Genomic DNA, 60,948 nt, shown 5'->3' with positions numbered 1-60,948 from the left:
CTATAGTCCATGTCGACTGAAGCCACGTTGACCTTTTATAGGTGTCGGCCTATGGCCTGTAGACCTAAGGATGTCAACCCAATATATGACTTAAGGGTGTCAACCCAATGTATGTTGACCTACATTGGGTAGACCAAATGACCCATTCCCACTAATACCACATGACATTAGGCACCTGACCTGCCAATCAGCATGCATTTTCTCACTTTACTAAAGTAAAGTAAAGTAAAATTAAACAAAACAAAAAAAGATACATGACATGTAATATAAAAATATATCAAACGGAATAAATGATTACTGCAGTAAATAAAAACATTAAGAACTTACTGGAGCATTTGCTTTGGTTTTCCAGACACTAACATGGCCAAAATTCCTTCCAAATATGGCGTCATTTGGACGGGACATAGACTATTCCCGCTTGACCCACTAGAGACCTAAACTGTCGCTGTTAATCTTGTCTTCCACAGAGTTGCCATTTTGTCATAGTGAATCACATGGCGCTCTGTGTTCTTGTTCCTCAGTAAAATGGCCGCCGTTAAACCGCGGGATTTGTTACTGCCATCCTTGTGTGCGGGTCTGAAGTAATTTTCATAGCTTAACATTAGCAGCGTGTCTGACTCTTGTAAATGCCTCTGTGTGATGTATTTAGGCGCTGAGCCCATGCTATGTAGCAGGTATGTTATGTGTTACTGACTCTGCTGTAATGGTGACTGCTGTGTAGATGCCCTTTTTTCAGGACTAAAGTAACAGACGCAGGAAGCAGCCATTCCTTTTATGCATTTTATTGATTCAATAATTTTTTTAAAGTTGTCACTTTTATATTGGCAGTAATGTAATTTAAAGTAAAACAATGTTCCAATATTTATTCTGTGCTGGGACTTGTATTTTACTCATTTAAATATGATTATGTATATAAGAATATGCTTAGCAATGAACTTGTGCACTGGGAAGCTCCCTTGCTTGGTATTTGGTAATCATTTAACATCACAACGCTTTGAAATAAATGTTGTCTTATGGGGGCAAAGGATGTCAAAATGGCACTGGCGTCTGTTAAGGGGGAGGGGCTTGAGGCAACCCACGGGCAAGCTGCAAAAAGTGGTGAGCAAGGCCTGGTATGGTTTTGTAGGTGGATAAAGCCGGATACACACTATGGGGGTTATACTGGTTGATTCGCAAGGCTCCGAATTTGCAGCATTGCAAATCCACCAAATGCTGCCTTGCGAATGGTGGCCTGGCCGCCTCCCATTCATAAGGTGCCCATACACTAGTAAGATTTATCTTCAGATCTGGCTGGTTGGAACAAAAACCTGGTAATATCTGAATGACAGTTTGGCAGTTTTCCAGCATATCCAAGCAAATGGTCAACTGTCATTTGCTCCCATCCCTTCCCATGTTTTTGTTCCAACCTGCCAGATCTGAAGATAAATCTGCGTGTGTATAGCCACCTATAGAGTGTGTTCGCACGCACTGGCTGCGAATAGATGTTTGACACAAACATCCATTGTCAGCCTAAGGGGGAACACCCAATCATTCGATGGTCGCTGACCATCGAATGATGTGGAAGGCACACGCACATCTAAGGTTGCTCAGAGCAAACTTAGATGTGCGTGGGCATTCTGAAGGAAATGGGCGAGCAGCTGACAATCAAATTATGTCAGCTACCCGCCGCTGGCACCCACATCACCGGGCGATTTCCATGGGAACACGTGTTTCCAGGGGCGAGTCCCCCAGCCTGCCGCCCCATGCCCCCACCCACTGGCCACAATGCGGTGAACAATCTGTTCTCTGTGGACGCACGCACCCAGCACATGCGCAGAAATGCGCATTTTTAAAACTTTGTGCTTGCATGCGAGCGTACGGACCTGAATAATGTCCAATAAAATTATCTTTCCAATCTGACTGGTTGGAATGAAAATCTGGTCATTTCTTGGAGCAAATGACAATTAACATCCACAGCGGGAAAAGGGTGGTAGCCTCAGGCTTAGGGCGGTATTCAATGAGGCTGATTCGCCAGGTTTTTATGGCGATTTTGTGCTGTAAGGCGAATTTCTGACTAAAACGGTGAATCACCCTATTCAATGACCACATGGCGAATACATTTCAAGGTTTTTTTCGCCATGATTCACCGAGTAGCAATCGCTATCTTTTTATGGTGAAGTGGAAGGTGAACTTTTAAAATAAAGTGTTTTGTTTTTTACAATTGGAGTAAAAAAATCTTTAATTTTATTCTGAGGAGGGACATGCTATTTTTATTCATGTGCTGTAAGCACATGAATATATATTTAATTTAAAAAAATATATATATATTATTTTTTTTTTTTACACAGACCAGCCAGCGGGGGGCCGGAGCCAAGCCACTCATTAGACATTCATATATTCACTTCACCGGATCATTACATATGCATGATCGGGTGTAGTGAATATACCCGGTCCCCTGCTGGCACCCCCAGGGGGCAGCCTGTGCTGCCTGGCTCCCGGGGAGCCCACCTCCCCCCCACAAACGTTCTGGGGCAGGCAGGGAGACTTCCATCTCCCTGCCTGCCACCGTCCCCAGGCTCACTGCGGCGTCCGCCGCAGGAGCTCAAATTCGCCGGTCAGGGGCAGCGAGCCCCTGACTCGTTGAATACTGGAGCCGGCGAGGCTCCGGAACGCGGCGACCAGTGGCGAATGTGCAGCGAATCCTAAACAGGATTCGCTGCACGTCGCCAGTATTCACATTGAATACTGCCCTTAATGCCTGGGGCTATTCAATTACAGACCATTTTTCTTGTGCATACACTCATAGATCCCAGGAGCAGCACCAGCATTCGGGACATTTAAGGTGGATTTCTGTTTAAGCTTCCTCAGGCATGAACAGAAATCAGAGTTAACTGTGGTGTGCAAGCTATATTTGAATATCCCCATCAGATCAATTAACCTGCAGTAATTGAATCCAGCCTTTAGCCTGAAGTTGACTGAATTTTAAAGTTGGCCACCTGTTCTTAAAAGCATACCAGTCATACCCTTAATCATTTCACCATACCTACGCCTCTCCATACCTATGCAAACAGTGCCATTTCTGGTGCAGATTCCCCCAATTGAACAGTCAGTACCCCTTCTTCAAAATAAGTAGTTTATTAAAGATCCACTGGGGTTATCCAAGTAGGCTCGATGAAACATCAGGAGGGAAAAATCTCAGTTTTTCACAATTTTTCCCACTGTTTCATCAATATTTTTTTTACGGGAATCCAATTAGATACGTAAAGAAATATTTTTTTCATGTGAAAACACACACGTTCATTGAAACCTGTGTGTGTTTCATTTCCGTAGCACCAAAAGCCAACGCTTATTAGGGATTTTGTCTTGCCTGCCGGACAGCCCTTAAGAATGCTTCTTGTGATTTAAGAATAATTATAAATGTATAATAAAATATTAGGCCTACCTGGGTGCTTATAATTTGGGGAATCCCGTGATGTCTGTTTTAGTCAAGGCAGTTGACTTTGCGCCAGCCGCCCTCGTGTTGATACAAACCTGCTTTGGCAGAGGGTATTTTATAGCGCTGCCATAAGCCGTGGCAGAGCTTGCTATTGGTTCAGGCTGTTATGTGTTGTAGTTACTTTAAATTAGTATTTAATTCTGTCATGTTTAATTGTGAGAACATTTCTGCTGCTTGTTTAACCTGCTCCTCCCTAATTCCCACGGATAAGACCTGTCTGCTGGGAGACCTTAACCAACGCCAACTATTTCCATTGTCACCCTCCCCGGTAATTATTGGATTTAAATTGGTTCCAGCCTATTTTGGCACGTTTTGGATGAGTCACTTTCTAACAACATTATTAGTAAATACACTATTTGGCCACAAAGATGAGGAAGTACCGAAAGCCCTTCCCTGGTGTACATCTGAGTGTCTTATGTGAGCGGCTGAGACTGTGTATGCAGCCACTTTCCATATGCTGTAGGATCGGCATCTTAAGGTGGTCTTAGCTATTGGGGTTAAGCGCCATAATGCAAAGTAAATATCACAGCATAGCAGTCCCTATAGAAACTATTATTGGGGGGTGCCAGTCGGGATCCCGACAGGCATTCACCCGACGTCAAAACACAGACAGCCGGGTTCCCGACGGCCACCTGCTATTTTCCCTCGTGGGGGTCCACGACCCCCATAGATGGAGAATAGAATAGGTGGTGAGCGTAGCGAGCCACCGTGCCCACAGCGTGGCGAGCGCAGCCAGCCCGCAAGGGGCTTAGTTGCCCTCACCATGCTGTCTTGGTCCGGCCAGTCGGGATCCCAACGTCGGGATAATGACTGTCAGGATCCTGACTGTCGCACCCCTATACCACACCCCTATTGGGATCAGAAATAGCAGAAACGCTTCAGATATTTCCAATATATTTTGCGGAACCCTGTAATTTACGTCCAGGGGATACTTACATTTTGGGGGTATCATTTTTTTTTTCTCCACAAAAATGGTTTAATAAATTTGCTTCTGAGGGCAGTATTCAATGAAAAAGTTCTCCGTGCATGGAGAGCGTTTTATTTAGCTCTCCATGCACTCTCCGTGTTCCGGAGGGCTCTCTGCCACTCCTGCTCCCTCTATTCAATGTGGTTAAGACTCGCCGCCACTCGCGGCGAGTCTTAACCCCTGCAGGGAGCAGGGAGCCGGAAGCAGCCAGAGAGATTAAAGTCTCCCTGGCTGCTCCAGAGGACTGTGGAGGGGAGGGGGGCTCTCCAGGACCCAGGCTGCACCCCCCTATAGCCAGCGGGGGACCCAGTATTCACTGCACCGTTCGTGCATAGTTACGTTCGGCTGCAGTGAATATATGAATATCTAATGAGCGGCTCGAGCGCTCGGGCCCCCTGCTGGCTGCACTGTGTAAAAAAAAAAAAAAATGTAAAAAAATATTTTTTTTAAAATTAAATATATATTCATGTGCTATAAGCACATGAATAAAAATAACATGCCCCTTCACAGGAAAAAAAACCTGATTTTTTTACACCAAAATTTAAAAAAAAAACCTTTACGTTCAAAAGTTCACATTCCAGCTCTCCATCAAAAGATGGAGAATTGCTACACGGAGAGAGACGGAGAAAATCACTTAAAAAGACGGAGAATATTTCACATTGAATAGGGTTGCTCGCTTTTGGAGAGCAAAATGCTCCATCCAAGGCGAACAAAGCACAAATTCTCCACAAAACACGGAGAACTTTTCTCATTGAATACTGCCCTTTATCTGGTTCTAGCAACAACTTATTATATAAAATGATAAAAATAACATGTATTTCACATTCATGTACAGAAATACATTGTAATTGTATTTTATTTGCTTGTTTCTTTTTGGTTTAGGATGGCAGAATGATGCAGAGAGTGAGCCATTAGTGGCTGGTGTGGCAGCTCCCATAAGCTACAGTATGTGGCGTAGAAAGAAACTGGGGAAGAAATCCCGGATTAGTTTGGAGGAGCTAAGAGCACAACGTAGAGAACGGGAAGCAGGTGATCCATCACAATGTGCTCGTTACTAAATGGGTTATAGTTAGTATTCTTCAGCTGAGCCGCCACCGTGTTGGTACAACCAGAGTCCATTTATCCGCCTTAGACAAAGAGGACTGTATTTGGTTTGTAAGTTGTGGCCAGGGCAGTGACCTTAAGGCCCCCATACATTAGGGTGAGATGTTGCATTCGATACCTCTTGTAATGACCCGGCAGCTCCCCCTACTACTAGTTTGCATCTGATACATGTAGTGCCCTTCACCGCTGTGGGATAGGACTGGACCTGCACATAGGTGTGTGCCAGCGGTGCTGATGGGTAAGATCTGATAGATTTTTCTCTGCAGGAGGTCCAATCCCTAGGGTCCGACCTGATGCGCAGAGGACCACGCAAACAAACACATGCAATTTCGTCCAATTTATTGGCCCGATCTGTCGGAATCGGACCAAATTGCAGTAGTGTATGGGGAACTTTTACATCAACATATCTGTTTAGACTCTGTGAGTTACCCAACCCTTGCCCATGTCCTACCTAGTATGTTGGCTATTGCACTGCATTGTTTCTTGTACAGTTACTGTTCCATTAATATTTAATTTTCTCTAGTTCTCCTATTTTCTCTGTACGGTGCCCTCCAGCTGTGGCAGAACTATCTAACCCAGCATGCCTTAACAGCAAAAGTATGTCAGGGCTTACTGGAATTAGTAGTTCGACAGCAGCTGGAGTGCCACTGGATGCCTACCAATAATATAGACAGTAAGCAATAAGTGGAGACTGGCACTCGTACAGCCCGCTGGCAGCTGAAACAGCCATGGTCACTATTGTGGCATTTTGTGATTACTGTGTCTGTTTAGCTCTAAGGAAAGCACGACGGCAGCAACAGCTCATCAGCAAAAGGCTGTTGCGGGACTTCACAGATGATGAGGACGATGTGTCACTGGCAGGAGGTCTGCAGCAATATGCGCTCTCTGAGCAGCAGGTTAGTAGGCCCTTTAGTCCCCAAATAAATATATCAAACCAATGATCTTGTGTTTCATCACAGTCATGTTTGGCCCACACACTGTGCAATATCAGGTGCACAATCTCAGATTCTGTGACTTACATTAGTAACGTATGTTTGCACCCCCTCTACCTCTGACACCATTGACCCATATTAGAAACGTACGTTTGCACCACCTCTACCTTTGACACCATTGACCCATATTCGAAACGTACGTTTGCACCACCTCTACCTCTGACTCCATTGACACATATTCGAAACGTACGTTTGCACCCCCTCTACCTCTGACACCATTGACCCATATTAGAAACGTACGTTTGCACCACCTCTACCTTTGACACCATTGACCCACATTAGAAACGCACGTTTGCACACCCAATCCCTCTGACAACATTGCCCGATATTACAAATGTGCGTTTGTACTACCAAGTCTTTCCATATTTGATCCCCTGACTAGGGACCAGTACTTGAATATTGTGTTTTTGTTTATTTTATAAATTAATATACTCTATTTCAATATGTCTAGTGCAACATTTCCCATACTCTTTTAAGTATTTATGCAATGTGCATTTTTGCTATATATCTTGGAATGGTATGCATTTTATTTTGCCTAATTAAAGCAGTAAATCTGATTTCCAGTTGAAAAGCTGGAAGTGTAATGTGGGCCTGTGTGATAAATTGCAGCAGATCATTCACAGATAGAGACATGTGTAAGGGCAGCACGGACGGTGTAATCTGTAATGGTTAGCATTACATCCTGAGGTCATGGGTTCGATTCCTACCATAGCCCTAACTGTGTGGAGTTTGTATATTCTCCCAGTGCTTGCGTGGGTTTCCTGCAGGTACTCCGGTTTCCTCCCACAACCCAAAAAATATACTGGTAGGTTAATTGGCTCCTAACAAAATGAACCCTAAAAATTAATGTTTGTGCGTGTACATGTGGTGGGGAATATTGATTGTAAGCTCCATTGATCATCTTTATTTTTTCTACCTTCTCAGGTTGTACAGCTGGTCAGAGATCTCCAGCATGGATCAGCCGAAAAGCTGAAGTCTCTTATTGATCTACGACATGGTCTCCAGAGGACGGACGTGCAGCTTATGTTCATTAGGTAATTTAGCGTTTTATCACCCTAGGCTCCTTGTGTATTACACAGAGCAGAAGGGGGGAAAAAAACAACTCCCCACTGTGCAAATCCCCTCTCTAACATAAAGAGTTACGGTGCCCATACACTTGTCTGATTTGGGACAATTTCGCCAGATCCAGATGGATTGGGTCAGACCCTACAGATTGAACCTGCTGCAGGTTCAGTCTGTCGGATCAGACCCATCAGCGGCACATCGCGGGGGCTTTTTAGCACCCACAATGTGTTAGGTCGGATCTGTAGGTGTGTGTGCCAGCAGTGAAGCACTGGTGTCACACACCTATGTGCAGGAGCGACTGGAAAGCGGCATCCAGGCAGCGGGGATCCGGGCAGCGGGGGCTGGGAACTAAGTAGCGCTATTGGCGGGGCAGGAAGCGCTGCTGAATTTGAATTTTTTTTTTTAAGACTGGCCGGACGCTGATTGGCTGAGAGATTCAGCCAGTCAGCATCCTGCCAGTCTTCCCGCCCCGCCGCCCAGCAAATAGCGCTACTTAGTTCCCAGCTGGAGCACAGACCCGCTGACTGACTGCCCAATGCCGCAGGGACCTCCCTGCCTGCTCCGCGCCGCACAGACCCCGCTGCCCGTTCCCCCGCCGCTGCCAGCTCCCCAGGGATATACATGCAATAAATCGCATGCAATTCAAGTGCCAAATCATATGCGAGCCTTCCGGGGAGCTGCCAGGGGGCTCTCAAGCGCAAACTGGTCCGACTTGTCCTTAGGACAAGTTGGACTAGTGTATGAGGGCCTTTAGAGCTTACCATCAAATAATTTCTCCTGCCTTCGCTAAGAAAATTCAGCCTGGACTGACTTTTCTAGCACCTGCTGTCCTCCGCTGATGTCATGTGACTTCAGCCGTCTGCCACATGCAGGCATCGCCACGCCATCAGGGAAATGCCTACCGCTTTTATTGGGATGCCCATAAAATGCGGGGCGTTCCCCCTGCCCTCCCACTATAGGGAGAACGGCCCAACGAGTGTGAAAGCCGTTCTCTCCCGGCCTTTGAGCATGTGCAAACCCCGACCATCAGGGACGGGGCTGAATTCAACCGTAATGAATGGGTCTGATTGGGCCCCTAGGTGTCCGCCAGCCCCGTCATCTTACAGATAATGTTGCGACAGTATGATGGATATTAGGGCCAGTCTAATGGTCACGAGAGTATTCTACCTTCCTTGGCCTTGTGGTGAAATAGGGGGTTATTCAATCCGGGATTCCGACTGTCGGAACGTCCCAACAGCTGGAATCTCGGGCTGCTTTAAGTTGATCCGACAGTAACTCGTCAGCCGGAATTGAATGTTCCTAGTGTCGGAATTCCGTGGATTGTCGAAAAACGTCCATGAATTCTACAGTCCGCGCCCCTTTCCGACAAAACTGATTTGACGGTCGAAAAAGTTGGATCTAACACTTTTCAATGCTGTCTTTAACCTCAGAATTGAATAGGTGAGTGCCAATAGTTTCCCTGTCGGGAAATATCGGCACATATTTAATACCCCACCTTGGACTGACATAGAAAACATTACACACATGTTGGGGGTCTGCTACCTAATACCCATTTTACACCGCCGAAAAATCCGGGTCAGCGGCGTGTCAGACCCGGATCATCGGCGGTGTAAATGGGACATGCCGTGTCCCTTTACACGGGACTTCTACCCAGGTCCTGACCTGGGTGGTAGAGGGCGGTGTAAATGGGTACGCCGGGTCATCCGACCCGGGTCCCATTTACATCAATGGGGGACGTGCAACCTGCGGGGGGGCACAGACAGCCTGCGCTGCTGTCTGCTATACCCTGCAGGCAGCGGAGGAGGTGAATGGATGCCTGTGTGCGGCATCCATTCACCTCCCAGACGACGGCTGGAGGGGAGGGGGGGGGTCCAGGTCCCGGCGGCGATCAGTGCTTGGAGATGATGTCATCTCCAAGCGGCGGCTCAGGAACCGCCTGCGCCGGGAGGGGGGGCGCCGGTGTAAAAGATAGAAAAAGGTTGATCCTGGGTCCAAAAAGCTGGGTGAGACCCGGTGTTTTGGTGTAAAAGGGGTATAACTATTGAAGCATCTACATATATATTTATATGACTTGCTGGGCTTAAAATAAACCCTAGTTCCAGTACAGCATTTAGAGAATACAATATATTTGACATCCAATAATAACAGAGCATTCAGTCATCTCCTACCTACCTCAAACAAAAATTTCCATATCAGTCTCTGTACTAAATCATGGACAGAAATTCAATAACTGTGAAATATTATTTTTTCCATCGCCGGGCCCCAAGGGGATGGTGTACAGCTGGAGACGTGGGTTAGATACTTCTTCTACGTATTACATCATCTGACAGGTTGGACGGCATTACACAGAATTGAGCAGCTCGACTGAACGAGCACTGCGTATGTCCTTTGCTGGGCATCCGCAGATGATCAGTGTATGTATGATGAACTGCTTAATGGACAAAGGGGGTTATTCTGGTGGATTTGCAAGGCGCCTTGCGAGTACACCAAACCCCGCCTTGCGAATATTTGGCTGGCGCCACCCATTCGCGAGCGCGATTCACAAGCAGGGCATGTAAATGGATGTCCACCCATTCGCAGGCCAGGGGGAACCTCCTACATCTTTCGATGGCCGCCGACCATCGAAAGATGTGGAAGGTGCACGCATGTGTGTGGTTGCTCTGAGCAACCTTACGTATGCGTACACGTTTAGGGGGAAGTGGACGGGCAGCTGACATCCAGTGATATCAGCTGCCTGCCCGTCATGCCCGCATTAGCATGAGAAAAACCCAGCGTTCCCATGGGAATGCCCCTGAAACGCTGGGCGTTCCCATATGCTAATGGAGCAGGCCGGCGCCCCTCTACGCCTCCACACGCACCCTACATATGCACATGTGCAGAAATGGGCATGCACACCAACACTACATCGGTCCCCGTGCGAGCGCAGCCCTGCTGCGAAGCAACTTGAATAAGGTCCAAATTTCTTTCCTTGTTCGCTAAGAGTGCCGGGAACAGATTATTTAAAAGGCTGCTACCATGGGAACGGTTTAAAGGTTTTGCTTTTAAATACAGAGCATGTCTGTTACCGATGTTCGGAATAGTATGATTTGGGTTCTAGCCCAGTGATTGTACAGTAGACTAGCACAGCTCTAGCATATCCTATTCCTCCCTGTATTTTCCCTTCAGACCTACCTATATGGTCATTTAAAATGTTTAGATGACCGTGACATATTCAAGTATATATACATATATCTGCAAGTGGTAGAGGAAGGCGGCTCTGCTCAGCTGTCCCCGCCCCTGCACGCCCATTCTATACACAGCATCCAATAGGCTGTGTGTACAGTATATCCAATGGCCGGAAGTGTCTCAGCTCAGCGTAAGGCATGTCGGAGGTGGCGCAGCTCGCCACTCGCAGCGGCTTTCTCGGCCATGCACATAATAAAAAAGTGATAAGTCCGTCCCTGCTGGGATGTGAAGTTCAACAACAGCTGGAAGCCAAAGGTTCCCCATCCCCGCCTTAAGGAAACATGAATAATTATCTGTGGATACGTTGTATTATGTTAGATACATTCAGTGTATTATGTTAGATACATTCAGTGTATTATGTTAGATACATTCAGTAATGAAACATAGCACTCTTTTGTTCTTTGAAGTGTTATCGGTAAAACAAATACTAATCATATATATGAGTTATAACTTTTCAGACTGTTCGTTATTTCAGCTGCTTCGGATTGTTTGCATTCTTTTTAGCAGCTGTACACTCTGAACAAGTGTTGTCATTTCTTTTTCTTTTTAATATGACTGTTTGAATAACATTGCAGTAACTACTAGACCGTATAGCATTTTATAGTGTTCAGTTATCCATTGTATAAAAAAACTCATGGTTGCGATTATTATTTTAATCAGTCAGAATCTGAAACTACTCATCCGTCATTGCTTACAGAGAGTTGTTCCTTAGCGGCGAAACGCGTTGTCAGAGATGATCTGTAAAGAGATTTCGGTACTTATGTATTATCTGGACTCTCATGTTAAATGCACCCCATTTTTTCATACCCCTACTATCCAACTACGCATGGAGTTGATTTTCTATAGTGTGGCGAGCGCAGCGAGCAACCGTGCCCGAAGCGAGCCCCGCGAAGGGACGCGGTCTCATAAGAAAAACGGGAGTCCAGATATTACATAAGTACCGAGATTTCTTAATTCTCCATCTAACTCCTCATATGGGGCATACATTTTGGGGAACGTGCTGCATCTTACAATCTATGTTTTTCTATGTAACTTTTTTTGGGCGAATCTGCATGGGCAAAAATGGGCGCAAACCCCCCCCCCCCCCCGCAAAAACAGGTGCAAATTCACCAAAATATATGAATTTGGGCAATTTTGTTTAAGTTTTCGGTGATGCTAGATTTTGCACCCAGGCGGAAAATTCAGCACTGGGATTGAGTAGTGCGAGTCAAATTCACTCCAAAAATGGGCGCAATTTGATGATTCCTCCCCCCCCCCCCCATGAGAAAAATTTGACCGGGATTGAATACCCCCCTAAGAAGGAACTCTAACCTTGGAGTGGTGAGGTGCTAGAGTGAAAACTCAGGAGTAGGAGAAGTGTTGCCCATGGCAACCAATCAGCACTGAGGTAACATCTATAATTTGCATAACATAAAATCATACAGAGCGGCTGATTGGTTGCCATGGGCCACTCCTCCTCCGGCTCACTTCTCCACGCTTATCACTGCTTCATACATCTACCCCCGAATATAACATTGAATGTACGGTAATGTTCAGTGATTATTTCTGTTGTAGGACAGAAGGCAGCATGCGGAGCCTGATTGGACTGTTCACTTGCCAGTTGGCCAATGTACAGATGGAGGCTGCCAGGTGTCTTCATGAACTGTCTCACTCAGATGACCCATCGGTGGCCAAGGCATGCCTGCCAGCCACCTCCTACCTGCTGACGTATTTATCGGGCAGTAGTGCCGATTTCACGGTAAGGGCGTTTGTATTGTATTGCTTTAGGTACTATATTAGTATTTCGGAGAAGCCGGGTCGCTCTACCGTTACCATCTCCTTTCCAACCTGCCCCTCCCTGCACTGCTTCTCCTATCTGGAGAACAAAGGACGCCCTATAAGTGACATTCTTGCTGGAATACGCAGACAGCACTCAGATGCACAAAGCTTCAAAAGTGATCAAATGGAGAGTGATAAACAACCAACCAATCAGCTCCTACCTGACATTTTTCAAACCCAGCCTGTGACATGTCAGGCAGGAGCTGATTGGCTGGCTGTTTATCACTCTCCATTTGATCACTTTTGAAGCTTAGTGCATCTGGCCCTTGGAATGGGTGAAACACACACCTAGAACCGCCCCAATGTCAGAGGTAATTGCAAGATTAGTTCTGGTGAATGCAGGGACATTTAGTCAATCACTAAGGTTCGGCAGGGCACATAAAATAGGTCGACGTGGCTAAGGTTGACAGGGTCGGAAGCTCGACGCAAGCACTAAGTTGACGATGGGAAGGTCGAAAGTCAAATGGTCATTTTTTTTTTTGTAGCCGACATGTGCCGGCAGGCGGTATTTCATACCGGGCAGGAAACCGTTAATGTACAGGATGGAACGCATTGTGATTAAAACCTCATTTTCCATTTACAGGGAAGTAGGTTCTGGTGCAATTTTGCTGATCAGGAAAAAATGTAGTAAGTGATGATTTAATTCCTGGAGGGGTTGTGGAGTTGAAGCCAGCAGAATATTAATGTAGGACGCCCCGCGTGTGTCTTCACATAAATAGATAGCACTGCGATCGATAACTCACTGCATTGCAGCACTAGACACCACGGGGCTACACCAGACCGATCATTGGTCATCTTCCGGATAGTGTCATGTTTAACCCTTTGCGTGCCAAGTGAAATTTGCCGAGCAAACGTTTCTATTCGTCATAATGACCGGCAATGTTTACCTTTATATAGGAAATACAATCGCAACATTTTTATTTGAATTTATATAACAAATGTGAGCGACGCTGGGATTTTTTTTGTGGATGTTTTGAACACCTCTCACAGAGATATCGGCACTCAAAGGGTTAAAGAGCTCTTCGATAAGAATCTGTTTAAGAAGGTTTCCACATCCACAGCCTTGTAGGCCCAGCTTCTTCTCTGACCTGGTACTGGTTCCCCAGTGGCATAGAAATTATAAAAAAAAAAAGGCTCCTCCCAGGGAAGCAGGGCGAGATGGAATCAGCGGTCCTATTGATGTGCACAGTTGGATTCCTGACATCTGTTAATATTATCTACACCAAAGGTTCTCAAAGTCGGTCCTCAGGACCCCACACGGCGCATGTTTTGCAGGTCTCCTCACAGAATCACATGTGAAATCATTGGCTCCACCTGTGGATCTTTTAAAATGTGTCAGTCAGTAATGAGTGTGCCTGTCAGGGGGACCTGGAAAAAGGGAACTGTGTGGGGTCCCGAGGACCGAGCTGGAGAACCACTGATCTACGCTATGGGCCCCATTCGGACCCGATCACACGGCTGCGAATTTGCACAGTGGCCGATACTGTTCGTGTGCCCGTGTCGCAGTATGCCGTCCTGCGAGGAAAGCCTGCCACCGATCGCTGGCTGTACGCAAGGTGTTTGACAAGAAGTAGGCGTGTGGGGCCCGTACACCTCCATCCGCACAGCGAGCGCATTCATCCACACAGCGGTATTTCCCACGAGCGGGGCAGCGGCTTAACTGAACGCTGGCTGCTGAGAATTCGAGGACGTGCGATCAAGTAAGGATACAGCCTATGTCCCAAAGTGGGAGGATGACCATCACTTCTTGCGAGTCACTTGCCAAGGTGCCCGTCATGGCCTCTTGACTTGCAGCCATACTTGCTGGTGGAATCTTAATCAAGGTCAAGGCCAGCCCATCTGCATTGAAGCGGAGGTCTCCTCAGGACAAATGTCATCTCCTAGGATGGGTGCCTCAATGTAATAGTGGATGTAGCAGTTATATATAATCACTTTTGTTCTGAAGCTGGTTGATTCAACCATTCTAGCCATAAACACATTTTAAAATGTTGCTTCCTTGGGAACATGCACTCAGTTCAGCTGGACATCTTCACAGCGTAGGTGCAACTGAACCATCAATGGGAACAACCAGGGTCTGCTAAGTTTCATGTGGACATTGACCATCTATAACGGCTTCCTCATACAGGGCCTTCTCCGCGCTGTGTAAGGTTAGCAATGCTTTGTGTACAGGGTTACATTTGTCCTTCATGCAGCTGTCTTTCATTAAGATCCGTCCCCATTGTTATGGGTGGTTTAGAGACATCCCTCCATCTGTATCTGCCTAAAGCTCGAGTGAAAACAGGCTTTTTCCTACTTATTTAATTCTGTTCTGATGCTTGGACACAAACCATCCGCCCCAGGAAGGCTGAACACTGGTTTGCACTGTCATCACTTGCATTGCTACTCGTTAGCAGAGAAAGTGTTTGGGGTCGGGGAATTATAGAGGAGCGGTGGAAAGCATCCGGTGACCAGGGGCGAAATGTAATAGGGTGCCTTTTTTTTTTTTAGACAGTCATGTGATTTCTGGCAATGTTTAGTAACGAAAATGTGTGTTCTTTTTTTTTTTTGGTGCGTGCTTTTTTTTTTGTAAGGGGGAGTGTGCAGCATAACCCCCCCCCCCCCCCCAATATTTAAGAAACCAGCACCGGACTCTTGGACCGGTCCTGGTTCAAAAAATACAGGGCAAAAAAACTGGGGGTCCCCCGTATTTTAAAACAAGCACAGGGCTCCAACAGCGTATAAAAATTGAGGGACACTTTTTATACAAGGTCCCCCGGCCGAACCGTGGGCAGCCCGTGACCATATACTTGGGAGAGTGGGGACCCCCCAATAAAGGGTTCTCCCCCCCAGGCTTCACCCTTCCAGGGCTGAAGCCTGGGGCTGTCCCCGGCACCCATGGGCGGTGGCTGCAGGACTGATGAATTTGTGTAAAAAAAACAAGAAAAAAAAACCATTGGTTTTCACAGTCATACTACAAGTCCCAGCAGGCCTCCGCTGCATGCTGGGCACATGTCCCATTGTGTGGGGCATTAATAGGCCTGCTGGTTCTTGTAGATCACCTGTGAAAACAATGTAGAAAAACACACACACACACACACTAACACACATAGTACAGTACAAGTGGCAGGTGAGGAGTTTGACCTGTCAAACTGTAATGCATGTGTCCTAAGGCGAGCTCAGGGAGGACAGAAACCTCCCACACCCTCACTTAACATACGCACCCTTACCAGGTTCCAGTGATGGAGCACCTCATTGTCAGCGGATTCCCTGTGAATGACGTCACAGGGAATCCCGCTGACCTCCGTGCCGGAGACACCGCTCAGCCCTGATTTGCTGATTTGGCATAATGAATCTAAGAGTATGTACAAAATCCCTATCTTCTAAATTCATGTTAGCATGTGCACAACACCACCATTTATAGCCGAGCTATTAAAAACATAAAAAATAAATAAATGTTTATTCAAGATAGGACAGCAAAACCATTTTATTATCTAAGAAGCAATGTTCATCAAAGAGTCTTGAAGCCCATCAACGGGATCATTTTCCTTGTGGGTTGAAGTGTGCAAACTTCAAAACGATCACTGTTCCTCAAAATGTGAAAACCACATGCCCATTAAAGCACAGGTCACTTCCTGTTAAGTGGAAGAGTCAGGTGCACACAGCGTAGTCGGCCATTTTGAACCAGTGTTGAACCTATAAATTCACAAGGAGCTAGTGACATCACTAAGGTGAGTCTGACGTGACAGATCTATAATAACTCTCCTCTTCCCTCTCTCGCTGTAGGAATTGTGCCTGTATACTCTAGGTAACCTTATTGTGGAAAGCGAGATGGCGAGGAGCCAGCTGCTTTTGCAAGGACTGTTTCCTGCCTTTGCTCTGTGCACCCAGGTAATGTATAGTCGGTCACAGTGCTTCATAGACTGTCATAGACTATTCTCTTTAATCCATGTCATATAACACTGGGATCCTCTATATAATATCAAGCTTAAATTATGTTTCTCTTGCACCTCAGTCCCCTCATGTGACCGTACTAGAGGCAACCGGATATGCCCTTTCTCAGTTACTGCAGGCAAAAGAAGCCTCAGAAAAAATTGTTCCGTAAGTCTCTATTATAAGTGTATAATAATGTGCATAATATCTGTGTGCGTGCATAAAGGTCTTTTAGATGTGTATTTATGTATGTACCTCTCTCTAATGAAACCAACAGCATGCGTCACAGATGGTGATATATCCCTGCCTCACTGAAGGCGGCCCATCCCCTCCTCACTGACGGTAGCCCAAACTCGCCTCACTGACGGCGGCACATCCCTGGCCTAACTGACGGCGGCACATCTCCGGCCTAACTGACGGCGGCACATCTCCGGCCTAACTGACGGCACATCCCGGGCCTAACTGACGGCGGCACATCCCGGGCCTAACTGACGGCGGCACATCCCGGGCCTAACTGCCGGCGGCACATCCCGGGCCTAACTGCCGGCGGCACATCCCGGGCCTAACTGCCGGCGGCACATCCCGGGCCTAACTGCCGGCGGCACATCCCGGGCCTAACTGCCGGCGGCACATCCCGGGCCTAACTGCCGGCGGCACATCCCGGGCCTAACTGCCGGCGGCACATCCCGGGCCTAACTGCCGGCGGCACATCCCGGGCCTAACTGCCGGCGGCACATCCCGGGCCTAACTGACGGCGGCACATCCCCTCCTCCCTGGCCTCACTGACGGTAGCACTTTCATCCAGTTACATGTTTATTTATTATAAATAAATCAGCCTGTTGTGTAATTTTATCTCCTCCTATTCTGTATCTTTTGTACCATACTTTGTTACAACAGGGGCCATTTTTAAGATCAGTATACTACTCTCTGGTGTTCGATAGCGCTCTGATATATGCACGCCTTTGGGAGCTTCAACGCATTGATCTTCGGACTCGAGCGTGTCACACACGGCAAGACATGACATGCATATATCAACTGATTGATGAAATTGCTCACCTTCTATATCTGCGGTTTAGATTGTCGCATTGTATCAGTTTGATTGATTGATACATAAATAGATTTTTCTACAATGTTTAGAATTTAGAACTTTTTCTTACGGGATTCCATAAATCCTGTTGCAGCTTTTGTTTTCTTGCCTGGTCTCGGTGAATTAGCACCACGCTAATTACACTACTAATTATGTGCGGTTGGTTTCTTGCCTCTATTACTCATGGTTATTATAACCTGTGTGTGTTTGTACTGCGCAATACTGGGCTCTGCGGGTGGATGAGTCACTGATCCCACAGCCTAACAAATATTTATTAACTCCCTTGACTGTCGACCTTCCCATCGACCCTGTTGACCGATTTCAGGTGTCGACCCAATGCTTGTCGACCTTGATATGGTCAACCTAATTGCCGTATCCCGTCGCAACAAACGGGTCACAGGAAATGAAGAACTTACATGAAAACTTAGACAAAGGTAAAAACTGGTGCCCACAGTAATAATAAGATGTTCTTTAATTGCCTAAAAAGGGCTTAACTAATAAGTCTAAATGTTATTGGTTACTATGGGCCTTATTCTAGTTCACTCTTTCTGACAAAATCCTTCTTAGATGGACAAAACCATGGCCCTTATTCTGATTGAGTCGGATGGCTCCGAATGCGGACGGCCGGCCGATGGTTGGTGTTTGCGCGCGTGCAGAGGCGTATCTGCGCATGTGCGATAGCCGCGCACGTCCGAATACGGCGTGAATTCTGTACAGAAAACGATCGGTTGGAACAATCCGAGCAGGGGGTGGAGAGGGGTGTGAAGGGCTGTTTGGGCTCATTACCATATGCGGACGCCCCACGTTTCATGGGCGTTCCTATGAAAACGCTGGGCGTACGTATTGTATTCCGGCCATGACGCACGTGTGGGGGGCGGACATATGACATAGCCGGATGTCAGCTGCCCGCCCATATCCCTGCGTTTGCACGAAGAAATGCCCGAGTGCTCTGGAGCACTCGTGCTGCCTGACCGCTCGGTCCATCATTCGATGGTCGTCAACCATCGAATGATGGGGGAGGTGTTCACATGAAACATCCACTCGCGGTCTGTTCAGTCGGCATCTTACCGCATACGGACGGTGTGAGCGATCCGTACGGAAGGCGGGGCTAAGAACACTCGGTTCCTGTCTGAAAATACGCATCCGACCGATTCAACTAGAATAAGGGCCCATGTGCACTGCAGGTAGGGCAGATGTTACTTGTGCAGAAACAAAATAACTCACCCAAATCTAATTCTCTCTGCACATTTTACATCTGCCCACCTGCAGTGCACATGGTTTTGTCCATCTAAGAAGGATTTTGTCAGAAAGAGTGAACTAGAATAAGGCCCTATATGAGGACCTAGGTTCCCAACCTCTGTCCTCAAGTACCCCCAACAGTACATGTTTTCCAGGTATCCACACAAGCGCAAATGAAATGCATAGCTCCACCTGTGGATCTTTTAAAGTGTGTCAAGGACTGCTGAGTCCACATGTGCACCTGCCGGGAGACCGGGAAACCGTGGACTGTTGGGGGTACTTAAGGACTTAGGTTGGAAACCACTGTTCTAGACTGCTGTCATTGTCATTTATACTGTCCTGATTTATACATAGAAGCGCACAACGTTTGGTTGACAGCTGTCCACACTTGGGTCAGTACTAATAGTTTCAGTGTGAGATATGTGCGAGCGCAGTCCAACAGTCCTTGGCGCTGTGTTATTGCCTCCTGTTATATGACTGATGTCCTCCTCTTCTTGCAGAATCGTTCTGGAGACTGGACTTGTGCAGGACGTGCTGAGACTGTTACTCTCCGATTCGGAAGATGGGTTTGGAATGATGATTGAATTCGCTTGGTGTCTACATTACATTGTTAGCAGGTACTTACAACACTCTAAGGGGGTTGTTCTAATTCACTCGGAAAGGCACAATCACTCTCTAATGGACAAAACCATATGAACTGCAGGTGGGGCAGATGTGACATGTGCAGAGAGAGTTAGATTTGGGTGTTTTATTGTTTCTGTGCAGGGTAAATACTGGCTGCTTTATTTTTACACTGCAATATAGATATCAGTTTGAAGTACACCCCCCCACCCAAATCTAACTCTCTCTGCACATGTTACATCAGCCCCACCTGCAGTGCATATGGTTTTGTCCATTAGAGAGTGATTGTGCCTTTCTGAGTGAATTAGAATAACCCCCTAAACCAGCCAGATATGAAAAAGTGTCTTACTGCATCAAATTGTAGTAAATGTACGTAAGCGGCAATGCAAGCTTTTGGTAATATGCATAATCACCATAGTGTGTTCTACGTATGCAGTCTGTGGGGAGTATCCTATTAACTCCTTTGATTTTTCAGCTGAAAATTCCCATTTACGGGCTATAACACATGGGATACCAGACATGGCTCTGAAGGGTTGCTTATTGGGGATTATTGTTCGGGGTTTTGAGGCAACGAAGCATAATCCCCAATAAGTGGCGACATTGCGGGAAGAGTGCATTGGCATTGGAAGTATAGCACCAGGGGAATCCATTAGCAGCAGTAAATTACTACTGGCAATAGGATATCCCTTTTAATTTTGAAGTAGATCTTCCATGCCGGCTTAAAAAATTGTAACAATACTATTAAATCTTTTTATTACAATGCACAGGTATTAGCACATCGTTCCTGAAGTTCTAATGCACTTGAAAATGCTGCCACTTTCTGGCAACTGGAACCCCCCCCCCCTCCCCTCCTTTGTCTATGTAGCTTAGTTCAACTTATATACGTATCTCTCCAACTAATAGGGTTGCTGGACCCGGGTTTTTCCTTTTGACGCTTTCAAAACAGAGACTCGGGTCGACCCAGCTACAACCTGGGTCAGACCCGGGTTATTTGTGCGGTGTGAAAGGGGTATTAGTGTTTCACCCAGTGTTTATGTATATGTTGTAATTTCTTGTATCACTTTGGTGTGTTGGGGGCTGACCATTATTGTTTAATAAGAACAGTTTGCGCTGTCATCCTCAGCATAAATAAATTAACTCCGGTTAGTATTTCTGCAGTGTAAACTACTAGAAATGTGGCACTAAGTAAAAACAGGGACCTGTAGCCACAGGATTGTGTTATTGCAGCTTCTGTGTTTGGTTTTCAGCAAGGTGAATAATTGGCTGCTGATCTCACAAGGCGTCCTGTCCAAACTGGCACTCTTACTTATAAGGCAGGCTGAACTGGTCACTAAATCCGCTTTTCCAGGCATGGAACTGGTGAGTTATGGAAGCATATCCCTCTGATTTTGACCGAAACAATTCATCTATATAGTTTTGTGATTGAAAATGTGATTTGGTAACTTCAGATGGTTCCAACATCAAGTCTGAGAGCGGCGCTACCTCCTACTAGCTTGGTGATTCCTATTTCAGGGCCTGCTCTGGCTTCAAGTTGAAGCTGGATGATTCTCCCGAGGGTAGATATAAGAGAAAGGAGTGTATAGGAGTTAGCAGTTTCTGATTGGTCCTCTTACACATGCCTCCATTGCTACCAATTTAAAATGTTCAATGAAATAGAATTAAAGATTCAGTATTACAAGCAGATATGTCTGTACTGGTAGAGTAACCACCATGTTAGTAAAATGTAGTTAGTAGGTGGTAGTGCAGCTTTATGGATGGATTTTTTTGGGCACTGTTCTTGATTTTTTTGGGGTTTACAGTATGTCTTCACTATCGTCATTTTATAAGAACCAAGGGGCAACACTCAGTGCTTTGCAGATATGGGTGACAAGCTTAGTTAAATAAACGTGTTGACTGTATGTAAGAGTTTGGCGTTAATGTACCAGGCACCCATGTGTAACAAGGCATTAGGACCCTGAAGTGTGAGGGATGATCCGGCGTGGAGGTGGGGAGAAGCCGGATCGGTAAGTCCTTCCAATGGGAATAGTTGTTAAAAGTACTTCTAAAACTAAAGTGCGTTTTGTTTGCTACAAGGGTAACACACTTTAATTTAAACAGTTGTTGTTGTTTTTTTTTTCTTTTAACTTTTTTATGCTATGTATATGTTCCTCTATGTTTAAGTAATATTCCCTGTAAAATATTTTTCTCCCCCCTTTGTAGCTGATTTGTCCGGTGGTGCGATGCGTGGGGAACCTGCTAGCTGATGTCAGCGCGGGAGACAACAAGGTCCAGATTCAAGATGGCCGGCTACTGGTGGCTTTGTTTGTTTTCATGCAGCACTTTCTCAGTGAGCATCCGTTCCTGGTGCGCGAGTGTCTGTGGGTTCTCCATAACCTGACAGGTAAAAAGCACCAAGGGGATTATTCTGGTTCCCTCCTTCTGGCAAATTCCTTCTTAGATGGACAAAACCATGCGCACTGCAGGTGGGGTAGATGTTAGATCTATATTACAGTGTAAAAATAAAGAAGTCAGTATTTTCCCTGCACAGTAACAAAAGAACTCACCCGAATCGAATTCTCTATGCACATGTTACATCTACCCCACCTGCAGTGCACATGGTTTTGTCCATCTAAGAAGGAATTTGCCAGAAGGAGTGAACCAGAATAAACCCCAAAGCAGCATGGATTGGAATAATGTTTTAGTATAGATGTAATATGTAAATCCAATGATAACATTTTCTTGACATTTGACAGTGGAAGATCCTGCGATGTCTTCGGCAATCCTGCACTTAAACTTGGTGTCCCCCCTGCTGCATTTTTTGGATCAGTCCCAGGACATCACAGTGCTGGTGAGTCCTGATACAAGTGGGGGAGTATGTAATATTTTTTTATTAAACAAACACACCAGCTCCAACACTTTACAGTGCCATGGTATTGCATGTGTTATCATTGCGTGATGCTTAGTACATGTGGCTCTACTTTCTTATATTATGAATCCATACGTCCGGGGCAGAACTGCTTCATGACTCGCCTCAGTTACTGTACACTACGGGTCAGATTCTCTAAGCTTCAAAAGTGATAAAATGGAGAGTGATAAACAGCCAGCCAATCAGCTCCTACCTGCCATGTCACAGACTGTGTTTGAAAAATGTCAGGCAGGAGCTGATTGGCTGTTTTTTTAAGATTCAAAAGTGATAAAATGGAGAGTGATAAACAGCCAGCCAATCGGCTCCTACCTGCCATGTCACAGACTGTGTTTGAAAAATGTCAGGCAGGAGCTGATTGGCTGGTTGTTTAAGATTCAAAAGTGATAAAATGGAGAGTGATAAACAGACAGCCAATCAGCTCCTACCTGCCATGTCACAGACTGTGTTTGAAAAATGTCAGGCAGGAGCTGATTGGCTGGTGGTTTATCACTCTCCATTTTATCACTTTTGAATCTTAGAGAATCTGGTCCTATGTCACTGGTAGGAAATTGACAGGCTGCAACCAATACAGTCCCAAAGAAATAATACACTAGTAATTCCCTGGGATTCCAGCAGATGGTGCTAGTTACATCCTCCAGTATCTCACCAAACTTCAGCAGGTGATAAGACATGGGGTAAATGTACTAAGATGGGAGTTCTATTGAAGGTGGGGTGTTGCCCCTAGCAACTGATCAGTCTACTTCTTATTTATTTAGCACCTTCTAGAAGATAATAGATAGATTCTGATTGGTTGCTAGGGGCAACATCCTATTTCAATAGAACTCCCATCTTCGTAAATGTCCCCCATTATGCTCACAGTCACTGCCCCCTTAGTACATACAGCCTGCGCTAAAGTCACTGCTAGGGTGGCCAATCCCGGGATCGGGATCGGCGGGATCCCGGGATTTGGCCCTAAAAAGTCCGGGATTTCAATCCCGGGATTGGCCACGCACGCCGACCACACTGCTGTCGGTGTCACTCCTCCTGGCCGCCCGCCCCCCCACCTCTTCTCCTGCGCCGGCCAGCCCGCTCCTTCACCGACGCCGGCCGACCGCGTCTTCACCTGCCCCTTCCTCCCGCTGCAGTGCTGATGAGGAGGTGCACAAGCCCGATGTCACCGTGCACCTCAGAACCCACTCCACTCCCGCCCGCCCGCCTGCCAATGTAAGTAAATCTGCGGGTCGGCCGGTGTGGGGGTGGGTATCGGGCACACGCCAGCTAACTAAGGATGCCAATCCCGGGAATCCCGGGATTGAGCATTTTTCAATCCTGGATCCCAGGATTGAAAAAATGCCCCGGGATTGGCATCCCTAGTCACTGCTTGCTGGACGCACATAACTGGCACTGCACATAGTGTTTGTTGACTGGGATACGGTCACTTGGTCGACTATTTAGGTCAACATGCATTGGGTCGACAGGCCTTATGTTGATGCCTGAAATGGGTTGACACAAGAATTAGGTTGACAATGGGAATGTCAACATGAGTTGTTTTTTTTGTGCCAACAGGGGATATTTCATGCCCTGCCATCCACTACAATGCGGTGGGAGAATAAATGAGTGTGCCCGAAGTTTGGCGAGCATAGACCTAGACAGTGTCGACATTCGGGACAAAAACCCGTGAAAAACTCACGTTGACCCTTTGACTGTCGACATAATGTTTTTGTCTACATTCAGACCCTGTTGACCCAATTCAGACGTTGACCTTATGTCTGTCAACCTTCATTGGTCGACTCAATGCATGTCGGTCTAATGACCCATATCCTGTCGACCTCTGTGAAAAAGTGTTGACAGTATGCACTGGTGTTCAGAGTACGCTGCACAGGACCATCTACCGTCCTGCATCCCACCCACGGCTGCCCCATAGCATTTGTTATGGGGACCATAGCTCAGATCAGACCTATCATGGGCAAAGGAAATCCCTGTGATCTACGGATAAGTCGGCACCTGCACCAGTCAGTGATCGCACAGGGCTGATGGGGTCAAGGACAATAGCAAATTACTGTTATCGGGTTGTCCTTTTTTTTGCATAGAGTGGTTTCTTTACCGGACAAGGATGAAAACATGTCCTGTCATGTCACCTCCTCAGGTTCTCACAGTGTTGTGCAACCTAGCTGACCTCGGGCCTTCCTACTGTCAGCGTCTGCAGGAGAGAGGCGCGTTCTCCCCACTGCCTCAGCTCCTTGGCTGCCAAGATGCGCAGGTGGCTCTGTCTAGTCTGGATCTGGTGAGCACCATCTCCCGTCACTGCCCAGAGGTAGGTTTGTCCCCCCGTCATCAGAGCGCATCACGTCAGACGATTATATAGTCAGTGGATTGGTTCCATTCTCTATACAATTTGTGAATTTTGTACAAGGTCTGAATTGTCGGTGTGAAATAAACAACAGACCGTTCTATAAACACTGGTACCCGCTGGATCCGCTGTGCTGGCACTGTCCCCACTTCCGCTATGCTGGCACATTCACTTCTATGCACCCAAAGCTCTTTTCCAACCATAATATGTACTCCGGAAACATGGAGAACACGGCAAAATTTTGCAGCGCTGCGTGTGATTGAAATGCTGCCTGTCCATCCAGGCATCCCCCCCCCCCCCCCTCCTCTCAATCAGTGTTCCCCGCACAGTTGCGAATGCATATTTTGCATAAACATCCATTCGCAGTCTATGGTGGGTGGACCAAATAATGTTATGTGATGTGGAACGAGCACGCAAAACTCAAGGCCCACACACACGCTGCGTAATTGGGTGGATGGCATCGCAACGCATGTGTTTTGCGTGTGATGCGATCCGCAGGCAGTACAAAAAGTTTGTGCGGCACATACTTTTTGTACTGTGCAATGCGATGCCTGCGGGAGTGCGCATCGCACTCTGCTATCGCAGCGTGTATGGGGGCCTTAAGTCATTATCAGGTGCCTTTTGGTTTTGCATGTTCCCTGTACGGGAACATGGCGGGCAGCTGCCATCCGGCGATGTCAGCCCCCGGCAGCCGCATCACTGGCTAATTTCCATTGGAACGTCCAGCGTTTACACAAGAATACTGGGTATTTGTGTAGTTTCACGGCGCCACTGCCGCGCGCACACTCTGTCTCTGAAACTTGGCAGCCTGCCAGAGGCTCTGTTTAACTGTGCGCGTGCCGCTCTAGCTCTGTCTGACTGTGCTCGTGCCGCTCTAGCTGTAAGCTACGTATTGACAGCTACGTTATCAGCGTAGCGCCCGGGCAGCAGCAGCGCGCTGCCCAGGCGCTGAAAGGTCACTGTGGGACTTGTAGTTCCACAGTGAAATAAGCAGCCCTGCGCACCGCTGACAACGGGGGCATGTAAAAGTGGATACCCCAGGGCACCCCCCGGCACACCGCTACCAAAGGGGGAGTCCCCCATGCAGACGCTAAATTTAGACGCAAAAGCGTCTGAAACCCGACTACCTGCTAGCCAATACGAAGGGGTCGTGTCCCCCATGCAGGTGCTAAAACTTAGATGCTTTAGCGTCTGAAACCCGACTAACTGCTGGCCGCTAAGAAGCCGGGGTTTCTGGACTTAGACGCTAAAGCCTCTAAATTTAGTTGGGTCTAGGGGTACACTATTGAAACCTGTCCACAGTGGCACTAGTCGACGCAACAGCTGTCGACCTTGTAAATCCCACTATCCACGCCAACCCGGAGCGTGGCGAGCGGCGGCGGTACGCGTCCTACGACCTTTTCATACCCCCACTATCCACTTCGGCGTGGAGTTGAGAATAGAAAGTGTGGCGAGCGCAGCGAGCCACCGAGCCCGAAGCGTGGCGAGCGCAGCGAGGGGACGCGGATACCTTCACAGGTATCCGCATCCCCTCGCGGGCATCACAGGTGTCCGCGTCCCCTCGCGGAGCTCGCCACGCTTCGGGCTAGCCACACTTTCTATTCTCAACTCCACGCAGACGTGGATAGTGGGGGTATGAAAAGGTCGTGGGACGCGTACCGCTGCGCTCGCCACGCTTCGGGTTGGCGTGGATAGTGGTGCTGTTTCAGGAACACATTCACACCTGCACACTCACACACCTGAGACAGTGATGACGACATTTTTGGCAACTGTTTTAACTTGATGAGAACTTGAGGATATAAATGATTCAAAGAACATGTAGGAAATCAGCGTAAAGAACAGTCCAATATTAATTAAAAAGTCCTGATTGGTCGGTAGAACAGGAAGGAGCTTGTGCGTCGTCACCGCCAGCACTTGCAGAGGAGTTGGCCGGCTCGGCGCTCTCATCGTCCTTCTCGATCAGGGGGAGCAGGGTCAGAGCATGAAGGATGCGTTGGAAGGGGTCCTGGACGCCTAAACTCTGCCTCCACATAAACTCCTGGAGGTAGGAGTCCAGGTGATGGCGCGCGGTCCCTCTTTGGCGCTTATTGCGCCACTTGCAGCTGCCCCACAGGCGCTCTATGGTTTGGGTGTGCACCCCAGTGTCCGGGTCAACAAAATTGTACTTTTGATTGACCTTGCCATGCAGGTAACCGGCCTGCTCGAGCTGCGTGTAGACGGTGGTGCCCGGTTCAACATGGGCCTCAATGGCAGTCATCAGGGTGGCCGCATCCCGCCGCTCCACCGCAGTCATGAAGCACTGCCCGGTCTCCCTGGAGATGCCCCGAACATCCACTGCTGGGGCAGGAGCCGTCCCACGTTGTTCTTCCTCTTGACATAGAGGCAGGGCAGGCGACAGGGGGGGACAAGTGTGACGGGCCCCAGCAATCTCAAGGACCCCAGAGCTTCCATGCCCCATCATGACCACTGGCCTGTCAGTGACCCTCGGGGCCAGGCGGTCTACTGTGCACCATCTGTGTGTGGCTGAGTCTGACTGACTCACTGTGTGCCACTGCTGTCTACTGTGTGTGCACCCTGCCATTTGGAGCTCAGAGCCATCTACTCTGTGTGTGCACATGGCCTGTGGCCTCAGGTGCACAGCCATACCCGCCGCTGGCACTGTAGCCTCAGTCTCTGGCTCCTGTACTTTATAGCACATGCGCGGGTCGTCTGTTCTGTGCCTGCTTGTAGTGCTTGGCGTTCTTTTGTGAAAGTGACAGGCCAGCAGAAGGCAGGAGCCAGGCCAACAGGACTGAGAACGAGAGTCTGCACCTGAAAGCAGGATCTGGAGCAGCGAAAGGTTAAATGAGGCGGGGGCCCCAGAAATATAATTGTACAGGGCCCCAAGATTTCTGTTGCCAGCCCTGCATAGAGGCTCTCGTCCACCTCCACGATGTGACCCGGGCCTCCGATCCGCCGCTGAGGCTGCGCCAGCAGGTCCACCGTGCAGGCCTCCCCCATCAGATTGTTATACTGCACGGCAGTTTTCTGTGAGATGTTCAGCTGCCGATCACAAAACTTAATGCTGGTCAGCTCTTCTGCCCAGCAATACAGGAAGCGGATCAGTGTCACGAAGCTGAGGTGAGACCCCCGAAACCACTGCGCGGACCTCATGCTCACCTTCTTGCGGCAGCTGCGAATGTGGCAGCGCCACATGCGCTCTTTCACGCTGAGCCTCATGGAGTGGCCATTGGGGCAGGTCTGGGTCTGCGGCAGGAACTGGCGGGCCTGCAGGAAAGCCACCGCCTCCTCCTCCGTCTGCGGCAGACTGAACAGCGTCAGATGCTCCATCGCCATAGTCAGGTTTGCCACTGCCATTATGCACCTCCGTCTCTCACACAGTGCTACTACTGACTGACTATGCTAACTGCGTAGCGCTCTGACTGCCTACGTTACGCTGTCCGCGAGGGGCTAAGCAGCAGACTGTGCGCGCGAAGTGCCGGGAGTGTGAATTCAGACTCTAAAAGCGCCTAAAATGTTAGCGTCTACATTGGGGACAACACCTTTGGTAGCAGTGTGCAGTTTAGAAGCCCCGTTTGTGTCCTGTTACACGGTACATTTTATTACATTACAGCTAGAGTGGCACGCGCAGCGCTACGTTACATTACAGCTAGAGTGGCACGCGCAGCGCTACGTTACATTACAGCTAGAGTGGCACGTTCAGCGCTACGTTACATTACATTATAGCTAGAGCGGCACGCGAGCCTCTGGCAGGCTGCCAAGTTTCAGAGACAGACTGTGCGCGCGGCGGCGCTGTGAAACTACACAAGTATCGAATACTGTTGTGCGTGAGCGCCTGGCGAATAATCTTTTCATTGTGGCTGCTCGCACACAGTGGCTGCACAGACGCATAAATGACTGTGCATGCGCAGTCGCGAAACATCGCTTCACTGCGGGTACACCCAGGGGAGAGTGTCAACTAGAATCACCCCCAAAGTACACATTTTCTAAATGTGCCCATACACTAGTGTGATTTGGGCCCTTTTGCGATACATTGTATGTAAATGGACCACATTCGGTGCATGGTGTGCGTTCTTGCCAACCGGGCAGCTCAAGGGAAATTGCATGCGACTGCAAGTCTCCGATAAGTTGCACTAGTATATGGGGGGGCCTTAAGACCCAGAAGTTCAGTGTTTGCTTTGTGCTTGTAGATCTCTTCAACATAAATACTGTAATAAAATGTAACGACCCCTAAACAATGTGGCAGACTCCTTTTTTATATAGCCGTAAACTGCTCCAATCTCTAATTTCCTTCAGTGTTGAAAGCCAAACCTACCAGATGTCTTATATTATAAAAGGGAATGATCTGAAATGAGCGCGCGTGGGTATTGCAAAGGCAAATTACCAAACCATTATCCTACTGCGCTCCCAGGTCATTTTTCTTTTACTGATCATTTATGTAGATTTGGTTGCACATAGAAAACTCAGACACTAACTGTGGAATAAGATCCACTATTCGCACACTAACATTCTTAGGGGAGTGGTATCAGAAGTGACAACCAATCAGCATCTAAAGCTGGGTACACATTGGAGAGACTGTCAGTCATTCCCACTTCACGGACGATTGCCCTGGAGCTCAGAATCAACCTAATTTAACGTACACACGCTGCAATCCTGCTAACGTCCGATCAATATTTTACATCGCTTGGACGCTAGTGATCGATTGCTGCTCCTGTACATACAAGAACCTTCCTGTCCCTCCATTCTAGCACAGCACACCTAGTATTGCCACAAGTGACCGCAGGGGTGCGCATAATGAGCGTTGTAGGTTACACGCCGGACCGACCGGACAGTATATCGCTCAGTGTGTATCCAGCTTTACTCTCCTTCCAGCACAGCCTGTACAACTAGTTAGTACTTTAAGCCTGATTCAGACCTGTTCGCGAGGCTGCGTATGTCCGCGAACAGGTAAACGCCGCCCGAATCCCAGCGTTTGCATGCAAGGAGACGTGTACGCTTACACATCCTCTCGTATGCAGCAGCACAACTGAAAAATCATTGATGGTCGACAACGATTTAATTTTTTTTTTCCCGTTCACAAATAAAAAAATCAGTCTAAAGTAACTTTTATTTCCGACGGCGATGGACAAATTCGGGCAGGCGGTGACGTCTTGTGATGTCAACCGCCCGCCCAGGCGTGAACTTGCCTGTATTCCCAGCGGATAACAAAGTGGTTTAACGCTAAGCGGACAACTATAAAACGCTGGGCGTTCCCCTCCCCGCTCCCTTCCGCGGCAAGTGCGATACTCGCGCATGTTCAGACCCCACCAAATACCTGAATCAGGCCCTTTATCTCTCTCGCCAATGCTTGATACAAGTTATTGTTTATTTTAATTGATTATTTAAACATCAGAGCTGATCGGTTATTAGATCTACAATATCTAGGTCTAGTCATATGGTCAACGGTCAAAAGGTCGACATGCGGTTTTCATGGTGTGTGGATATAGGTCAACATGCTTCGGGCTCCCTCCATGCAGTGGATATTCTCCCTCCACGCCATAGTGGATGGCAGGGTATGAAATACCGCCTGTCGGCACAAAATTGTGTTAAAAAAATGCATGTCGACCATTTCCATCTTTGGACCCTGTCGACCTAGAGGTCAATCTATCATGAGTTCGGCTACCGAGCTGATCATTAAGCAGACATCATATATGCTTTATACTCACAAAACACAGGACTGCTCTGGTTTTTTTGCCTGTAAGAGGTTCATCAAGATCTTCTAAACCATTTGCTGTTGGACTACACATCCCAGCATGCCCTGAATGCGAACCAGTATAGTATGCTATTTATATATATATATATATATATATATATATAACAAATTTTAAAACAGCGTGTTGTGGGGTATTTTTGCTTTTAGTTGGTAAAAAACACCCTTGGACATTCTGGATTACAAATCTCCACAGCCGCCTATACAGATCACCCTGAGATTCATCAGCGAATGCAGGCGATACTGAACTGCTGCAGTAACCCAATGGTAAGTAAAGTACGGGGAAGGGGGGGGGGGGGAGCTCCTTTGGCCTCAAATAAATATGTACTGTCCTTCTGCTCCTAGTGCTTTCTCAAACTTAGTATACCCAGAACTCCATGTACTGCTTCTCCTCTATCTGCTGACAGCACCATCCTCCCCTGCCGTACTCCGTCCATCCCCTTTCGACATATAGGGGGATATTCAATCTCCCAACGGGGGATATTGCGGCAGGTTCCTTTTCAATGCGGTCATCCTGGACAACATTGAACAGGGATCTTGGTAGAACGTGCCTGACTTTACAAGAACGTTCTACAGAGAATGGCCACGAATCAACGAGCTCCAGGCCGCAGCTCGATTATTTCCGGCCAGCTCTTGGCGCTCTGCAGGCAGAACATTGAATCCCACCTGCAAAATTACAGTCGAGAACCCTACATTGAATCCCCCCCCTGGTATGTCACATTCACAGGATCTGTGGAATAAATAATCCATGCTCTTGTCATGTCCCAAACTGGACTACTGCAACCTCCTGCCTGTTTTCTCACCCACTGCCCTGGCTGGCTTCATCCTTGCTGCACATCCTCAGATTATAAAGCCCCAATCCTACCTACATTTACAGATTTATTGTAGTGGAGTCTCCCCTAGTTCCCCTCTCCCATATCCACACTCTCCCGAGTTGCCCTACAGCTCTGGAAATCATTACCTTTCCCTCAAAGCCCTCTATGTAACCATTCTGTCTTTATCTTCCACCTACTGTCTTTCCCAGTAAACTATCCTATCTTTATTGTGTGCACCCGCACAGGCACGACTCTCTTCCAGAAGTCTTTTCTAGCACAGTTCCTCACACCACTACATTTCTCCTCATTCTCTCCCCCCCCCCAACCGCACCTCTGATAACGATCCGTCAGTTAATGTTGAATGACTACTTTCTCCTCCAGTGCCAAACCACCTCGCTACTGCACAGGTGTAGTCATTACTAACTGTCACATTCCCCAGATCCCCTCGCTGCTGCACAGGTGTAGTCATTACTAACTGTCACATTCCCCAGACCCCCTAGCCAGTGCACAGGTGTAGTCATTACTGTCACATTCCCCAGACCCCCTCGCTGCTGCACAGGTGTAGTCATTACTAGCTGTCACATTCCCCAGATCACCTCGCTGCTGCACAGCTGTAGTCATTACTAACTGTCACATTCTCAAATGTGCTGCATTCTTTCTCAAACACATTCTACAGATCCACAGGTGGCCTGGAAACCATGGAATGTTGGTAGTTCTTGAGGAATGGTTTGACCACCCCCGATCTACGTTATATTTGTGGCTGATGTATACTTTTTTTTTTAATTTTTTAGAGAGACAACATCAGTCAGTAATTCTCGGCCTTAACAGGAAGATGGTGACTGCAGCATAAGCCAGGCTCATTCTCACATACATTTATTGAGTTCACATGAATAAGTGTTTACAGTTTTCTAATAAACGTTCAGGATTTTCAGATACAGATGTGTTATTTCTGTTGTGGGAGCAATACCAGTCCTCAGCCATTTCTGCTGATCCTCAGCTATACCCTCTGCAAGGTGATAAATAACGGAGCTGCTTCATGGCTTGCTGTTCACAACCGACTCCAGGGCTTTGGCCACCTGTTCAGCTTTCATATTATTAAGGGGGAGACAGGCTTCTTTCCCAAAATCTGTATGGAGGAGATGTTGTAGGGGTTAGTTTAAAAAGGCAGAAAATATAAAAAAAAAAAAAAAAAAATTTATAATACAAATAGACAAGAATTCCAACATAAAATATGTTATATGGCTAGAACTGTGCACAACCTTCTAGAGTGCGTTTAGCCACTGGATAAATCCAGCATAGTCTTCGTGGTCAAACAGCTGTAAAATGAGTGGTACCCACCGTGGCACTATTGTGTCACTGTTCTACAAATCCGTTTGTCAATTACCACCCTGCTGCAGATGCCCCAGACCAGTGATGGCTAACCTTGACACTCAAGCTGTTGTCGAACTACACATCCCAGCATGCCCTGCATCAGTTTTACTATTTGGCCATGCTAAAACTGATGCAGGACATGCTGGGATGTGCAGTTCAGCAACAGCTGGAGTGTCAAGGTTAGCCATCACTACCCCAGACCATGGTAAAGTTGAAGAGTTCAGGAGTAAAAAAGCACAAAGTTGCGCAATGTCACGGAACGGGATTACCGAGTACGTTGGCAAAAGGTCTTTTCATAACTTTTTTTTCATACTTTAACATCCACGTGCACTGTTTACGCCAACACCAAAAAAAAATCCCCTGAAAGACATGTCAACATTTTCATGTGTCAACCCTATTATTTATAACCGGTACTGCCTTGGTCCCTTTGATACAGCAAGGGCTTAATGCTATGAAATTAGGACCAACTACAAACTAATGGGGCCTACACACGGGACAATTTGAGGGCATTTTCTAAGCGATCTAACTAGATAGTTGGAAAATGCCCCTACATCGCTCAGTGTGTAGGGGCCATAACGATAGCCATGCATGGCCCTGCGCTTAAGATCCAGCATGCTGGATAAATCTAGTTAAATCGCCGGTCAAAGCCAGTGTTCTCACCAGGAGATAACATCCCAATCAGCTCCTGTCATTTTTCAAGCACAGCCTGTAACATGACAGAAGCGGATTGGTTGGTAACATTTTTCAAAACCAATCCAGTTCCTCTTCCCTGCCTGGGGTGTGCCGACTCTGCTGTGGTGCCTCTAGCACAGTGTGGTCTGTATTTCAGTACAGATATGCAGCCCAGACCTGTGCTAGAAGCACAAAAGCAGACCATAACACACCAGGCAAGAGAACTACACGGGTTCTAGGTTGGTCATTTATTTCTCTACAAGGTGTGATACATCTTTTAATTGAAGAAACTGCATAGTAAATGTTCTGAATGTACCTACAGGACAATTGTCCCAGATGGGCCATGAAAGGCACTTGCCCTGGTTAGTCACTAAAGCTACCTAACCGAGCGAATACTAAGCTGATGAACAGCTAATATCAGCGAATAGCCCAGGTGGTCATTTTTGGGCCAACGTACACCCCGTCTACCATATTCCGTGTGTTCATTTTGGTTTGAAATGATTGCTAGCTACACATTACAGCAGTGCCAGTCAACTGGGCTGATGCCATGTTGGGTGCCCATTAATAAGGCAATGCGGGTAGAGCACAGTGGAAAGTTACAGATATAAGCCATCATTTTCCAACGGCCCCAACAGGTCCTATACATGAGGAATGTGGCTGACATACTGGCCTGTCGCTTAATGATGCAATACCACATGGCAAATATTTAGACAAGGCGTACCTATTACAGGCCCTGGCCGCAAACAAAGGATGGCAATACGCTCTAACCCATAACCAATTAAGGTCAATTAACGTAATTGGCTTGCGGAGTCTGTATCTCCAGCAGGGCCTTGGGGGGGGGAAAAAAAAAATGGCTTAACGTGGCAGCGTCCGAAATCATTATTGACAATAAATAATACGTGTTGGTTACAAAACCAACATTGGCAATAAAAACTATTGGTTTACACATCAGCCTTGCCAAGTCTGGGCATTAAACTGCCACTGCATCAGTAGTACGTATGCCAATTAGATGTGCAGGTCTGGAATTACCCAGATCTCGAAACATGATCTTATTGGCGATTGGAGCCAAAACATGTGACAGCCGGATAGCCAATAAAGATCCTGTTTTGAGACAAATCTGGACGGCACGTCTCTAATGCCAATATACATACAGACCATTACTTAAAACCATCTCACAATACCCAAAAGGTTTAAAAAGCCTCATTCAGCAAAGACATTCACTAAAAAAATAAAAACGCACAGCCACTACTATGTTCCAATGGTACACGCTGTGGAGAGAACCATTGTGTCACATACTCACCATATCTCGCCCATAGTTTGGGCTGCACTTCTGAGCATTCTCTGATCAGTATGGGGAATTCTGGATTAGCCTTCTTCAGTTCCACATAGTTCTGTTCAATAAAGTCTCTAGGGGAAAACACAACACAAGTAAACTGTATATCTCATCAAAGGCCATCCCTTGCTGGACAGCAGGGAACACCTGTAGTTGCCAGTCAATTATATGGTCCCAGTTTTTAAAAGGCAATATTGTAAAGCAGGCATATCCAAACGTTGGCCCTCCAGCTGTTGTGAAACTACAAGTCCCACCATGCCTTGCCACAGTTTTGCTATAAGGGAATGCTAAAACTATGGCAAGGCATGCTGGGATGTGTAGTTTCACAACAGCTGGAGGGCCACAGTTTGTACATGCATGTTGTAAACTTACACTCTCAACTAGTAATTGTGACCCATCATTTGCAGAGTCTCTAGTGCAGTGGTGAGCAGTTGTGGAACTACACGTCCCAGCATGCCCTGCCACAGATTTTATATAATGGATTGCGAAAACTGTGGCAGGGCATGCTGGGACGTGTAGTTCCACAACAGCTGGAGGGCCAGGAGTTTGACACCACTGCTCTAGTTAGTGTAACCAGCAAGACAATCATTAAGACATTTGTCGTTGGTACTTGTTAATGATATGGTCGCCACTATAGCTTTCCAAGGGAAATGAGGGGAGGGGGTATGCGGTCACTGGGTAGACAATGTCTAGTAGGTAGACACCTTGAAATGGTCGACATGAGTTTTTCCCTTTTTTTTCATACTATACTATGCAAGTGGGAATATAATAGGATGCCAAGTATAGCTAGGCACCGTGCTCGAAGCATGGTGAGCCATGAGAGAGGATGTGGTACACTTATATGGTATCATGTCGACAGACACCAAAAACCATGAAAAACTCATGTCGACCATGTCTATGTTGACCATAAGCTTGTGCCGACTTTGGGTATGTCGACTATTTCAAGTGAACTATTACCAGCACTTGCCAACAAAATCAGATGCCAGCTATTCAGCCAGTGTTTGGTTTAAGATCTCCTGTGTCTTTCAGTGTGTTTTCTTAAATGTATGTAATTACCACCCTACATATTTAGTGCCGTGGATAAATCTAATCTGTTTAGGCAAAATATTGTTTTCAATTATTTTAGACATTTAATTATACACTTTGCACCTTTATGATATTATGGGGTAAAACAAAACCACTTGTATTATACATTTTACAATGGTATAAAGATACGGTTTCCTTTTCGGGCACAATGGGTACATACTTTGGCACCTGGAAAATAAAGGGGGGTAAAATGTTCTAGACAATACACACTAATCTGGCAATAATAATAACAAATTACATATGATCCCTATAAGTGACATGGCCATAGCAGGGTGAATCTCCTGTAGGCTGGGTCAGGTCGATAGTAATTAGGTATAAACAGGTCGACATGTGAAAAGGTCGGCATGAGACTACATGGACTACCATTGAGATTGGTAAAGTGTGCGGAGCAAAGTGAGCCATGTGAGGGTACACTAATTGGGGGTACTTGTCGACAATTTAAAAAAAAAAAAAAAATCATGTTGACTTTTTCCTGAGTTGACCTTCACTGTCGACCTAGCTACTGCCTATCTAATAATCTACACACCCTGTAACCAACCCTGCTGCCCACTATAAAGCAGCACAGGTCAATGGAATCATCTCAGGTCACCTCCAGCTGTGGGACTACAACTCCCAGCATGCCCGCCAGCCTCTACCATCGGTGACATTGCTGTCACGAAGGTGACCCTCAGCCCCAGCGCCGCAGATCCACTCTCCACCACCCCCACCATATTCTCCCCATCCTCACCTCACCCCCTGGCTGCCCGCAGACCGCTGGCACAGGTGGATACGGATCTCCCGTACGTTCTTGCTCAGCTTAGAGCCGATGCTCCTCACCACGGCGGCCGCCATGCTTATCCCCCTGGTAACCGGGAGGACCCGGATCAGCCAATCAGCGACCCTGAAGAGAGCCGATTGACAGCAGCTCAGCCAGTCAGCGCTCGCGTACTGGTGTATTGGGCGGGGTAATTTCTACGCTTCCACTGTCCAATGAGAAGCCGGGGAAGTAACTGTACGGAACAGGAGCCACTTCCGGCTACCTGTTGTTGCCGGACCGTCACGGTGTACGGAGCAGCCACTTCCGGTTTCCGGTTGTTGCTGTAGGGGGGCTGCAGCCACTTCCTGTTGCCAGGTTTTCTACGTGTGGCTGCAAACATGCCTGAGAGAGACAGTGAGTAGTACTAATGGCATCTACATGGCCTGTATATACTTCTGTATATGTGTCTGGTGACTGTGAGGTGCCCCTGGGCTGCCAGGGCGGTAATATCTTACTGTACTGGGGGGGGTATATTGTGTGTATGTATGTATGTATATATATATATATATATATATAATGTACACACTACCATCACTGCTCCTTTAGGTTTTGCTGAACTACAAGTCCCAGCATGTGGTGACAATGCTCCATGTTTGGTGTTGTTGAAATGCAGCAGCTGGTTTGCCCCCCTGTGTGGACTGTACGATGCATCCTGGGGGGCATGCTCCCACCACAGCAAGTTCACCATCGTTTCACGTTTTTTTTCCTACATGGTGTAGAGATCAGCGCGGTACGAGTCATGGCCGCCAGAAGTGTGATGTCATTTCTGTGGGTACAGTTCACGTGGGTGGTTGGGTAATGAGAGTGGTGTCTCTTACTGCAGCATATGGTCACCTGAAATAGGTGACCATATGCTGCACAGGTGACTTAACTACGTTCTGTGCCTGGTCACACATGTATATATGTATACATTATATGTATACTTTATAGGTCATTGGTACGACCTCATCTGGAATACTGTGTCCAGTTCTGGAGGCCATATCTTCAGAAGGATATAAATACATTGGAGAGTGTACAAAGAAGGGCAACTAAAATGGTTCATGGCCTACATCACAAAACTTACCTGGATAGACTAAAAGATCTTAACATGTATAGTTTGGAGCAGAGAAGGGAAAGGGGGGACATGATAGAAATCTTCAAATATATCAAGGGTTTTAACATAGTACAGGTGGGAAATTTTCTTCAAAGGAAAACAAGTAATAAAACACGAGGACATGCACTGAAACTGGAGGGAGGTAGGTTCAGGGGAAATGTTAGAAAGAATTACTTCACAGAAAGGGTAGTGGATAAGTGGAATAGCCTCCCATCAGAGGTGGTAGAGGCTAAGACAGTAGAACAATTTAAACATGCTTGGGATAGGCATATGAATATCCTTACAAAGAAATAAGGATTAAAAAGGGTTGAGTTTACCTGAAGGGTAAAAAAGGGGCAGACTAGATGGGCCAAATGGTTCTTATCTGCCGTCAAATTCTATGTTTCTATGTATTGTGGTGTCTGCATGGTTGGGGATACAGTACACATACAGATTCCTCACTGTCTGGCGACATACACTCTGCTGTCAGCTTGGATTGTACATAACTATGCAGGTGAATATTCTCACACATGTTACAGTTACTAAAATGATCAATACTTTAGCCAATGTTCACAAGATAACTTTTATGAATATTTTTCTTGTACACAGGAACCCAGTAGCCTTATGTGATGATTTGTCCTAGGGTAAATGACCACAAAACATTCATGCTGCAGGGGATCAGTATATTTTGTCATTTCATAATGCTGACAGTCGTTATCTAGACACCATAATATTAGCCAGTTCATGTCAGCACCCAGTTTTCAACCTAATCATAGCCTTAAAATGTAACGTGTCGATCTTTTGACTGTCAATAAATGGCTACAGCAGGTGGAAGCTTAATTTTCAGTTGGTAACACAGGGTTGCATGGCGAGTGTAATGGTACGGTGTCCATGTCAAAATACGCGAGTAAAAATTCATGTCAACCTTTTGACTGTCGACCTAATGCTTCCGACCCTGTCAATCCTAGCCATGTTGACTTATTTCGACCTAAGCCCCTGCGATAACTGTTGGCTCCTAATTTCATGTTTACGTTACTTCTGTTACTGGATGCAAATCCTTCCTGACGCCATATGTTACTACTGACTGCACTTGTTGCAGAAGTATAGATAATATTGGGACGTTGATCCGATAGAGGAAAGTGTGTAGCTTTAGCCCCATAAAAAAGCTGATGATATCTTTTAATTATCATTTTGACAAATGTGGTCAGAAGGTGGATGTTATTGACCTGTGTGGGCATCTTTTGGCCATACTACACACTAGTAATGCTGCTTACCAAGCACTGGGCACTCCAATTGGTGTGTCTATCTAGACATCCAAAATGTTTGCCACCCCTTGGGTAACATGTTGCAGCTAATTTTACAGCTGTTTATTCTTTTAATGTTCTTCTACTAGGCAGCACACATGGTGTAATGGTTAGCATTACTGCCTCACAGCACTGAGGTCATGGGTTCCATTCCCACCATGGCCCTAACTGTGCAGAGTTTGTATATTCTCCCCGTGCTTGCGTGGGTTTCCTCCGGGTACTCCGGTTTCCTCCCACAATCCAAAAATATACTGGTAGGTTAAGTGGCTCCCAACAAATTAACCATAGAATGTCTGTGTGTGTGCGCGTGTACATGTGGTAGGGCATATAGATTGTAAGTTCCAATGGGGCAGGGACTGGTGTGAATGTTCAACTATACTCTGTACAGCGCTGCGGAATATGTATGCACTATATAAGATACTGGCAATAAATAAAAATAAATACTAATGTTCCTATTATTATTTTAATGTTCTTCTACTAATGTTCCTATTCTTATTATTTCAGGTGAGTTGTTTTCCAATCCTCTGGCCCCTGATGGCCATGAGGTGGAAGATCTTCATTCGTTCCAGTAAGTAAAATAAGCTGCTTGTTCCCGTCTCTGTCACTTCATGACTGTAGAATTAAATAACTTTCAGAAATTTGCAGAGGTGTGCCAGAAATAACTTAACCAGAAGTATCTAGGAGGAAAAGAGTGATCTGATACAGGAACGATGTTTTAAAAGGTCACAAAGCAAATTAAATTAAAGAGCTGTTGAGTAGGCATTCTTATTCACTAGCAATGAAGGGCCACAGGGAACAATTCTGGGATTAATCCAGTGTTTTTTGTCATACAAATTATGTCTAATTATTTATTTTTGCATGCCGAATAAATATTGGTTGCTTTTGCATGTAGCTCACCGTACAATACATGCAGCATGTAGCTCACACATACTGGCGAACATTATTTTCGCCCTATACACACTATGCGATATTTGTCCTCCCCCAAATCATTTATATCATCGGTGGTGCTGCGGAAATAACGAATTGCGCTAAAAACCACTGAACGATATGCATGATAAAATTGTAAACGAGATCGTTATCGTGCATATCGTTAGCAAAAATGCATCATGTTTACTTTGCTTCAGAATTGCTGTAAACACGCACCCTCCCAATATCTGCTCATTTTAAAATTCGCCGCCCTGCTGTGTAACATGGTTTTAGCAAGGAACAACTTTGATCATAATTTTGTTTTACTCCATGTAAAGATTTAGACCGCATAAAGCATCTTATGCCCCTTTCAGACCGCACTAAAAAAACGGTATTTTGCCGATTTTTAACAGTTTTGAAACTGTAATCTGTGCAGTCTGAATGGTGCAAAGTGATTTTACAGTTTCCAAAAAACCGGTTTTTGGAAACAGTAAAAAAGCAGGGTCCTACCCATTTCAGACCCGTTTTTTTGGTGTCAAAACGGATCTGAAACGGTATTCCTCCCCCCCCCCCCTCCCCCCTGGGCAGCGCAGGGAGGGGAATAATCGCGCTGGGGGCAGCGGGTCCCTACAGTCTATGTTGTCACAGTGGTGGGGTCCCTGCAGCTACTAGTTCCCATACGCTGCAGGGACCCCGCCACTGATATAACATACACTGTAGGGACCCGCTGCGCTGCTGAGGTAGGATCTCCCCCCCCCCCCCCCCCCCCCCGTGTCCATACCTCCAGCGTCTGGCTGTATCGCGGTGAGTGTTGCTGCTCCAGTCCTGCTCCCACTGTGGCCGGTCCAGGCTCCGGGGGGGGTGGGGGGCTTGGCGACACGCTGCCCTCAAAACTGATTAATTTATTAGGGGGGGGGGGGGGGGGGCGCGCGCATGAGTGAGGCTGCCCAGCATTGTAGATGGTTGCCATGACGGGCTGGGTAGTGGCGTGGTCAGGGTGTCGGGACCGGAGTCCCGCTGTCACCGCGCACTCACTCCTTCCTCTATAGTGCACTCCTCTCCTCGGTTGGCCAGTGCAGGACGGCGCACGAGTCCTGTCCCCCTGCCCCCCAATAAATTAATCAGCTTTGCGGGAGGACCCCCCTAGAGCCTGGACCGGCCACAGTGCACAGGTGAGCAGGAACCGTTTTCACGATGAAGGGGGTAAACTTCCTCTGACCCGTTTTAAATACCTGGTCTAAAGCAGGTTTTGCGGTCTGAAAGCAGCATTATGGTATCTGAAGCAATTCCGACGATATAGTGACTAGATTTAAAGTGGCAATTCGTTTTACACCGGTAGTAAAGAGTGTGTCTCTTCACATCACCATACAGACTTTGGTGTATTTTGTGGGGCTGTCTTTTGTTGTATCCATATTTCACTTTTTCTTTGTGTAAATAACTGAACCGAGTTACAGGCCCCGCCCATGTGCGAGCCGGCATTTCAGGTATTAACTGTTTATTATTTGCTTATAATCTGTGCTCCTTTTTTAGGTCAAAGTTGACAAATGAAGACTTTCGGAAACTGCTTATGACCCCTCGTTCAACCCCTTCCTCTGCACCCCCTACAAAATCCCGTCATCATGAGTAAGTACAGCCTTACATCCCTGTCTGGAGGAATGATCTAGCCTCCTGTTCTGTAGCTGCCTTCTCACTGGCCAGCCATTGTAGTAGATGATTGGTAATGTATAATGTGTTGTGCCTTGCAGAATGCCACGTGAATATAACGAGGATGAAGATCCCGCTGCTCGCCGCAGGAAGAAAAAAAGGTAATCTTATGGCCACGTGTTTACTTCCGCTCCCACCACTGTGGGGAGAGGTACAGGCCTGGAGTGAAGGCACTAAAAGAGAGAGATAAAGCTCCGCCCCATTTAACTCCTCCCTCCCCCCCATGAGGCCTCTTTGTAAATGGTGCCTGAATTTGGGTTTGCTGCATATGTCATGGTGGTTACTAATAAAAATAGCTACTATATAATTATATCTTGAGACTTTGAGGGTGATTCTGATGTGACCGCACCCCTGCGCTGTTTAGCGTCTGCGCATTCATGCGCAAACTGCTAGTATGCCGTCCCATTCTGAGGACTCCAGCTCCTTCCTACTGTTATTATCTGGTTCATTCATTTTACCCCGTAGTACACGTTTCGAAAGTGTATTAAAATATGTCCAACATGTGCCCTCCCTTACAATTGGCGTTCCTGGATTGCAACCCGTGCCCTTAACTTGAAACAAGTTCTCTATCTACCATATTCTTGATTTACGGAATTATTATTATTTTATTTTTTTTGCGTACGCTTCTGTTTTAGCTGCGATTTCCCAGTAAACGTGTTCTGTAAATGTTCCTCATTAACGCGGTTTACTTACCTGCAGCTACTACGCCAAATTGCGACAACAAGAGATCGAGCGGGAGAGAGAACTGGCGGAGAAATACAGAGACCGAGCCAAGGAACGACGAGATGGCGTCAACAAGGACTACGAAGAGACGGAACTTATTAGCACCACGGCCAATTACCGAGCTGTAGGGCCCACGGCGGAGGCGTAAGTGATGTGCAAAATGGAACTTTCTGGATGTTTATGGTCTAAAAGAGTTTGATGTTTATTCCCTTTTGTCCACTGCAACTGAGTTGCAGTGGACAATTGATTGATGACATTTTTATTTTTTACCATTTCGGGGGGAGAATTCTCAGTAGCCGGGGAGGGGAGGCATGTGTTTGGTGGCATGAATTCACATAACATCACTAATTGGGTTACTACGGTACCCTGGGAATGGTGAGATTTACAAGTACGTTCTTTTGCAGTGACAAATCGGCCGCAGAGAAAAGGCGCCAGTTGATCCAGGAGTCCAAGTTCTTGGGTGGTGACATGGAGCACACTCACTTGGTGAAAGGTCTGGATTTTGCGCTGCTACAGAAGGTGAGCATAGTCATTGTCCATATGGCCTGTGCACAGATTTACATGTGATGTCACTTTTCTTGTTTGTTTATGGAGACTGGAACGTAATGACATCTATTTAAAAGTATTCTGCATTTACCTGCGTGCTAGCATCACTGTTCATCTTCGGAAAGGCCAGAGGTGTTCAGGGTGTGATGCAACCATCTCTACCAGTCATTCCCAACCACAGCCCTCATGGCGCGTTATCAGTGCAGGTTTCGGTGATATCCAGGCTCAAGCACAGGTGTTTAAAATCCAAATAGCGGAAATAATAATTAAGTCACCTGTGCTTAAGCCTGGCAATCACTAAACCTGGACCATTAGTGTGCCTTGAGGACCGTGGTTGGGAATGCCTGCCCTATCCGGTGATCTAGAAGTACCACACACCATTCAGTTTGTACTGAGTAGTTCAAGTAGTTTTCTGGGCGGCAAAAAAAAATTATTATTATTTTTTTTTTTTTTTTTATGAAAATGTTGTTTTATTAGGTCCGTGCCGAAATAGCAAATAAGGAAAAGGAGGAAGAAGATATAATTGAAAAGCCTCAAAAAGAAACAACCAAGTGAGTGGCTTATGAAGAACACATTTGAGCTTACCTGTCTGAGATGATTTCTAGGTGCATTTGGTGCTGTGATTGGTGACCCGGGGCACTCCTCCATGGCGTAGGTCATCTGATGGCCGGCTTGCTGCACTATGACCCCGGTCATCTGATGTCTGGTGTAACTGGTATCTAAGGGCCTGATTCAGAGGATTCGCAGGGACAGAGCTTTCTCACTAGATCTGTCCCTGCATTCAGTAATTAATACATCCCTGTGGTGTATTTATTTATGTTTCTTATATAGAGCAGCAGATTCCGTTACAGTGTCTTATATAGCGCAGCAGATTCCGTTACAGTGTCTTATATAGCGCAGCAGATTCCGTTACAGTGTCTTATATAGCGCGGCAGATTCCGTTAGTGTCTTATATAGCGCAGCAGATTCCGTTAGTGTCTTATATAGCGCAGCAGATTACGTTACAGTGTCTTATATAGCGCAGCAGATTCAGTTACAGCGTCTTATATAGCGCAGCAGATTCCGTTACAGTGTCTTATATAGCGCAGCAGATTCCGTTACAGTGTCTTATATAGCGCAGCAGATTCCGTTACAGCATCTTATATAGCGCAGCAGATTCCGTTACAGTGTCTTATATAGCGCAGCAGATTCCGTTACAGTGTCTTATATAGCGCAGCAGATTCCGTTAGTGTGTTATATAGCGCAGCAGATTCCGTTACAGTGTCTTATGTAGCGCAGCAGATTCCGTTAGTGTCTTATATAGCTCAGCAGATTCTGTCACAGTGTCTTATATAGCGCAGCAGATTCCGTTAGTGTCTTATATAGCGCAGCAGATTCCGTTACAGTGTCTTATATAGCGCAGCAGATTCCGTTACAGCATCTTATATAGCACAGCAGATTCCGTTACAGTGTCTTATATAGCGCAGCAGATTCCGTTACAGTGTGTTATATAGCGCAGCAGATTCCGTTAGTGTCTTATATAGCGCAGCAGATTCTGTTACAGTGTCTTATGTAGAGCAGCAGATTCCGTTACAGTGTCTTATCAGTGTCTTATATAGCGCAGCAGATTCCGTTACAGTGTCTTATATAGCGCAGCAGATTCCGTTACTGTGTCTTATGTAGCGCAGCAGATTCCGTTGCGCTTTACAATAGTAGACAGTTATAAAACAAACTGGGTAACAACAGACAGACTTGGAGGAAGGAGGGCCCTGCTGCAAGCTTACAATCTATAGGGACATAGGAGGGAAACATAAGGACAGGCACCAGTAATAGCATAGCTTGTAGGTCCAGAAGGGAAGCTATATAATCCATAAGTGCCTCACAGGGTTATGCGTGTAGAACTTAAATATGATAGGCTTGCCTGAAGAGGTGAGTTTTCAGGGAACACTTGGAAGTTTGGAGGCTAGTGGAGAGTCTTATTGTGCGTGGAAGGGCATTCCATAGGGTGGGAGCAGCCCAGTGCAAGTCCTGTAATAGTGAATGGGAGCTAGTGATCCGTGCAGAAGAGAGACGCAGATCTTGTGTAGAGCGTAGTGGTCGAGATTTTGTGATAAGTAAGGAGATATAAGCTGGTGCAGTATGGTTAATAGCTTTATATGCGAGTAGAAGTGTTTTATATTGAATACGGTAACATACAGGCAACCAATGGAGGGACTGGCAGAGCGGATCAGCAGACGATGAGCGTCTTGCTAGGAAGATCAGCCTAGCAGCAGCATTTAGAATGGATTGCAGTGGTGAGAGTCTGTTCTTGGGAAGACCGGTTAGGAGCCTATTGCAATAATCAATGCGGGATATAATGAGTGCATGGATAAGAGATTTGGCAGTGTCTTGTGTGAGAGAGGGTCGTATTTTGGATATGTTTTTTAGATGCATGATTTGGAGACCAATTTGAATGTGGAGAACACATACTTAGTTTTCCCATTGTGGATTTGGGCAATTTTACCACATCACATAGGAGATATGGATAGTAATTAATGAGCCCCTAAGTGAGAGACCTAAATTGGACTATACAGTCACATCATTTACATTTTTATTTTACAATAGGAAAGATGAAGATCCAGAACATAAGATCGAGTTCAAGACCCGCCTTGGTAAGTTCTTCTCCCCTTCCGCCATGTTCTACATGATAAAATAATAGTACCAGCAAATCACAATGGTCTTCTACCCACAGGGCGCAACGTGTACCGTGGGCTCTTCAAAGGCAAAGCCTATGAGCGCAATGAGCTCTTCCTGCCAGGGCGGATGGCGTACGTCGTAGACTTAGACGATGAGTATGCCGACACCGATATTCCAACCACGCTGATTCGTAGCAAGGCTGACTGCCCGACCATGGAAGTAAGTCACCGCAACGTAAAACATTTCCTGTAAGTGGGACAGGATTTTCTCTTAGCGATCGGGTAGCATCGGGGAACCTAGAACCAAGGAGCATATAAAGCGCTCATCCTGCAAGGGGGATGGACAAGGGTTCGGGAACTCGCCTTTATAGCAGAGAACACAATGCTGACATCAGTGACCTGTGGTTTGTTGTATCCCATAGTGTCCTGGTAAAACATTTCCCCCATTCGTTTTTCAGGCTCAGACCACGCTCACAACTAATGATATTGTCATCAGCAAACTGACTCAGATCTTGTCCTACTTGAGGCAAGGGACGCGTAACAAGAAGCTGAAAAAGAAGGATAAAGGTAATTCTGGGTGTATTTTTTTTTTTGGGGATGCTTTAAGGTCGACATGCATATTAGGTTGACATGGCTAATGTCGACAATGGAAAGGTCAAAAGGTCGACTTTATTTTTTATATTTTTTTTGTCAACCAGCCAAGGCTTTTCCCTGTCTGCACAAATGTTAGTCGGACCCTACCAGTCACCCGCAACAGAGACAGGCTGATCGGGCCCCGCGCTGGTGGCAGGACCCTCCCTTAAAATGCCTTAATTACGTTTTATTATGCTTTTTCTCTCGCTGTGCAATGTGTACGGTACGCCTGCGCAGTGATTCGATAATCATTGATCAGTCAACTGTAAATCAGGCCCACTGCGCGGACATTAGATAATCATTGATCCACGCATCAACTGTAAATCGGCACACTGCGCGGACATTAGATAATCATTGATCCATGCATCAACTGTAAATCGGCACACTGCGCGGACATTAGATAATCACTGATCCACGCATCAACTGTAAATCGGCACACTGCGCGGACATTAGATAATCATTGATCCATGCATCAACTGTAAATCGGCACACTGCGCGGACATTAGATAATCACTGATCCACGCATCAACTGTAAATCGGGCCCACTGCACGGACATTAGATAATCATTGATCCATGCATCAACTGTAAATCGGGCCCACTGCACGGACATTAGATAATCATTGATCCATGCATCAACTGTAAATTGGCACACTGCGCGGACATTAGATAATCACTGATCCACGCATCAACTGTAAATCGGGCCCACTGCACGGACATTAGATAATCATTGATCCATGCATCAACTGTAAATTGGCACACTGCGCGGACATTAGATAATCATTGATCCATGCATCAACTGTAAATCGGGCCCACTGCACGGACATTAGATAATCATTGATCCATGCATCAACTGTAAATTGGCACACTGCGCGGACATTAGATAATCACTGATCCACGCATCAACTGTAAATCGGGCCCACTGCACGGACATTAGATAATCATTGATCCATGCATCAACTGTAAATTGGCACACTGCGCTGACATTAGATAATCATTGATCCACGCATCAACTGTAAATCGGGCCCACTGCGCGGACATTAGATAATCATTGATCCACGCATCAACTGTAAATTGGGCCCACTGCGCGGACATTAGATAATCATTAATCCACGCATCAACTGTAATCCGGGCCCACTGCGCGGACATTAGATCATCATTAATCCACGCATCAACTGTAATCCGGGCCCACTGCGCGGACATTAGATCATCATTGATCCACGCATCAACTGTAAATCGGGCACACTGCGCGGACATTAGATCATCATTGATCCACGCATCAACTGTAAATCGGGCACACTGCGCGGACATTGATGGCAGCTGGCGCACAGGAAGCTGTAAAAGTGGCACAACTAATGGATCGCTACATGTTCTGGAGGTGCTGGGAAATGTAGTGCGAGTTCTAGGATTCTGGGAAATAAACTATAAACCTTTTAGCAGATTCATTGGAGATCTCCCCGTGGTGCCTGAAAATAATTAACCATCAAAAATAGTTTTTTTATTGCCTCTACGGCCTCCTAATAGCATGTATAGTGTATGTGTTTGTGCTGTAATGCATTATTCTTTATTTGTAGGAAAACTGGATGAAAAGAAAGCTCCAGAGGCCGATCTGAAGTAAGATCTCTTATATGATCCACTGATTATTTCTGTAGTTTTGCTCTGATGTGAGATCTGTTATAGAATGTGTACAGTGCTCATATTGGTATAAAGGCCCCTAAATCACTGTATTATTTACCAGTAATTGTATGCACAGATGGAGCAGCTTCACGGCGCCAGCTTACGCCGTCAGCGTAGTGTTCCTGTGCCCAGCGTAGTGTTCCTGTGCCCAGCGTAGTTAGCGTAGTCAGTGAGAAGTAGCGTAGCGTAGCTTTACTTGTGTAGTTTCACGGTGGCAGCGTAAGCTACGTTATCCGCGTAGGCTGGCGCCGTGAAACTACACAAGTAACTACCGTACTGTTGCCGGGAACTGCATCTCTGTCCCCAGTGTCCCTGGCAAGCCTAGTCAGCTCCTCTCACACCGCCAGCGCCAGCATGATCCCGTCTCTTTGGCAGGGAGGGGATCATGCTGGCGCCGGCGGAGAGGCGATCATCTGTTTGAGACGCAGGAGCGTCTCAGACGCTCCAGCAATGATACGCTCCTGCGTCTGAGTATCTATTGCTGAGATGTATGATATGACAGGTGTGAATGTGTTCCTGGAACACCCCCACTATCCACGGTAGCCCGAAGTGTGGCGTGCGGACGTGTTACGTGTCCTCCCGACCTTTTCACAACCCCACTATCCACGTCGGCGTGGAGTTGGATTTTATATAGTGTGGTGAGCGCAGCGAGCCTTACAGGTAATCCGCAGGCCTCGCTGCGCTCGCCACACTATATAAAATTGACTCCACGCCGACGTGGACAGTGGGGGTATGAAAAGGCTGGGAGGAAGCGTAACGCTGCGCTCGCCACACTTCGGGCTGCTGTGGATAGTGGGGGTGTTTCAGGAACACATTCACACCTGTCATATCATACATCTCAGCAATAGATACTCAGACGCAGGAGCGTATCATTAATGGAGCGTCTGAGACGCTCCTGCGTCTCCGCCGGTGCCAGCATGATCCCTTCTCCGCCAAAGAGAGGGGATCATGCTGGCACCGGCGGTGTAAGAGAGGCGCTGACTAGGCTTGTCGGGGACAGAGATACAGTACTGTAGTTACTTGTGTAGTTTCACAGCGCCAGCCTACGCTGATTAACGTAGCTTACGCTGCCACCGTGAAACTACACAAGTAAGCCAGCCGTTGGGCTACGCTGATCACGTAGCTCAGGCTGCCGCTTAGGTAGCATAAGCTGGCGCCGTGAAACTACACAAGCACCGAATCACCAATCGCTGCCCCGTTCTGTCGGAGCCCTACGCCAGCTCCCCCTACAGCCCCCACTCCCTGCCTGTCTCCCTGAAGTGGAGACAGGCAGGGAAGCTGCTACCCACCGCCTTGCTGACGAGCTCACGCGTCCCCGTCAGGTGGAGCACCTGTCCACCAGCCCAGGACATCTGGAGAACCTGCAGGCCGGCAGACATGCGAGCCATCCGTAAGCAGCACTGTTCTCCCATTAACACTTACGGATATGATGTTTTGTACACTGAGCATAGGAATTTGTTACCCTATAGAAACCTTTGACCTGATTCAGACCGCCCGAACGCATCCCCCCCCTCCCCGCGCTAGCATGTAAGTAGGTATGTACGCCTACACATCCCCTCGCATGCGACCGTGCGGAGGAAAAAATCATTTGATGGCCGCTAACCAGGTCTCGGGTCATGTTTTCCAGGTCACCCGGCAGGTGCACTCATTAATCACTGACACATTTTAATTATTTCACTTGTGATTCTGGAGATCTGGAAAACTTGAGCTGCTTGGGGTTGTGAGAACCAGTCCTCGTGATCTACCAACGTCATATTGTCAAATCTGCTGCATTCGTTCCTACTATAGATCCACAGGTGGCCTGATATACATGGACTGTTGGTAGATCCTGAGGACCCCTGGTCTATGCCCATCGGTTTCTTAACCGTGATCTCACCAAACTTGGAGATCACAATGTGGGTTATGCCTTTATGCATAGGGTAGTAGCGGGAATATCAGTGGGACAGAGAACATAGCTTCTCCGTGATCTTCCACTAACCGGCACTAGGTGGCACTATAACAGGGGAAGACATTCGGTGTGCCATAGTACCTACTAGCCTGAGGCCAGTCCGCTACAGGGCTGGTATCCTTAGGGAACTATGGTATCTTTGGGTTGGGTTTTGAATCCTCTACTAGATGCTATTGCTCCAATATGACCAAACCGACATTTACTAAATTCACCTATAAATTAGTTCATCCGAATCAGCTTTATTGGCCGTAATTACTTGCATAGACTGGGAATTTGTGGGAATAATGATGTGATAATAGCTGGTCTAGCATTCCGTGTAAATAACAAGGGTAGATATGTAGCTTACGTTTAGAGTTCATGCAAATAAAGGGGTCTATGCACTAAACATTGGAGAGATCTACTGTAGCAGCCAATCCGTTCCTAACTGTCATGTCACAGGGATGTATTTGAAAAATAGCAGTTGGGAGCTGACTGGTTGGTACTTTGGGGCCAATTCAGGATCGCTCGTTGCAATCCGAACGCAGCCCCAGCCCCGATGGTCAGGTTTTGCGCATGTGCAAACCATGGCAGTGAACGGCTTTGGCGAGATACACACTGGCCGGGCCATTCGCTGCGGGGAGGGAGGGCCGGGGGCGGCAGCAGGGAAACACCCAGCATTTTATGGGTGTCCCGTGTAGAAGCTGGCATGGCGATGACCTGACTTCATTGTCAGCCACATCTTCGGCAAACAGCGATGGAGATAAGTCCGTCCCGAAGGGCAGAGAAATAATTTCAGGGGCTGTGTTCGTGTACATCCCTTCGCATGGTCCCGAGGGGGTGTGGGGGGAAGGGAGGTAGGTTTTTAGGTGGGCGGCTGGCTTTTATGGGCACGCTAGGCAGCGACTGTTGTGAAGATTGAGCTTCGCCTGCCCTTGTACCACAGAGGCCTCGCTGCTTCTGGCTCTATTACTTGCAGATGATTGAGCCAGCATAGTTTATACAAAGAGATCTATAATGTTCAGTTGGCTTCTGCTTTACAATGTGTTGGATTGCCATTACTCTTCCCCCTCTTTCTTGAAGCATATTTGACGATATCGGAGACTACATTCCGACCGCGACCAAAGCTCCTCGGGAGAAAGAGCGAGATAAACACCGAGAGAGGGATCGGGACAGAGAGCGAGAGCGCCCAAGGGAGAGAGAGAGGGAACGAGAGCACGAACGAGAGAAAGAGAGGGAAAGAGACCGTCAGCGTGACCGAGAGAGGGACCGGGATGAAGAAAAGAGGAGGCAGAGCTATTTTGAGAAACCCAAGGCGGATGATGAGGTGAGGGCGGTAAATCGAGTCCGGGTTTGGTTCATGATGTTGGAGTTGCTCTACTATAACGCTGAGTTTTGGTCATCTGCGTAATGACCGCTGGGTATTCGCCTACGTGAGTTTAAAAAAGAAAAGTCGTTTGTTGGACTTTTTCCTGCCTTACGATCCACATTGGCGCTGATTGGGAATGGTAAAGTATGACGAGCTTAGGTGTCAACATGGACATAAAAACCGTGAAACTAATGTTGACCTTTTGGCAATGTCTACTTTTCTTCTTCGGGTTTCATGGTCCACACAGGGTGACATTGGGTTTGTAGGCGGATCTGAAGGAGCGTGGAACCAATCAGCAAAGCTTTTAAGATTTCCCAGGATGCATCTCCCCTATAACCCCGCCTCCATGCTCAGTTTTTTGGGGTTGACCTAGGCACTTGGCCCTATGATCCACATTCATAAATCGTCACTGTACTAATGCCATCCCTGTTCATGTGCTATATGTTTTAATATTTGACACCAGTAAATCTGGGGGCGGGAAATCCAGTTTTTAGAAGATCTTTAATTGGCTGGCTGACTTTCATTCTGAAAAATCTGCACATAAGAATGGGATTGATCACCATAAAAGGGAAACAAGTATGGTTGTGCAGATTATTTATTCCTGGTTAAGTGTGATTGGGCAGAATTAATATAGGTTTCTGTATTAAAAATTTCCATTAACAGATTTACTTTTTTTTTTTTTTTCAGCCTATTAGTATCGAAGAAGAAGGTAAGTGACCATTTATAAAGCAATTGGCGCTAAATGCAGTTGGTGCCAAGGGGGAGACCAGGGTTGCTGTTAAAGGGGGTGTCCGGTACTTTTTATGTAAATAGGGGTGGCAGGCACAGTAACAGGAGTGAAGAAAGCAGGTGGTAGAGGGGTGCTCTCCGGTGAATGGCATTGAGATCATAATTCTGTTTCTAAATCCCTTCGTACAGGCATGTCCAAACTATGGCCCTCCAGCTGTTGTGAAACTACAAGTCCCATCATGCCTTGTCACAGTTTTGCTATTAGTAAATGCTAAAACTATGGCAAGGCATGCTGGGATGTGTGGTTTCACAACAGCTGGAGGGCCACAGTTTGGACATGCCTGGCCTTAGTATATTGTGTAACTCACCCTATGCACATAAGATGGTATTGCTGCGATTGTGTAGGAGCGTAGCACAGGATGTACTAGTAGCTGTAGGAGCAGCTGAGACATTAGTGACCTCCTGACAAATGAAACATTGAACCTCATATTCCTTAAACAACTGTTAAATACCTTGCCCTTTTATGTTTTGACATAAAAACGATCCGAGGGGCCCGGGTTTTAGAACCTGGTGATTGACATTTTGGGGGGATGGTATCTACATGCTTAGTGCTCGTGGGGGTGCACGTGTTTCGCATAAAGAAGTGGTGCCACACTTGGACAGAAGGCTGCTCTGCTTATTGTGTCCAAGTCTCCCTAGTTGTTCTAAAGTCAGAATTCGCTCTTTAGTAACCTCGTCACTTGTCTCCTGTGTTAGTGGTAGGTTATATTTACCTGATTTTGTACCATCTCCATTTGTAATTGGATCATGATTTTTTCATTTATTAGGACCAGGATCCACCAAGGACCTTCTCAAGTCCATCAATGATAACTTTATGGGAGCTCCTGGCTGGGAGGCATTGGAATATCCTTTTCATGGTTTGCACAAGTGCATACTATAAGTGTTATTCCTGGTTAGCTGTATTGCAATGATATATATGATTTATTTATTATTTATTTATTAACAGTTTCTTATATAGCGCATACAGATTCCGCAGCGCTTTACAGAGTATAGTTGAACATTCACATCAGTCCCTGCCCCAGTGGAGCTTACAATCTATATTCCCTACCACATGTACACGCACACACAGACATTATAGGGTTAATTTTTGTTGGAAGCCAATTAACCTACCAGTATATTTTTGGATTGTGGGAGGAAACCGGAGTGCCCGGAGTAAACCCACGCAAGTACGGGGAGAATATACAAACTCCACACAGTTAGAGCCATGGTGGGAATCGAACCCATGACCTCAGCGCTGTGAGGCAGTAATGCTAACCATTACACCATCCGTACTGCCCGTATGATGTACGTTCTAGTCAAGCATATCAAGAGGCAGATTATTTCCTTTATGCAATAGTTAATGTTTGCTTCCCCATACAATGGGGATTATTCTGGTTGATTATTATTGCTATTTTATATATAAATATATACAGTAACCCTAGCATAGGACATTTTATTACTAAATTCCCTTTAACTGCTGCAAAACAATGAAGAAACATGAAGATAAGAAGCAGCTGGGAGATTTCTTTGGAATGTGGAACAGCTACGCGGAATGTTACCCTGCTACGTAAGTGTTCCTCTGTCCCTCCCACACATGCTGGTTGGCTGTCAACCTCTGTAGCATTGCTTTTGATTACCTGCTTCATCCAGTGGGTACTAGGACCAAGAGCGTCTGTTACCGGAGGCAGCAGTGTAGCCAGCTAAGTGCTCCCTCTGGTGACCTCTGATCACTGATTGCAGTGACTGGCGGTGCACTCAGGCCTCTGTCAGTCCGAGGGTCCCCTCTGCGTCTTTCCTTCTCCTCTGTCCACAGCATTGGACGGAGGCGTGAAAGGCTTGGAATCTATTTTGTTTGACAACCTTATTGTTCTAGGGCCCCCACTAGCATGTAATCCGGTCCTGTCTATAAGGAAATAAAGAGAAGTCAATTCATTTTTACCCTGTTTAACAAAATATCCACTGAATAAATGATTCTACATGTTGCTCATCTTGCCCATGAATGTAATAGGGGAGGCAGACGCCTAGGGGTAAATTTACTAAGATGGGAAGTCTACCGAAGATGGGATGTTGCCAATAGCAACCAATCAGATTATCCTTCTTATTTATTTAGCACCGTCTATAACAGGGGTGGTCAATAAGTGACACTCCAGCTGTTGATGAACTACGCATCCCAGCATGCCTTGCATAGAAGTATAACATGAGGGATGAGCGATACATAGAAGTATAACACGCAGTGGGAGAACTACACAACAACTCCTAAAACCAAACTATATATGCATATATATATATATATATATATATAATATATATGTACGATTACAGGCCAAAAATGTGTTGGTGGCTTTTTTTTTGTGGTTCTCAACACCAACCATCGAGGTTTCCCATCAGATCGTGTTTTGTGGATTTCTTATGGGGCCTACACACGGGCGCTGTCAGACCATTTTCTAAGCAATCTGACTAGATCGTAGAAAATCCCCCTACATCGCTCCGTGTGTAGAGGACATAACGATGTGCGGCCCAGCGTGATGCTGTCACCGGGCGATTAAGATCCAGCATGCCGGATAAATCTAGTTAGATCGCCGGTCAGGGCCCAGTGTTCTCACCGTAGAACACTGGCCCTGGAAGATCGCTCGGCACAGTCGCCCCGTGTGTAGGCACCTTACTGTGGAAGCAGGTAGAACAATTACTGAGCCAAGCAGATAGATGGGCCACAGAACGTGTCCCGATGGTGGTAGCCGAGGACTGAAGTTGAGAACCGTTCTCTGTTCTGTTTTACGGAGCACCTGACACAGCTGAGCCGGCATGCAGCATATGTAATCTCCCCCACCACACGTCTCATGTGGCACCAGATCAGGATCTGTTACTGGCTATCGTCAAATCTCAGATATTCATCTTTGAAACGTCCCAATTTTCTTTACTTTTAACTGTTAAGTAAGCATTGGAAAAAAGCAACCAATTGGTAATCCTGTCATGTGCCAAGTGTTGGGGATAGCAGCGAAACCGAGTAAATGACTGTATACAGTGTGTTGGCTTTGGGTCGATTAATAGCTAACACGCTCATAATTCTGCCTCTACAGCATGGACGACATGGCCGTCGACAGCGACGAAGAAGTGGATTACAGTAAAATGGACCAGGTGCGTTTCAGTTCATCTGCAAATAGAATCCATCAGGAAAATATGACGCGTTTAGTCTTAAATTGAGCATTTCCACATATGCGGATACTAAACAATATATGGCTATATCTTTGCTGCAGGGTAATAAGAAGGGTCCGCTAGGACGATGGGACTTTGATACACAGGAAGAGTACAGCGAATACATGAACAACAAAGAGGCGCTGCCCAAGTGAGTAGTCTGTGCGCAGCCGGTACATTGTGTGCGCGCTGTGGAACCAGACTGTTTTACTGTGCACATAACGTTGGCTTATGTGATGCTGTGTCGTCCGTTCACGTTGTTCACCGATTATTGGTAGAATTGGGAAAGATTCCACATTCATTCATTCATCCTCCGTCTTCCCGTTCCCAGGGCTGCATTTCAGTACGGCATTAAGATGTCAGAGGGACGTAAGACAAGGCGCTTCAAGGAAACCAATGAAAAAGCAGAACTGGACCGGCAGTGGAAAAAGATCAGCGCGGTAAGATTGTGGCCCATAAATCCATCTGTGGACCTGCCATGGTTGGTTTCGCGGTGGAGGCACAGGCCCTGCTGTGGTTGGGGGGTGCGGTTGTGGGCACGGGCCTTGCAGTGGTCAGGGGCGCTCTGGAGGCACGGGTCCTGCCTTGGTTGGGGGGTGCGGTTGGGGGCAGGGGCCCTGCTGTGGTTAGGGTTGCAGTGGAGACACGGGCCCGGCTGTGGTTGGGGGCATGTGCCCTGTTGCGATTGGGGCATGGGCCCTGCCTTGGTTGGAGTCACGGTGAAGACCTGGGCCCTGCTGTAGTTGGGTGCACAGTTGGGAGTGTGGGCCCTGCCATGGTTGGGGTCGCGGTGGAGCCATGGGCCCTGCTGTGTTTGGGGGGTGCGGTTGGGGCCACGGACCCTGCCTCTGTCAGTAGCTAACAATGGTTGTAATCCTTTTTTATTTCTTTCCCCACTTCAGATCATTGAAAAACGGAAGAAGCTGGAGGCTGATGGGTAACTGTTTTATTCTTTTTTGGTTTAACCGTTTCATATATTTGCTGCAAATGTATGCTGCAATGTACTTTTATTAGCCTATTTGTCATCTAATATAGATGACAAAGAGTTTATACACTGCACAAGTACAGCACAGAACCTAAGCATATGGAATAAACTAGCAAAGTTGTAATTCATGGCGGTGTGCAAGAGGGGCCGACACACAGAGCTCTGAGGATGGCTCCATTGTCCCTATATTTGGATTGCATGGTGCCCAGTATTTCTGTGGCAGCGCCGGCTGTAGTGCTGCAGACACAAACCCTGCAGGCTGTGCTGCCCCCTCAGAGGGTTTTCTGAATGCTCAAATCAGTGCTGCACTTACCAGCGCTAGTGGCCCCGCCCCCTTGGTATGACATCAGCCAGGGAACATGGCTGGGATAGACTACAGTGCAGCTATGTTAAATCTGCTAATCTATCCCATCATCCCTTATCAGCAATCACCTCACATTGGGCCTTATTCTAGTTCACTCTTTCTGACAAAATTCTTCTTAGATGGACAAAACCATGTGCACTGCAGGGGGGCAGATGTAACATGTGCAGAGAGAATTATATTTGGGTGAGTTATTTTGTTTCTGTGCAGGGTAAATACTCGCTGCTTTATTTTTACACGGCAATATAGATCTCACTTTGAAGTAAAACCCCACCCAAATCTAATTCTCTCTGCACAAGTAACATCTGCCCCACCTGTAGTGCACATGGTTTTGTCCATCTAAGAAGGATTTTGTCAGAGTGAACTAGAATAAGGGCCATTGAGCACTCACAGCATTGCTTTGTGTTTTCGTATTTTACTTTTCGTTTTTTTCCCCCACCTGTATGGCTTTTAGGCAGCTTTACAGGGCCGGCGCCACCACTAGGCAGCTCTAGGCATTTGCCTAGGGCACCGGCACCTGGAGGGTGGCATTTCGCCCCTCACCCCCAGCGAGCTGTGGAAAAAACTTGCTGGAGCGGTCAGGGGTGTCCGTGCGGCAGTGGTACCTGCGGTCAGGGGTGTCCGTGCGGCAGTGGTACCTGCGGTCAGGGGTGTCCGTGCGGCAGTGGTACCTGCGGTCAGGGGTGTCATGTGTATAAAGCTGGCTGCGGCCGGCGGGGTCCCTGCAGTGAATAGAAAATAACTAGCGCTATGCGCGCGGCGGCGCAGGTAGCGCTAGTTATTTTCTATTCACTGCAGGGACCCCGCCGGCCGCAGCCAGCTTTATACACGACGGCGCCGCAGGTACCACTGCCGCACGGACACCCCTGACCGCAGGTACCACTGCCGCACGGACACCCCTGACCGCTCCTGCACTGCAGGGACACCCCTGGCAACTGTGCAACTACATATCCCAGCAAAGCCCATAGGAAAACTGTGGCCGGGGCATGCTGGGCTGTGTAGTGCCACACGTTGAGCACCCCTGCTTAGTGAATTGGTTCAGCTCACACACTCGCCCGGCCTCCAGTCTGTGTAGACAGTGAGTGTTGTATAAGGTGTTCTGAGGCTCTTACATCGTATAAGTACCATGCAGTAAGCACAGCTCACAGGATGTGCTCAGTTATAGCGGGATACGCTATAACTGAAGGTCGACACATCAAATAGGTTGACATGGCTAAGGTCGCCCCAAGAATTAATTAGAAGGTCGAAATTAGTTTTTCATGGTGTTTTTTTGAGCCGACATGTGCCGACAGGTGGTATTTCATACCCTACCATCTACTAGGATGTGGAGAGGAAATATAATAGTTCCCGAAACATGGCGAGTGCAGCGGTACACTGATACCGTGTCCATGTCGACTTGCGTCAAAATTCGGGATGATAAAAGTTAAAAATTCATGTCGATATGCCCATTGTCAGCCTCATACAGGGCTAGATTCTCTAAGCTTTAAAAGTGATAAAATGGAGAGCGATAAACAGCCAACCAATCAGCTCCTACCTGTCATATCACAGACTGTGTTTGAAAAATGTCAGACAGGAGCTGATTGGCTGGCTGCTTATCACTCTCCATTTTATCACTTTTGAAGCTTAGAGAATCAGGCACACAGTATGTTACTGCTGTGTCAGTCACAGAATTCAGTTGGTTATAATTACTTTTTTTTATTTTTATTTGCAGGGTTGAAGTGAAAAGACCGAAATACTGAAATTCTACATAGAAGACTTTACTTTCCCTTCATTTTCAGATGTGACATTCTTGTTTGGGGGGGAGGGGCAGGGGGTATTATGGTCTGCAGTAAAGTGCACCTGTTGTACACAGTAGGGAGCAGCCATTTTAGGAACTGAGCTGGCATCCAAGCATACAGTTTTCGGACATCACTGGCACCATTAGTGGAACCTTACTTGGCTTTACGTTGGTCCAGTCAACAAAATGGCTGCCTCTACCTGTATATTACTCCCTTCAGAGCTAAAACTACAGCTTAACCTGGCTCAGATCCGGAACATTGGGCACGGGCTGAAGCTGGTGCTTTCTGACAAGGTTCCTGTTCACACATGGGTGATAACCTGGGTTATTCCCGGGTTGTCACACCGAACCCTGGGCGCTTGGAGACGTTATCTCAAAGTGCTATTATCCCCCTGCAAATCGGATCCTTTAAGGCATGACACTGGTCATCAAGCCTCAGGTCATACCATGCAGACAGGAGCTGAAGGACTGACCTGGGTTTGCTAGTCCTGGTAGTAACCATGGTCGGTTGCAGGGTCACAGAACCCCGGATTGTCAACCTGGGTAGACCCTTTCAGACATAATCCGGATCCAGGTCTGATAAGGGTATTAGAGGAATATATGATCTAAATGTACAATGTATTATTTTATAGATCTCTGGCCTTCTTCCTTTTTTTTTTTTTTTTTTAATAGATGTTGTAAATTTAACTGATGCATGCAGTATTGGGGCTTCGTAGGCGGCAAAAAATAAAATCTCCCGATTGATCAATGTTTTTTTTTCTTTTTCCCTGAATTACAAAGGGAACCCGAACCTGGGAACTAATTGTTATTGAGATAATCAGCATCGTTCATTGTGTATCAGAACCCATTAAATATTTAACATCCTACCGGTGTCTTGCGTCATAGTGTAAATAGTCTTTGCGTGAAGTTTTTTATGCTGCGAATTTCTGTTACGTTGATCACTGATATGGAATTGTTAAAGTACAACATTTTTTTTTTAAAGGGTTAATAGAAAAAATGTGAATTTTTAGTAAGCGCCAAGAACTTACCTTTTTGACGTCATTTTTAAAGGGTTGTCCATTTACAAGCAAACCCCCGTCTTCCAAGTGAGTTACCTTCCTCCCGAGGGAGGTCTCAGGGAAGAGACCCTTCCATTCACCGGCATCATGGTCAAAACAGATTGGTCTTTGTAGTCTTCTGTGAAGCATTTTACAGTGTGGAATTAGGCAAGCGTCCATTCAGTTACCGGCATGTAGCAACCGGGTACAGTGTGTTCTGTGCAGTTACGGTTTACATGAGTGAAAACCTTACGTAGAACATGTCACCGAAGCTCATTGTGCAGGTAATGGTGTCGGCCCATAGATCACGAGTATTTTTAGGTGAACCTGACTCTCAGATGTGATGTGAGCGGCTCCTTCACTCAGTCCTGATGGAAATAATGTAGTTCCGTGCCTTTATAATGACTGACTGATCGTATTATAGGCGGGTGTTGGCCTCATGTGACATCATCTCCCCTCCCCCCCCCGAGCAGGCCGGGGCATGCCAGTGTTGGCTGGAGTCTGGCCAGAGTTTCTATGAGAGTTTCTATTAGGGCTGCCCACCCCAAAATGCCCCCTACCTATCAATCAGGCAGCGAGCACTAAATATTTGCTAAAAGTGCTCGCTGCGGGGGATTTTCACATGTGCATTTTTGCCTGTGCACAGACCCCCACCATTGGGGACGAATTCGGACCTGTGCAATCGGGACTGGTTCGGCCCCCAAGTTACAAGCCATGATTACAGAGGAAAATATCCGTGTCGTCTCAGTGATATACATGCAGCCTACAGTGTGGGATTCCAGCATAGGTGTCTACTTCTGAGCTACACTCCTCATGGGGTGACCGGTCTTTTGCTGGGTACACAATAGGACGACTGATAGGTCAGCAGATCATCCGGATGGCCAATCAGGCGCCTGGTAAGTGAATACACACTTATCAGTCATCGGGCTGATGTGTTGTGCCTTGATGGGCATTTACATGTTCCCGCCTGTGATGTCAGTAGGGGGTGTGTTATCAAAGCTTGCAGATACATAAGATACTAACCTGTCATCTTGTAACTGTCATTTTTCAAATATAGGGGCAGATGTATTAAGCCTGGCGAGAGATAAACTGGAGATAAAGTGGAAGGAGATAACAGCTGTGTTTGAAATATGACAGTTGGAAGTTGATTGGCTGCTGCGTTATCTCCTTCCACTTTATCTCCACTTTATCTCTTCACCAGGCTTAATACATCTGCCCTATAGCTTGTAAATTGTAAGGCAGAAGAGGATTGGTTGGTATTTTATTTGTCTCACTGCTTTGTATGTATGAAATTAGATTTTTTTTTTTTATTCAGTCAAATGTCTGTCTATTAATCTCCGGAATATTACATCTGTTATATTAATCTCACTTGGTTCCTGCAAAAGAACCCCAGACATCACGTTTCCTGCTCCATGTTTCACAGTTGGGTTTTGCATGGATTTATATACTAAGTGCTGTGTTTTGCAATTTAAAAGCTTTATCGTTCCAGATACAAAAGAGAAAAGTACTGTGTGTGTGTGTGTGTGTATATATATATATATACTAGGTGATTCATCGCGCCCTGCGGGCGCTCTTCACACCGTCGTAAGGGGCTGCGCCCCCTTAATTTGTGAACATTTGTATATGAGAAAGATGATTAGAATTGTATGAAAGATGGCCTGTATTGCAACTTGAGTTATAGGTGAAATGTGTTAAATAGAGAGCATATGATTTGGAAGGGGGTGTGTATTGTTTTGTTTAATTAAAAAGTGGTTACAGAG

The 60,948-nt window shown here is 46.7% G+C and overlaps 3 protein-coding genes across 5 annotated transcripts; 2 read left to right on the top strand and 1 right to left on the bottom strand.

The window, feature by feature from the left end:
• The first annotated feature begins 534 nt into the window (after positions 1 to 534).
• Positions 535 to 32,233, top strand: TMCO6 (transmembrane and coiled-coil domains 6). Of its 2 annotated transcripts, none has more exons than XM_083181384.1 (14): positions 535 to 674; positions 5,325 to 5,471; positions 6,318 to 6,442; positions 7,463 to 7,572; positions 12,383 to 12,566; positions 16,409 to 16,513; positions 16,638 to 16,723; positions 19,382 to 19,498; positions 20,750 to 20,861; positions 21,702 to 21,882; positions 22,235 to 22,329; positions 24,533 to 24,700; positions 30,636 to 30,752; positions 32,092 to 32,233. In XM_083181384.1, exons 2-14 carry the CDS (start codon positions 5,390 to 5,392, stop codon positions 32,110 to 32,112), a joined length of 1,503 nt encoding a protein of 500 aa, XP_083037510.1. In that variant the 5' UTR covers positions 535 to 674; positions 5,325 to 5,389; the 3' UTR covers positions 32,113 to 32,233. The 2 variants fall into 2 exon arrangements, with proteins under 2 accessions (XP_083037510.1, XP_083037511.1); XM_083181385.1 differs by lacking the exon at positions 535 to 674 and adding an exon at positions 723 to 743.
• Positions 32,158 to 36,664, bottom strand: NDUFA2 (NADH:ubiquinone oxidoreductase subunit A2). Its single transcript, XM_083181386.1, has 3 exons — positions 36,490 to 36,664; positions 34,644 to 34,750; positions 32,158 to 32,426 (listed from the first exon to the last, which is right to left on the bottom strand). The coding sequence occupies exons 1-3, from the start codon at positions 36,591 to 36,593 to the stop codon at positions 32,335 to 32,337; spliced, it is 303 nt and encodes a 100-aa protein (XP_083037512.1). The 5' UTR covers positions 36,594 to 36,664; the 3' UTR covers positions 32,158 to 32,334.
• A 107-nt stretch (positions 36,665 to 36,771) lies between these two features.
• IK (IK cytokine) lies at positions 36,772 to 59,015 on the top strand. Of its 2 annotated transcripts, XM_083181381.1 has the most exons (20): positions 36,772 to 36,912; positions 39,439 to 39,502; positions 41,371 to 41,463; positions 41,586 to 41,645; positions 42,244 to 42,411; positions 42,672 to 42,786; positions 43,291 to 43,364; positions 45,397 to 45,443; positions 45,524 to 45,687; positions 45,926 to 46,034; positions 47,673 to 47,712; positions 50,783 to 51,026; positions 51,756 to 51,777; positions 52,625 to 52,701; positions 53,324 to 53,403; positions 54,914 to 54,971; positions 55,091 to 55,179; positions 55,360 to 55,468; positions 55,931 to 55,965; positions 58,086 to 59,015. In XM_083181381.1, exons 1-20 carry the CDS (start codon positions 36,897 to 36,899, stop codon positions 58,111 to 58,113), a joined length of 1,692 nt encoding a protein of 563 aa, XP_083037507.1. In that variant the 5' UTR covers positions 36,772 to 36,896; the 3' UTR covers positions 58,114 to 59,015. The 2 variants fall into 2 exon arrangements, with proteins under 2 accessions (XP_083037507.1, XP_083037508.1); XM_083181382.1 differs by lacking the exon at positions 36,772 to 36,912 and having other exon boundaries at positions 39,456 to 39,502; positions 41,586 to 41,644; positions 42,242 to 42,411.
• The last annotated feature ends 1,933 nt before the right edge of the window (positions 59,016 to 60,948 follow it).

Source organism: Crinia signifera, chromosome 4, assembly GCF_055691185.1.
Source record: "Crinia signifera chromosome 4, ASM5569118v1, whole genome shotgun sequence".
In the NCBI taxonomy this organism is placed as follows: Eukaryota; Metazoa; Chordata; class Amphibia; order Anura; family Myobatrachidae; genus Crinia; species Crinia signifera.
The sequence above is the reverse complement of the archived record's forward strand: the minus strand, read 5'-3'. Positions and strand labels throughout refer to the sequence as shown.

Bases quoted from the DNA above. Each gene is read 5' to 3' on its own strand.
- NDUFA2 (XM_083181386.1), bottom strand. From the start codon at position 36,593: ATGGCGGCCGCCGTGGTGAGGAGCATCGGCTCTAAGCTGAGCAAGAAC. The intron at 34,751-36,489 runs GTGAGGATGGGG...GTTTTCCCCTAG, and splicing joins GCGGGCAGCCAGGGGGTGAG to AGACTTTATTGAACAGAACT. The intron at 32,427-34,643 runs GTGAGTATGTGA...TCCTCCATACAG, and splicing joins CAAACTATGGGCGAGATATG to ATTTTGGGAAAGAAGCCTGT.
- IK (XM_083181381.1), top strand. The intron at 45,688-45,925 runs GTAAGTCACCGC...TTCGTTTTTCAG, and splicing joins CTGACTGCCCGACCATGGAA to GCTCAGACCACGCTCACAAC. The intron at 47,713-50,782 runs GTAAGATCTCTT...TCTTTCTTGAAG, and splicing joins GCTCCAGAGGCCGATCTGAA to CATATTTGACGATATCGGAG.
- TMCO6 (XM_083181384.1), top strand. From the start codon at position 5,390: ATGTGGCGTAGAAAGAAACTGGGGAAGAAATCCCGGATTAGTTTGGAG. The intron at 12,567-16,408 runs GTAAGGGCGTTT...CTCTCGCTGTAG, and splicing joins GCAGTAGTGCCGATTTCACG to GAATTGTGCCTGTATACTCT. The intron at 21,883-22,234 runs GTAAAAAGCACC...GACATTTGACAG, and splicing joins GGTTCTCCATAACCTGACAG to TGGAAGATCCTGCGATGTCT.